Here is a 71,830-nt window from a genome sequence, read left to right as displayed (position 1 = left end):
TTCTCTTTTTCTTTCCTTTCTCATCTTTTCTTTTGCTTCGTCACCTGTACGACTCACTTTCCTCGCTCCCTTTTTGTTTCTTTCTCTTCGTCTTTATCTCTCCTCCCTCTTTCTCGCTTCTCTTTCTCCCCTTTCTTCTTTTCCTCCCCTTTATTTACTCCCTTGCTTACTTCTTTTCATCATCCTTTTTTTCTTCTTTTCCTTCTTCTTTATCCTCTCCCTTACTCACTTCCCTTGCTTTTCTTTTTATTTTCCTTCCCTTTTATCATCTTTCGTACATACCTACTTCCTTTACTCCCCTTTTTCTTTATTTCCCTTCTGTTTCCTCCTCTTTCTTACTCGCTTCCCTTTCTCTCCTTCTTTTATTAGGTTAGGTTAAGTTAGGTTAGGTTCGGTTTTTCTTCTTTTTCCTCCTATTTCTTACGCGCTTCCCTTACTCACCCCTCTCTCTTTTCTTCCTCTTTCATCCTCTTCCTCACCCTTATCATCACTGCTCATCCCTTTCTTTCTCTCCCTCCACTCCTTTCTTTCCATTCCTCCCTTTCTTTCCTCCTCTTTCCTCCACTTCCTCAACCTTACCATCACTACTCACCCCGTACTCATCTCTCCACCCCTTTCTTTCCCTTGCTTCCTTTCTTTCCTCCTCTTTCATCCTCTTTCTCACTGCTCATCCCTTTCTTTCTCTCCCTCCACTCCTTTCTTTCCCTTGCTTCCTTTCTTTCCTCCTCTTTCATCCTCTTTCTCACTGCTCATCCCTTTCTTTCTCTCCCTCCACTCCTTTCTTTCTCATGCTCCCTTTCTTTTCTCCTCTTTCATTCTCTTTCTCACTAATCATCCCTTTCTCTCCACCCCTTTCCTTCCCTTCGCGAGAGCCGGCCCCCGCACTTTCATCACGTACTGTTCAGAGGGGAGCATTTGTCAACTTGTCTCTCGTTTTTTGCCCCCTTTTTACGTGGCCCAGTGAGACAATACGTTTAAGGGGCGTCTGTCAGTGAGGATATTAAGGCCGCCCTCCGTTCCTGTACCCTCCCCTTCTTCCCCGCCCTCAGCCCCTCAGCCCCACGATACCATATGGAGACCCTGAAGACTCGCCGCATACCCATTAGAGCACAAATGTAACCTCTTCGATCCTTCTCTTGGGGTTTAAAGGCGATTCTTGTTTTAACTTATCGCTGTTTTCCCTCATATAAGAAAATAGAACAGGTAAGAGATGGAATATTAATGGAAAATAGAAGAGAAAGGAGAAGAGAAAGAAGGTAGAAGGAAGAAAGAAAGAAACCTAGACGATGAAAGGAGTGAAAGGAAATGAAGATAAAAAGAGATATATACGTGAAAACAAGATACATGATAGAGGGTAAAAGGGACACATGAAAGTAACAGATTGAAGACAACACGAAGATAGAAAGAAGATAAGAAGAGAGAAGGTAATAGAAGATAAAACGAAGATAGAAATAAGATAAAAAGAAGGTACGGTCAAAAACTCCTTGAGACTCCAAAACCAGGTGTATATAGACTCATTCTACCCACCTGAGATCAAAGGTAACTCTCTTCGGACATTTTCTTTTATTTTTTTTGTTTCTCTTCTTTCTTTCTCTCTCCCTTCATCAATGCTTGTTATTTTCTTTTTCTTCCCTTTCTCATGTTTTCTGATACTCCTTCACCTTTACCTTTAACTAATTTTTACCATCCATATTAGAAAGTGAGAATATTAATGCGTTAGTTGTAGTCATTAATCCGTGAAAGGTGAGCATAGATAGTTTGTTGTGAATTGGGGTTTAGTATATTAATTGTTGGAACTGATCTCACGGGAATGGTCTAGGATGGGGAAAAGTGTATTATGGGGTTTTGTCTGTCTGTCTGTCTGTCTGTCTATCTCCTCTTCCCTTTTACCTACTCTACTTACTCTTCCCTCACTCACTACATCGCCCTTCCTTTCATTCTTCTCCTTCCTTTACTTTTCCGTTCGTTCCTTTCTCTCTCACTCCCTTCAGCGTCTCCCTTCCTTCTCTCCTTCCCGTTTTCCCATCTCAACACAATCCCATGATCAGCCAATAACGCAAAGAGGCGGTAGTGGTGGTGGTGTCTGGCCATGCTGAAGCCATTGTTTTTCCGCTCGCCCTGTCCATCACCTTACGTTATGGAGAAGAGGAGGAGGCGTAGGAGGAGGAGGAGGAGAAAAAGGAAGAGGAGGAGGAGGAGGAGGACACGTGGCAAAGTGGACAATACTCATATTTGGTGGGTTAGGAACAAAGGGGAAGTGAACGAAATCGATATAAGATAGAAAAGAGAGAAAGAGAAAGACGGGTTAGAATTCTGGTCCTAAGTAGATGGAGAAAACAGAAGATAGAACAGAAAAACAACAAGATGAAAAATAGATCACACAAGAAAGAAAGAAAGCCAAACAGAAAAGATATGACGGAAAGAGATAGAAAGAAGAGAGGGAAAACATAGAAAGTATAGGAGGAGAAACGAGAAGAGAAAAAAAGCTAGAAAGAAAAAAGAAACCTAGACGATAGAAAACTAAAGAGAAATTAAGATAAAAAAATATAACGTAGAACCGATAGACGACCAGAGGAGAAAAGAAACAAGACAAAACGGAAAATGAAGGAAGACAGGAGGACAGAAAAAGAAAGAAAGATGGAAAGGTGCAAAAGAGGAAAATAAAGAGAGAAAAAAAAGAGAATAGAGATGATAGTCGCCAAAAACAAGGAGTAGTATAATCATGGAGTGGCCGACCCAGGGATGCGATAGAGCTGTAAAGAGGAGGCTGGTGGGGTGAGTGGCTCGTGAGGGGCATGAAAATTGCATTGCGGTGAGGAGGGAAGGGGAGAAGGGAGAAGCGAGGGAAGGGGAGAGGAGGGGAGAGGAAGAAGGGAGCTGTGTGAGTGTGCGTGTGTGTGTGCGTGTCTGGCCCGGCGCTTCGGTTAGGGGGGGACATATCTATTGTTATTTACGGTGGTTCTCCTCGATATGCTTTTTATTGGTATTTGGTGATGGTGGCCAGTCTCTTAATCCGATATTCTTGCTCTCTGTTCTATCCTTCCTACCCCTGTGTCCGTCTGTCTGTCTGTCTGTCTTTGTTTGTATGTGTGTGTGTCTGTCTTTCTGTCTATCTGTCTCTGTTAATCTGTTTATCTTTCTGTTGTTTGCCTTTCTTTTTGTTTGTGTGTGTCTGTCTGTTTTTCTGTCTATCTGTCTCTGTTTGTCAATTCGTCTCTCGGTTGTCTGTCTTTCTGTTTGTTTGTGTGTGTCTGTCTTTCTATCTGTCTCTCTGTATGTTTATCTGTTTATCTATCTGTTTCCTTTTCCGTTTCGTCGTTTTTTTAGTTTTATTCCAAATTCTCCCTCACTAAGAAATACCGGTTATAACTAATTGAAAAAACGGCATCTTCAAACATTATTTTCGCCCTCGTTGAGTTCCACATACTCTGCTTTCAGTTACTTACATATATATACATACATACATACATACATACACGTCGGTTACCTATCTATGTATCTAACTCTAAGTCTATCTTTTAATACGTGCAAGGAAGGTTTAAGCTCTTCCTAGCAATAAATGATGTCGTTAGAGTCGTCCTCGTCCTCGTTCTCTCCTTCATAACGTTTTGAAGTCTATAGATGGAGAGGGTGAAGGCTCGCGAAGGCTGCCGTGGGTGTTTCCTCGACTTCATGTGTTCCTTGACCCCTTTTATGATTGGTCCAGCTGACGGTCATGTTACGAGTGTTAAGAATGGACTGTTGGCGTTGCTGCATTCCTTCCTTTTCCTCTTCCTTCCCTTCCTTTTCTTCCTCTTCATCTCCATCTGTTGCTATTTCTGTTTTCTCCTCCTGATCCTTCTATATATTTTTCCCTCTGTCTCTGTTTCTTCCTAGTCTTCGTCATGAGCTGTCCTCCTTTACTTTTTCCTCCTACTCCTCCTCCTTTGCTGTTTCATCATTTACTTCTCTATATCCTCCTCTGCCATGGCGTTCTCTTCTCCCCTTCTCCTCCTACGAACCCTTCTCATTTACATTATCCTTGTGTAACCTTTCTTTCTCATTTTCCTACTCCTCTTCGTCCTCCTCTTCCTCCTCCTTCTACTCCTGCTCCTCCACCTCATGTAGCTGTTCTGGCACTTCCGCTTTCTCCCTTCTATGGCTCTGGTGTCCACTAGATATTCCGCCGCCACAATGGGATTAAAAAAAAAAAACTTAATTGTTACATCGGACGGAATAAATCTTGTTTGTTTATTTCGTGTTGTCTTTGCTTTCTTGTTTGTTTGTGTATCTGTGCTTCTGTCTGCGGTGTCTGTGCGGGCGCGTGGGAGTGGTAAGCTGTGCCGCCTTGCCAGCGTGGCGTCCCAGCTGTGGGCGCCTCGTTAGCGTGGCGGCGTAGCGTTACACAGCGTCACGCGGCGGGCCTTGGGCGGGCACGGCCGTGGCGGGGCACCATTGTCCCCGACCTGTGAGGCGTCCCGCGGAACACGCCGACGCCGCACCTCACACGGGCCGCTCACACACTTTTTTTTTCAGCCCCTAGACCCGCCCGTGTGTGTGTGTGTGTGTGTGTGTGTGTGTGTGTGTGTGTGTGTGTGTGTCCTTTGTCCTTCCATATTCTTTGCAACTCATCCTGTCCCTGCAATGCCCCTGTCGACATGCTTTCCTCCTGCTTCTCCTTCTTCTTCTTCCTCTTTCCCCTCCTCCTTCCCCTCCTCCTCCTCCTCCTTCTCTTCCTCTTCCTTGTCTTCATCCTTCTTCTCCTCCTCCTCTTTTTCTCTCTCCTACTCTACCTTTATCATTTTCTAAACTATTCTTTCTCGTCCATTTAACCTATTTATTATTTTTTTTATTTCTTGGTTCCTCTCGACACATATTTCTCCTCTGCCTTCTTCGCGTACATCTCTTTTTTATCTCCTCCTTTTCCTCCTTCTCCTCCTCCTCCTCCTCCTCTTCCTCCTCCCCCTCCTCCAGCTCTTCTCTCCCTCTCCTCCCTCGCCACAAGAACACATGTGTAACAACATATGTTTGCACAGTGTCATATGGCACTCAGAAGCTCCTGTCAGCCACCCGCTCTTGTGGACTGCATCACCACGTCTCTTATTGTTGCTCTTGTTATTTCTATCATTAGTATAAGCATTAGTATTTTTTTCTTTATTCGTTGTTGTTGTTTTCTTATAATAGTGGTAGTAATAGTGGCGGTCATAGCAGCTTTTTATAATTCTGTCGTTGTTCCTTGTTGTTGTTATCATTGTTGTTTTTGTTACTGATGATGCCATTGTAATAGTAGTGGTAACAGTTGTTTGTTGTTGTTGTCGTTGTTGTTGCTACGGTTTTTGTTGTTGTTGTTGTTGTTGCTGTTGTTGTTATTGCTGTTCTAGTCGCTGCAGTAGTAATACCTCACTTTTCTCTTTTTTTCCTCCTCTCGTATCATCACCAAAGCTGTTTTATTATTTTGGTTGCTCCCTCCCCCTCCTTATTCTCTTCATCATCATCATCCCATTCTTCTTTCTTCTCCCCCTCCTCTTCCTCCTCTTCCTCCTCCTCCTCCGGCTCCTGCTCCTCCATCTTCCCTCTCGTCACCAAGGAAGTGTTGTCCAGTCGCGGCTCGGATATCCGGCGTGTCAGGGCTGGGCGGGTCAGGTGGGGGGGGCGGGGCGGGGTCAGGTGGGTCAGCGCGGGGGTGAGGAGGTCAGGTGGGCGGCCGCGGTAATTGTTCGGCGACGAGGTTGTTACTTGTGGCGGGTCGTTAAGGCGGCGCCGGGAGTCGTGTGTCGTCTGCGTGTGTCGCCCCCGTCGTGTGAGTCGTCCGTCAGCCCCTCCTTCCCTTTCCTTCGCCGCTGCTACCTGCTTGCTTTCCTGCCTACCGCCCATTCCTCATTGTTGTCAGTAGCTCCTCCTCCTCCCGTGATGCCCTAACAGTAGCGAGGCGAGTAAAGATAGTCTTATACATCCTCAATTTCTTCCATTACTCTTTTTCTTATAGGAGCAGCATCTGTATGGGCTCTTTTTATTTGCTCTAGGACTGTCTCCCTTACTGCAGACATAAAAATGTATTATTGTCACACGATTACCTTCTCGTCGCCTCAATCTTTCAGTCACCGCCACACACATCGCTTTCTGAAGTTCTCCTCACCCTCAGTTTTGGTCCATCTTTCCCCGTCCCATACCTCAACCTCGTCCCCTCCTCTCCCTCCAGTGTCTGACCCGTGTCTACACTTCTTGACCTTCCCGATCCTGCCCATCCCTACCCTCGTTTGACCCCAATTCTTTATCCTTTCCTCCCGTCCTTCCCTCCAACTCTACACTGTTTGTCCTGTCCACTTCCTGCCCTGGTCTTGTCCTGTCCCTTCCCTCCCTCGTTTATGCCCATTTCTCATTCACTTCCTTCTCTTCATGTATTGTTCTGCAACGCCTTCCTTCTACGGCTTTCTACTATAACGTTCCTAATTTAAGTGTTTTCTGTTTTAGGGAGGCTGCAGATTTTACCTCCTCCTCCTCCTCCTATGTTTTTTTTTTATTTCTCTCTCTTCCCATACCTGTGGCTGCCCATCTTCACTTTCCCAGGTCCTTCCTTCCCTGTTTTCTCTGTCATTCTGTTTTCATTGAGTATCCGTGACCATGGAAGTTTATTTGATGCTGGATACGTGGATGTTAACTTATTTCTCATCCTCAAATCATGCATTATGGCACAAGTTTTCGAGGTATGTAAAAAACTCATTGCCATGCAGCCAGAATATGTCAAGGAAGTACACACATGCAAAAATTCTCATAAGCTAGTTTTCATCTCCATTAATTTCATGGTAACCAGGAAATGCCACACCAAAGGCACTGACAGAGCAGCTTTGATAACTTTACTTGGGTGACCGACTCGACTCATTCTTCATCGCCCTTACGACCCCTGACCCTCCTTGAGCCGTGGTTAACCTGCGGCCGGGCGCGTGGAGGTCATTGGACGGCACTTGACCCCGTGGCCTGTCTTGGGGTCATAACTCCGGTTGACCTGACCCCAAATAAACGATGCGTGATGATGGATGGGAGAGGAGGAGGGGGAAAGGGACACTCACCAAGGCCTACCCTCCCACACACACTCGTTTTATTGACCTTCGCTTCCCGTCAACACCCGTACATAGTATTCCTGGACATTCTGAACCTTGCATTCCCTCATACACACTTACTACATACAGTATACCATCAAACTGCCGTACTACCATTGCTCTTTATAGCCCCTCACTTTATAATTCCTTAAAACACACCCTCTCCATCAATCATCTCACCTCACATCATCTATCTATCATCCATCTCACGCGTTAACATTCTCATCTTTCTCCATATTGTTTTACGCCGCAGCTTCCTCTAACGTCACATCAGCCCCTACAGTCAAGCGTGAAAGTTAAGACTACCATGCTCAGAACACGAGGTAATATGAAGATAAGGAAAAACAAACGCCCTGTACATTTAGCAATTCACATCCATCATCTCTAGGTTTCATTCATTTTCGATTATGATCTTTAAAAGTAGCCGATAAATCCTTGTGGCCAATTCTACACCGGTCATATTCACTACCAATCCTTGACGCCATTCACCTTCATTTCACTTTCCCTTCATCCTCTCCCCACTCCAGTACCCAATTTTAGTCCCTCGCCGATAATGAGGTGGCTGTGGGTGATCTTCGGGGTGTCTTTCTCGTTACAGCAATTAGGCAGGCGATCCCTCAAGCTCTATGACGGAAAGGGGGCAGGAGGAGGAGGAGGGAGGGAAGGTGAGGGCAAACTGTGTACGGTATAGGCAGTGTCAATCCTTTATACCTGAGTTTTGTACGGTAGAGTTAGTAGTTAACCTCAGTATTGTACATCTGCCTGAGTTTTTGGTGTAGTGTAGAGTGATTGTCGCAACCTAACCGCTCACTAGTATATTATTGTTATTGTCATCATTTATTTTTTGCTGCTATTATCATTAGTATTAGTATCAGCATTGGTATTAGTATTAGTGTTGTTAATATTGTCGTTGTTAGAAAATCAGGAGAGTCGTGCTTTTGTTTATACCAGCTGTTATGTTTCTTACCTCTTTCTCTTCTTTCTATTTTTAGCTTTTTATGTTTGTTTTTTTCTTTTCTGTCCACGCATCACATCGTACACTCTTTAACTTTTAAGAACTGTTTGTCTCATTAATTTCCGGTAAGTGTTTTCCTGTCACGAGCGATCAGGCGGGAGTATTTTTCAAGCATTTTTCTCTCCTTATCTGCGGGTGTCGTCGTGTCTCCAGGCTGTCTCCTCGTGATGGATCGCTGCAGCGGCGTTTCCTCCTCCAGGGCCTGACGAGGAGGAGAGCGTCGAGGCGTGTGGTGGGCATCAGAGTTTAATTAATATTCTAATGATGATGATTATCGTTATCTTTACTAATTGCACACACAAATCAGACGTTTCCTTTGCCATCATCTGAAACCCACGAATCGCCTTCCCTTCCTCCCTTCCTCACTACTTCTCCTCCCTCCCCCCTTCTTTCCCTCCCTATCGCTCCCTTCTTTCCCTCCCTACAAAGACTATGGACCATATTCTTAAACATTTCGGCGCCCAGACTATATTTGATAAGGCTTTTCGTAGGAGCTTTGGGCATTTCAAGGGAGTGTTTAATGACCTTGGTGGTAGTTTGATCCTGCTTCTGTCCCTTGAACCTCAGTTGCCAGATTATCGTACTCAGAGCCGCGTATTTACCGGTTTCTGAGCCATGGATATTGACAGGAAGCACAGATAAGTGACTGTTTTAATGATAAGTATATGTGGAGGCAGTTATTGGGGTCGGGGAGGCAGTTTTAGGGTCGGAAATCGGCAAACATAAGAGGCTGAGTACGACAATCTGGCAACGTGAAAAAATACTCATGAAAACCCGATCAGTCTCCTTTTCGTCCTTTGAAAGTAGCTGACATGAGAGGAGGAAGCGTCTGAGTATACCGACCTATATTTCATTTATTTACTGTGAATTCGTCTACAGTATATTTCAAACGAGCTGCGTTTTGCCATTTTTTAACAATCATTGGGTATCAAGGCGGGCTTTTTTTAGCGGGCTTTTTTTAGCGGGCTTTTTTTGTTGCCCTTGAGCTGTTTCTTTAGCTTTAAAAACTAGAGGCACTTTCATATAGCTTAACAAAATTTTAGTAGCATATTCAGTTTGATATTCGAGCTTTTTGGACATTAATTTCCAGCCCTTCCTCAAGACGCCCCTCAAACACACCCCAATCACGCGGCGACTCTCGTTAATGCTGATTGCTGGTTCACGTTACAAGGGGCGCCGTGGAGGTCCAGGTTCAACTTCTTTTTTTCTGCTCATAACGCCTCGTCCTTCTTCGGGGCCAGCGGTCGATGAGTGAAGAGTGTAATGACCACGAGGGAAACAATCCTCCCCTTAATGAAGTCCCCATCCAAGTTCTTACTGGACGTGGAAACCTGAAGTGACTGAAAGTATCTGAGAAAATATATCTGGAATGGAAAGAAAGTTCATGTCACCACAGCAGAGTTCGTCCCTAGGAAAAGACAAGATTCTTTTTGCGTCCGCTTGTCCCTCCCTCTTCACCAGTAACTAATGATGTAACACTGCATGGCTTCATTATGGAGACAGGCTTTGACTAATGTACATTATGTGAAGGATGCTCTTTTGCTCTTAATTGCTAGCAGAAATATATAACAATGGGCATTTATGGAAAGGCGCAGGCTCCCATCAGAAGGACGGCATTGACGGTAAACAAATAACTATGCGATCACTTAAAATCCAATACTTCCTTAATATAATCGAACCTTTGACTTACATGGAGTTAACTAAATGCGTTACCTCACACTCCGTCACTGAAGTTAGATATGGATTTGGCTACATGAAGAGTGTGTTTTCCGTAGTGCCTGTGAGACTTGGTGCTTCATTACCGAGCACCATTACTGGGCAGCATCACCTCCCGCACGCCCACGCACCTATCACTCAGCCTCACCTCGTCAGCGCAGTGCTCGCCTCCACCCGACTCACACACCTGTCACCCTTCAGCAACGCACCACACCATTACCTCCACCCATTACCCCGCGCCCGTCACCCACATACATCGGCCCCACCCATCAGCCATCCCCTGCCACCCCGCCGCCCCCGCTAACTAACGAGAGGTGGATATAATTGAGCGACGCCTCGTGCTCGCCGCGGTTCCTTCCTTGGCAGAGCTCCTTCGTTGGAACCTCATTAGCGTGGCAGTTTTTGTGCAGCTGTGACTTTGTAGGGAGGGAAAGAAGGGAGCGATAGGGAGGGAAGGAAGGGGGAAGGGAGGAAAAGTGAGAAAGGGAGGAAGGGAAGGCGATTCATGGGGTTAAGATGATGGCAAAGGAAACATCTGATTTGTGTGTATGTGTGTGTAGATAGAGAGATATGGTAATGGGTGACCAGAAGGAAAGCATTTGTAAGAGTAATGGTTGCGCCCCCCCACACACACACACATACAAACACACACACTGTCGTTATCTTCCCATGGCCACCCTGACCGTATATGAAATGCACATTAAACCCCACCCCCCCTCCCAACACCCACAGCCGCTGCCCTACCCCCACCGGCACCCGACACCACGTCAAAACTGTGCCACCCATCGCTTTGTTTGAGGCCGAGGGTCACTGCGGGGTGCTTCTCTCTCTCTCTCTCTCTCTCTCTCTCTCTCTCTCTCTCTCTCTCTCTCTCTCTCTCTCTCTCTCTCTCTCTCTCTCTCTCTCTCTCTCTCTCTCTCTCTCTCTCTCTCTCTCTCTCTCTCTCTCTCTCTCTCTCTCTCTCTCTCTCTCTCACGTCGTCGTTGTAGTAGTAGTAGTAGTAGTAGTATAATAGTAATAGTAGCAATAGTAGGAGTAGTAGCAGTACACTATTACTGATGATAGGAAAGGAAAATCAGGACACCACTATAACTGTATTAGATCTTTATGTTTCGGCATTTTTTATTTTTCTTTGTAAAGCCGTCAGTGTATTGCGGGTATTTTTTTCTATTCATATACACTTTGCTTAACCTTTGTTCTGTCTCGCATATGTCAAAGAAGTAGAGCTGCATTAACAAATCTCAGGCTGAAGTATAACCAGCCCGCACCTACGCACAAGCCCTCTCGCCCGTCCCCTCGCGGCGCCTCCACCAGGGTGACGAGAGAGGAGCAGCGCCGCGCCCCGCCCCCTCACGTGGCCGCCATACGCGCCACCCATCCCTCATTCACTCATTAATTACTGACAGCCAAGCCTATTAAGGTCACGTGACTCCTCTCATTAATGCTGATAACCTATTCACGTTACAAAGAAGGACGCGCCGGTCCATTATTTCACTTGTTTTTGCTACTTTCTCGTTCTTCGTCGGGCGGCCAGCAGTTGAAAGATTTATTAGGTCAGGCGTATAATAGCAGTACAATGACCACGGTGAGGAGGGGGCAGCATCTCTTGGCACTATAGCATATGAGGAAGCATCATTTCGTCGGGGAAAGGTTTGGTGTAATGACTAAAGTTTTGTGTTTTGACCGCGCATGTTTATTTTGCTTTTTTTTTTACAGTAAAGGAAGCAGCTCAAGGGCAAAAGAAAAACAATAATGAGGAAAAAAGGCTCGCTAATCACTGCCCCTATAAAAATGAGTTTAGAAAAGTGACGAAATGAAAGGTCTGTTTCGGGGGGAGAGGTATCTCGATTCTCTCCTTTTGAAAGAGTTTAAGTCATAGGCAGAAGAAAACACAGACGAATGAAGACTGTTAATGAGTTGAAGTGAGCCATATCGGAAGTAAATGTTTATATATACTTTCAAGTGTTATCATCGGTAAATTTCATACATGTAAACTCTACCGAATATAACAGTTAATTATTATATCAATCAGTTAAACATTTTCCTCGTTATGTTCACAAGTATTCGCGAAACGTATAATGTTATTCAGTATCTGATTCAAAATACTGCAATCAGAAGAGGAGCACATTGAAAACAAGTCGCTGAATAAGTATCTATAAATAAGTGTTTTTAGTCTTTATCAAGGCTGACCAGATATGCATAAAACTTACTTCTCACCTTTTGAACGAATATTGCAATTTCTACCATGGGACTGCCGAGCAATATACGAGTCCTGCAATTTGGGTATAAGAAGTCGTTTACTATAGTCATAAGAAGTCTTTCACTGACTCATTAAATGGTATCTATAATAAGCATAGAAAATTAATCTTAGGTCCGTATTTTCAGATGCTTTGGGCCCTCACAGTAAATATTTCCAAGGACCACAATAGAGATTAGTCGGGTTTTCCTGGGTGTTATTTTTTTCACATTCCTGGTGCAGAAGCCATGTCATACAATTGCTAGGTTCATAAGACTACCCATGGGAATACCTACATCCTCTACGAAAGCTTTATCCAATGTGAGTGTGTGAGCCCTGATTTTTTTTGTGATTGTGGGCCTGAGAATATAATGTGCTCCAAAAGATTAGGCTGCAGAACTTTGGCTTTTGACTACTGTTACTGCCGCGACAATCATGACAATTTCCTATTTCAAAATCAGAATCTTTATCACCTTCATCACCATCGCCACCATCATGATCAGTATTATTCTCGTCATTATCATCACAATTTTTCATTCATATATAGTAGTAATCTTCCCTACGTCGTCATCGTCATTATTACCATTATCTTTAGCACCATCATCAATATCATCCTCATACTTTCTGCCATAACATAACAAGTACTGATTTTTCTAAGCCATTTTCCGCTTCGTTATCATCCAACTCAAAATATGCTTCATATGTATCGTCGTAATCATTACTTAGATTGTAGCATTTATGAACATTTCACAACAATATGGTATAAACAAATATGCATAACCTATCAATTAGTCTCATGATGATTAGTTTCACCACTCAACGGACGCCCTAATACCTTTCTGAGGGTTAGCGTCGCTCCGGAGCTGTGTGGTGGGCGTGGTGAGGGCGGGAGCTGCCCGGAGCGAGGGTGTACCGAAGGGAATGGGTGACGCTGAGGGTAACGTGTGAAAAAGCACTTTAGACGAGGGTTGGGGGCGGGGAAGGGCGTGGCCGTGAGCAAGGCCCCGCCCTTTCCCGCCCTGCACCTCGCCCCGTCGCGCCGCCTCCCCTCAGTTCCCTCTAACGCATTATTATTCCCTTTGATCACAGCCCCTTTTATACTTTATAGAAAAAGGTTTAGGCCATACCTATTCGCACTTTGCCTCCTTATCTTGCTAAATGTAAAACCGTCCAGTGAAATTTGCTTATGATATGATTCATTTTAACCTGCGGCACCGTGGCACTGTGCAACCCTCTGCCCCACGCGAGCCCTCAGTGTCACTCGTGTGTATGTATGTGTGTGTGTGTGTGTGTGTGTGTGTGTGTGTGTGTGTGGCACCTCAGCAGCATCCAAAGTGCCACCCGCCCCACCCTCCCCAGGCACCCTCCCACGTGACACTCGTGCGCGACCCACAGACTGTCGCAGGCCTCCCCTGGGTGTGGTGGTGATGGTGGTGGTGGTCGCGGTGGAGACTGGCGCGAGTGACACTCTGTGAAAGCCGACCCATCGATACAAAAAGCCAAAGAACATTGAACCAGAAAGCCAAAGAAAAGTTCATTTGAAATAACAGATAATCAACGAAGTATAATCGAGGTAAAAAAAACTTTCCTGTGCCCTTAAATAACTTAAAATCAGTGAAAAGTGTCCATTCCACAAGCTTCCCCAAACCCTCGCCGGAGATGTCTGACGTGTAACCAGTGAGGTGAAGCTGGATTAATTATTTCACACAACTAAGCGGATGATTTACGGTGAACCTGCTGCTGGAAGGAACGTGATAAACTCTTTTTCTCATGCATCGGAAAGGTTTGGCCAGTGAACTGACCGCGAGACAATTGAAACAAACACTTACACTTTCCCCGTGCCCATTCCGTTCGAAACAATAGTCGCCACGATGACCTCGCCGCCGCCGAGACTCACTCTGGCTCCAGACTCCTTCTCTATCGAGTCCCTTCTGGCTTCACGGAGACCTGTATCGCAGCAGGAGCTCTCGAGTCTCCCAACCCAATCATCGGCGCTCATCACGGCCTTCAGACCACCCAGACCTGACTTCCAAGGGCCGCAAAACAGGCATGAAACATCTACCCCGCAGCCACCTTGTACACACCCGCCTCCTGTCTTCCTGGCCAGCTTGAGGGCGATGTCTGAGCCCCCAAGGCCACCCTTGAAGGCAGAGAGTGACGTCACCACAACAGGCCGCGAGGAGGAGTATGAGGAAGAGGAGGAGGACGAGGAGGAGGAGGAAGGGGAGATGAGGGAGTGTGACGGTGGCGAAGACGAGGTGGTTGTAGATGATTGTGCGAAGAACCTGGTGATGGAGGCCGAAGGGGGCGTGACCACCTCCAGCGACGCGCGGCCTAGTGAAGCTGGTGAGTGTGTGTGTGTGTGTGTGTGTGTGTGTGTGTGTGTGTGTGTGTATGGCCCCTGCAGCATCAGAATCTCCCTCCCCGTGGCGTGACGAGAGGGGGAACACCGTGCATGGGCGAGACAACAGCAAAATTAAATATCCATGTGGTGCCGGGCAGGAGTACACCGATACAATGTCCATCACCTTATCATACTTCTTGCTACACCGTCACAATGTTCAGCATCCTACTTATTCAGTCTTGCTCTTGTTACAATGGCCAACAATCCACTATTTCCGCTGCATGGTACCTGTCAGAACATCACCGCCGCACTATTTATCCATTCATGTAAGCGATAAAGCTCCCGCGGACTCGTCGGGCGGCGCAGCGGCGGCGCGGCGGTGACCCTGCAACTGTTCCGTGATCGGCAGCCGTGGGAGTAAATATGCGGGAGGTACGGTAGGAGGGAGAGCACCGTGGAGGCATTTAGGGCCATGCTGAGGGCAACGAGCAAGTGGTAGTACTGAAGGCGGCATATCGAGGCAGCACTGACAGGGGTTTTGTAGAAAGCGAGCATGGCGAGAACGGGGAGACGTCAGGCGATGTTAGTTTTCTATTTTTTTACGATATTGTAAAACATTCATTGTTACTTTGCGTCTTATTCATTTTTATTTGCTTATATTCATTGTTATTTAGAGTATCATTCATCCTACATTTGCACCTTTATAATGCGAAGTTTATTCACAACTGTATTTCGATCAACAAAAATATACAGATATCTTCCTGAAATATTCGTTTATTTTATTCGTTTATCTATTTATTTATTTATTTAATTATTTATTTATTGCTTACCGGATCGTTGTGTATCATACCTTTTATGACAAAATTTTGGGAGGATATCAAACACCCGCACACTCGTAAAGTTATTCATGTAAAGTTTCGAGGTACAGTTACATGCATGATGATTTTAATTACCTTGATCGTATTGACAACCTTCAAAGCTGTGTAGGAAGATGGTATTACTCTTAGAAAGGATGCTGGCGCCGCGAAAACAATTTATTAAAGTTAAACGACACACAGCGATTACTTTGAAACTCAATACTAACTGATGCCTTGATTATTTTTGTCACGAACGAAAAATAAAAGGAAAGTATAACCATAATAAGCATTCGAAAAATACAAGATTAATTTTGTGTGCGTAAAGAAGAGGAAAGTGTGAGTGCGATAATCATGAATAGAAATAAATACGAGCATTTTAAATATGGGTGAAAAAAGAAGAAAATGCTACCATATATATATTGCTAGGGAGAGCTCTGTCTTTCTTTACCATTGCCACTCTCCTTCCTCTCCTTCCTCTCCATCCTCACCACCAGTCCTTAAAATCCCCAATCCAACTTAACAACGTTTAACTTTAACATCGTCTAATATAAACATCGTTTATTTTCAACACCCTTCTTAACACCTTTTACTAATTCATTTTCTTTTCTCCTTAACATCATTTATCCTTAACACCTAGCATCCAATATATCGATCCTAAGCTCATCTTCCCTTTCTATCCGTAACACCTTCCCTTATAATCCTAAACATCTATTAACACCTTCAAGGGTATCCGGTAAAAGTTGTAATGAAAGAGAGAGCAGCGGGCGGCGCGTCAGACAACGCCATGCAGCGGCCGCCGTGCCCCCCAAGGTGCCGCCACCCTGGCCGTCCGTCGTCAGGTCACGGCGGCCAGGAAGGTGACCCGCTGACCTGGGGCGTCGGGTGTCGGCGCCACGATGACACTAACTGTTATTAATCACGATTTAACGAGGCTATTAATACAGTCTCTCTCTCTCTCTCTCTCTCTCTCTCTCTCTCTCTCTCTCTCTCTCTCTCTCTCTCTCTCTCTCTCTCTCTCTCTCTCTCTCTCTCTCTCTCTCTCTCTCTCTCTCTCTCTCTCTCTCTCTCTCTGTCTCTCTCTCTCTCTCTCTCTCTCTCTCTCTCTCTCTCTCTCTCTCTCTCTCTCTCTCTCTCTCTCTCACACACACACACACACACACACACACACACACACACACACACACACACACACACACACACACGGATGCCAGAGATGATCAAATCCATCTCCAGAAGTGTCTTGATACCCTCTGTTTGAATGAGTTTATTAGTCGAAGGAAGAAGGAAATGCTGTTTTGATGTAACATGCAACAGTCAGGCGTTTGATGTAGTAAGATTTTAACATGACTATTCTTATTTTTTTTATTTTATTAAAACATTAACAGCATAAGTAATGGAAATTCAAATGGTCTAAATATACACTGAGCAACAAAAGGGAACCGTTGAAGCATTTTTGCATTATTGTTGTGAAATATTCAAGCAATAGCTCATAATAGTAGCTTGTAATAACGCTGTATTTTATTACTTGATAGTAGGTATCTAAATACCCTTTTGCATCGGCGTTCATTTTATATACCTATTAATAAGTATTACTCCGTTGTTGTTTTTTAAGAAGCACACGTGTACTCAAGCACGTGAAAACTAAAAGAGGCGAGTGCAGTTCCTATACACCTCTATCCTTCACCATCTACATTCTCCCCCATCATTCATATAACTGTTTTTCCTCCATTTAAAATTTCCAGTCGTGTTCGCATGAGCTACATATCTGCTTGGTGTTCTCCACTCATCCTCCTTCCTGTTTGTGAGCCATTTAGTAACTATCAGCTTCCGGAGCCAGAAATTATTCTATTTGTACTCATTAGGTATATATTCATTTTATATACGCATTCCAGTTCATTCACCGATTAGATACAGTAAATTAATTAATATCAAAACAAAGATTGATTAATTTCTTGTTCGTTTACATGAAACAACTCAGGTTTCCAAGACTAGTTTTTTCACTGACAATGGATTCTAATTAAAGTGCTCCTTACAAATTGGCGAACATTTCCAACACAAAAGTTTCCGCCTCGGTGGCCGCCTCGGGTCTGTTTCTTGCGAGGTAAAAGTCATTGCTGAACAGACGCGCCTCGCAATGCATGACCGACCCTCAAGGTCACATTCCCCGGAAAAGGAGGACCTTCCCAGCATCCGGGGTCAGGATACACAGGGGGGGAGGGTGGCGGGAGGTCAACAGCCATTCTAGGGTGACGGTAATGTAGACAGGTCAAGGAGCGACCTCACTTCAGATATTCTCTCTCTCTCTCTCTCTCTCTCTCTCTCTCTCTCTCTCTCTCTCTCTCTCTCTCTCTCTCTAGCGCGCGCGCGTGCACGTACGCATGCACCCACGCTCACACTCAACACACGCACGCACACACACACAAGCACACAGGTGCGTCATTTAGTAATTTCCTCCTTAGCGGTCTCCTGTACTGTCCTGTAAAGATGCTGAAGAAGGACACATGTTAATTTTCCCATGCTGTCGTGACAATGTTAAAATATGCAATCGTTATGTCAATGTGAAAAGACTTCATGACCTTCGTTTATATAGTCTTCAGCGAGACGTTGTTAGTGGAGAACTCTTCTTTCAGTTGGGCGGTGTGCTCGTCAGTTTCCTCTTGTCGATGCAGACAAAGATGGCTTCGACTCAATGATTCCATAAGAAGAGAAAAATGAGGTCTTTAAGAGACACTAAAGAATTAATACAAATTAAATTTAAGTAACTGAATGCAATTTTAAGAAATTCAACACATCTTTAAAACAGAGTGAGTAACCTACCAGTACAAATTATATTTTATTGAGAATATACCAGAGGAATGATGCCCATAGTGTTCCCCATGTTTTAATTCTTATACAAGTACACACTTACTGATGTCTCCTCTCTCCTCAGAAGGCTTGAAAGCCGGGGAGGAGCGCAAGAAACGACCGAGAACCGCCTTCACAGCCTCGCAGATCAAGGCGCTGGAGCAGGAATTTGAGAAAAACAAGTATCTCTCGGTTAGCAAACGACTTCAGCTTTCCAAACAGCTCAAGCTCACTGAGACGCAGGTAAGCACAAAGCAGCTTCCTGAGAGGATAATAGTACCTAGCATCTCTTGGAAAACAATATTATAATAAAGTTACTTGCTTATAGAGAACTAACATTGGCTATAGTCCGACACAAATATGAAGTCAATTTGGGTGAGGCCCGAACCTCTTCACAGCTCTGCCGTATCACCCCCAATACGTCCCTCCCTCCCTCATATGCCATCCACGTGCTGCTTGAAATTGTGCATCAAATATTCTGTATACATTAAATAAGATTTGTCAGCGCTATGGCCACGGAACACCCCGAGCGGGCCTCGCCCAAACTGAACTCATAGCTGACTCGGACTATAGTGTGTATTCATTCCTTTGACATAAGGGGACCAGGTAAACATTGGATGGGTCTCGGTTACCATTTGAAGCGGATTATGTTACTATCTAGGTGAGGAGACATGATGTAGTTAGGTTTGTTTAGTTGGTGCATGGCCAGAGCAACTTGATGCGACGCAGGGGGTTCTCATTTGTGTTTCTGTCCCGAGAAAGTTTTCCTTTTCTTTCTCATAAACTTTCATAATATGTGAGGATTGATTCAGGGAGGTCCTTTTTACAACTGGCTTGCCGTTGGGGGAGTTACTAACATAACAAGTAGGTAATTGGGTGTCGGGATGTTCTCCATGGGAATAAAACCTCTCCGTTAGTGCCTGGCTCAAGTCGGCAGTGGATTAGGAAGCAACGCGGTGTACAATTCAAAAGTGACCACATAATTAGGGTGGCAAAGTTAGGGTACATGAGTGCAGGGTTAGCATGGAGGAAGGCATAAGAGAAACAAACATACGCGCGCACACACACACACACAAAATAATATAAACTAATTTGCCGCTCTCCTTGTCTCGCCAGATAAAAATCTGGTTCCAGAACCGCCGCACCAAGTGGAAAAGGAAGTACACCAACGACTTGGAACTAATGGCGCAGCAGTACTACTCGGCGCTGGGCGTGCTGACCCACCGACCCATGGTGGTGGGCGACAGGCTCTGGTGAGTGCAGCATATTGAGGCGGGGCGGGGCGGGGCGGGGCGGGGCAGGGCGGGGCGGGGCGGGACCAAGATACACAGAGAGCATGGCTAGTCGGCAATCATGGCAATAGACAATACTTTTTTATCTGAACGTAAAGTTTGTTTATGATTTTCAAATGAGTTAACTCAGCGCGGCCAGGAACGTCTACAGACTATTGATCCATGGAGGTGTCATTCACATAAGGTGATAGTAATTATTTACGCAAAATGGCCAGAAAATCCACGAAGTACATTGGCGCATGTGTTCCGAGTCTTTAGGGGTAATGTGTATCGCTGTTTTGCTTTATTTAGTTGTAACTAAAATGTTTATGCCATGCACTATAGAAAAGGAGAGTTAGTATACGAGTAGAATATACAAAGGCGACACATTAACTAGTTCCATAATAGTAATCACTGCCTATTGCTGTACTCCTAAGACACATGGAAATTATCTCTTTGGCAGGACGAGTTAGATTAGACTGTAACAACAACAGTCTTACCAGGGGCAGGACTCTACCCCATGTGCCTGAGGACCAGGTAAACATTCAATGGGTCTAGGTTACCATTTGAAGCGGATGGTGTTACATTCTAGGTGAGGAGACATGGGGTAGTTAGGTTTGTTAGTTGGTGCAGGCCAGAGCAACTTGATGCGATGCATGGGGTCTCATTTATTCTTCTGTCCGGAGAAAGGGGCCAAGGGGAACAGGAGGTGTCGCTCTGTCAATCAGTCAAAGAAGTAGCTACTCCATGTTGGCAAAGTGGAAATTACTAGTGGGAGTCTTCGTGTCTGCTGGGTCTATACACGGTTTACATTTTGTTCTTTAGATCAGTTTATGTGCTTCGATTCTGATTTATTTCCCTTCTATCTTTGCCCTTTGTAGCATAACGCCCTCCAGAAGAATGCAGTCCATCCTCGCATATCCCAAAGAACTCAAATCTCAAACCTCAAGCAGGGCCTATGCAGAATATCATCGCTTTCCGCCATCGTATTGAACTTACTGTAGGAGTTTCGAAAACCGTGCGGAATTGATCTAGATGAACTTAAGCTAACGAAGTCTCCAGGTCTAGACTATATTTTTCCGCAAGTTCTGAAGGACCTCCGAACCTCTGGCCAACATTTTTAGGAAGTCTTGACATCTAAGTATACTTGCAATAAAGGAAAAGGCCAAGGTTGTACCGTAACTGATTATGTTATGATAATTGATATAATTATTATTATCATTAATATTCTATTAGTAAGAATTACTATAATTATCATTATTGTCATTATTATTATTATTATTATTATTATTATTATTATTATTATTATTATTATTATTATTATTATTATTATTATTATTATTATTATTATTATTATGATTATTATTATTGCTATTATTGTTATTTTATTACGGTCATCATCATCCCAAGATGCCTGCTTACAGTAACAAAGCATCATTTTATTTTGCTGCACAAATTTTACAACAGCTTTCGGGAGCCTACGTAACATATTATGTCATGCACAAACTGTTAAGAGTTTGTTCAACAAGAAAAAGTCTCGGGAAATCTCCAGTCACATTTAGCACCAGCAGACGATGCAGCAGAAGATTCTTCAGAAAGATTTTTCACTGTATTGCCACCAATGTAGCAATGCCTGAGTCAAACAGTGTGTTACGAGCAAAGCGTTACTGAGGCAGTGACGTGGAAAACTCTACGGGCAGAGCCAGCCATTTTTACGTTACTCAACGGCTCCCATGATGGCCAGTGCGAACACCTGGGAGCATTAGCACATGCCACAACCCACATTCATACACTTGGTTCCGTTTCTGAGTCGCTCCAGCAACGACCAAAAAAAAAAAAAATCCGTCCATCATGTGATATGATTACAGTACTCGTACGTATTGTAATCTGGTTCTTTCTTTTGATGCAACTACTAAAGATGTGTTCTACATCACAATATTAGTCATGTGTTAGGAGGACGATTATCGCTAGTTATCCTTCGTATCCTTATAATAATGAGTTCCTTTCCTTCACAATCACTCATATAATTTATGCATGAGGAGGTGAGTTGGCAAATCAATACCTGCCATGTATTAGCTCTCTGGCCTCTATTGCTCTCTTTGCATCCTTGTTTAGCCTTATGAATGCTATTCGTTACATACCGTCAATGTTTTTTAATGTTTCTTCGTGTTGGTACACCTGATTGTCAGCAAGCATATTGCAACAACCACGTGCAGTACACCTTAAATGAGCATGTTTCGTAATCAGGTGATAGAACGAGGCGCCATACTCTCATTAAATACAGGAGGAGATAAAGAAAAGATTTTGTTCATTGTGGTCTACTCATTACATCCACCTGGCAGGCACGTCAGCACTTGATGCACCTCAGTTAGTTTCAACACATATACTAGAACATACTTTATTTTTCTTTCAGGCTCTTCAACTACCCTTTGGGACACCCGAATCAGCACACAGTTGGTCTTCATGGTAACAGCGGTCTACCTCCTCTCCCCTCCCATCTCTCCTCTCACACCCTGACCCACCTCCCTCCCCCATGCATCCCCACCCTTCCCCTCCCGTCTTCACTCGTAGCTGCTTCAGGCGAGCGTCAGGTCATCCATCCGAGCCCAATCAACCCCTTGACAGACCGTCACGTGATTGGCGGACCTCATGCCTCGCCACCCAATTCCTTGTCTCCTATCGGTCCTGGAGCAATACCCACCCTGACGTCCCCGCTGTACACCCACGCATCGGCACTGGACGCCCTGCACTCCTCCATTCCCACACTTAGCGCCCAGAGCCAACACGACGCACGTTCAGGGGTTTAAGAGTTTAAGTGGTTCTGTTTTAAGCATATACTCATGTACTTTTAGATGTTGAGGTCAGGCTTCCAAAGTTTCTGCCTATCCTGAACCATTGGAGGTGCACGGCGGCCTCAAGCACTGCCAGTCATGGAAGGGGCAATGTTACGGCGCTGCGCACATGTTGCCTCTGTTAATTGGCTTGTTTAGGCACGTGTCCAAAGTCCTCCTCGAACACTAAAACATCTCGTAATACAGGTAATTTATAAATTCAGCACGATATATGGATGAATAACAGGAGAGAGGTTGTTTAATGCCAAATAGTACTTCCCTTCACCCCTCCCCCATCTCCCAGTTCACGTGTCCGCCGCCAGGAGCTCAGTGAAGGCTGCTTAGGGCAGTAGGATAACACGCCAGACTTGGAGAGGAAGCAGCATGGCGAGTCATGTGTACGAGTGTAACAAACGGGGTGCCTCAAGACCTCGTTCATTTGTATCTCATCAGGTATTTCAAAGTTCCTAGCACTAGAATTATAAATAAACGTATGTAATTTATTGCAAGTGAAAGTGTTAATAAAGGGAAACGATTTGTTGTCGGAGTGTCATTGAAACATCCAGGACTGCCTCATGTGAAGGGATGTCCGGCGATGAGGCTGAACCAGCATGTCAAGATATATGGGGAGTCCCTTGCACTTTTCCCTGCTATTCTTGTGCACAGGTAAGTTTTTTTGTTTTGTTTTTTTGAGCTCAGAAAAAATGAGGTAGGGTTATCAGGTAGTGCATCCATGCGTATTCTGACTGGTAGGGATGTGGTGTGACCAGGCTTTGCAATTACTGACAATCAATACTAAGCGACAGCCTTTGAGCAATCAGATGTCGTTTTACTTTAATTTGTACAGGTGTCGAACACCAGTGACAGGCCTCAAGTGTGTCCTTGGTTGACCCTGACCAGGGTTGGCGCGGAAGGTTGAGTATTATCGAAGCACTGTATTGGGTTAATGCAATCTATCGGTGCTTCATTTATTCGAAGCTTCAGTCAGAGCAAAGGCTGATTGCAAGTACTTGCATGATCTTAACTACTCGAAAGCGTTGAATATAGCAAGTTGTCAGTGATATTCCAATTACCGGGCTCCACGCGCTAACCGCTCAAGCATCACCATCATGGTTAAGGGATATCGTGACAACCACTTGCCTTGGTTTTATTTGTCTGGTTGTTCATGTTTCTTTTAATTGTTTGATAAAGAAAGGGTAGCAGCAGCTTGCCAGTTGACCTTTATAAGTTTTGAATGTTATCCCGATTTGTTTACATTAGTTCAATTAAGAATGCGTGCGAACTTGCTCGGGTGGGGAGGGCGTCAGAAGTGAGGTTGCAAGTGAGTGAAGTTACGCGCCCCTGGGCGTATGCTCCCGGCCACTTAGTTAAATTAGGAATGAGAATCCATGATCAATGATATTTAGTCACTCGTGTATCAGTTAAACTATCAAAACAGCCTGACCTAATAGCCACCCTTGATGGCTGATTGCCAAAAACAAACAAAAACTAACTATGTAATTCCCTACCTTTGAGGCTGAACAGAAAACTTATTCAAACGTTAACCAGCCCTCCTCACATGCAATACGCCACTGCTGGAATCCAGCACACAGGGTTTCAGCACATACGAGCACAGGAAGCCTGCCAGAGACCAGCAGTGTCCCACTCCAGGCAACTCTCCTCAACTTATTATAATAATATACAGAAGCTGTCCTCAGCAGACATAGCCTACTGGTATATTGCAAGCTCCTTATGAGAGAGAGAGAGAGAGAGAGAGAGAGAGAGAGGTGGGGGGGGGGACGAGAGCGAGGCTGACCTAGAGAGCGACCGAGACAGACAGACAGACAGACACAGGCATATACAGATCGACAGACTCATTTAGAAGAGAAACAAGAGAAAATCACACTCCACTGAACATCAAACAGTGCGGAGGCACCTCACCACCACCACCACTGCCATCACCACCACCACCATCACCATCACCACCACCACCACTGCCATCACTACCACCACCATCACCATCACGGCATCACCACCACCACTACTGCCATCACCACCACCACTACTGCCATCACCACCACCACTGCCATCACTACCACCACCATCACCATCACCACCACCACTACTGCCATCACCACCACCACTGCCATCACTACCACCACCATCACCATCACCACTACTGCCATCACCACCACCACTGCCATCACTACCACCACCATCACCATTGCCATCACCACCACCACTGCCATCACCACCACCACCACCGTCACCATCGTCCCTTCGGATTGGAGAGTAGCTAACTTAACACCGATTTTTAAGAAAGAAGACAAAAAAATACCGGTTAATTACAAGTCCATTAGTCTAACTTCAATAGTAGGTAAGCTACTCGAGAGCATAATTAGAGACAAAATTGTGAGTTACCTTGAAAGCCACTCATCAATTAAGGATTCACAACATGGATTCCGTAACAAGAGAACCTGCCTATCAAACCTACTGACCTTTTATAATGACCTTCTCGGTTTATGACGTAACTAAATCACTGGACGTAGTATATCTTGATTTCCAAAAAACGTTTGATAAAGCTCCACACCATAAACTACTTAATAAACTAAAGGAGCTAGGTATTGAGAGTGCAACGGATTTAACTCAGAGTGGGCGCCTGTCACACAAGCTCGACTGACACTTCCTTCAACAGAGTATTAACTTAAGTCGAAATGCAAAGTTCCGCGCCTCAAAAATACGATATTACGCCTCCATATTAGAGTTGAGGGACGAAATACATGTCCCTCACCCATAATATAAGGTGATAAGATTTCTGAGACAAAATCCGGGGACATTTTCGGTTCAGAGGCGTAAAAACCTCCAAAACAAGTAGTTATTGTCATTGAAAAACTAAAACGGGGACACTGCCCTTACCATTCATAAAGCAGCATTCAAAAGTTTCTCACTCTATTTATCCTAAATTACAAAGGAATTGAATAAAAATTCAGCTGATTAACATTTTTTATGTTCTTGGAAGGCAGTCTCGCAAATTATGCCGTGCAAAGCTGTTTATCATTTCCTTAGTTATATACACTGTACACTGTACAGTGCGAGTAGTAGCTACGTTGCGCAACTATACGTATAGTTTGGTCAACATTTTCGTTTTTTTTTCTTTTTTTTTTCATTTTTTCCTTTATTCGAATTTCGGATCTTTCAGTCACAGTGAAAACCGGGGACATTTTCGGGGACAGCAGTAGCCGGGGACAGGTCACTGAAAACGGGGATTGTTCCCGGGAACCGGGGACGTTTGGGCACCCTATCATAATATGAAGGCGCAAGTACTTTAAGAGTAAAGAGAAAGGCCTAGTCACCTTCCCCTAATGATCTTGAGAGACCTTGGTGCCATATGCCTAACATAAATTCACTTAGGTTCAAGGACTGTGTGGTCTGAATATCTAGGTTCAAGGACTGTGTGGTCTGAATATCTGTGTAAATCTATGTAAATCATCGCCACCATCAATAGCCGCAGCAGACGACACGGCGCAGCAGACGACGAGGATCGAAGGTGTTGAGAGGAGGAGGCTGAGGGCGACGCAGCACCATCTCCCGTCGCTGGTACAGAGACGCCTTATTTCACCTCCTTACCGTCAAATAACACTAAATCTACGTTATAGGAGTGGTCGTGTGTGTTGTGGAGGGCATTGCGAAGTGTGTGGGGGAGGCAGTGAGGGATAACAGGGAATAAGGAGTCTGTAAAGTGTGTATAACTGAGATGGTGTAATGTCCGTTATTTCCTGTTTTCCTTTTTTTTTGTCTTGTTTTTGCCCTTTTTTGTTTTGTTTTGTCCTTTTTTGTCTTGTTTTGTCCTTTTTTGTCTTGTTTTGTCCTTTGTTGTACTATGTCCGTCCTTTCCTGTCCTGTCATGTTCCCAGCGGTCCTATCCTGTCTTCCTATGTCCGTCTCCTGTCATTTTGGAGGCTGTGATGTCCGTCCTCTTTTGTCTTTTACTGTCTTATGGCTTCTCCTGTCTTGTTTTGTCCGCCCTTTCCTGTCCTTTCCCGTCTCATGTCCTCGACGGTCCTATCCTATCCTGTCTTGTTATGTCCGTCCCCTTCTGTCATTTTGGAGGCTGTGTTCTGTCCACTCCTTTATTCTTTTGTGTTATTATATCCTCTCCTGTCGTATTATCTCATGTCTTGTTATGTCCGCCCTTTCCTGTCCTCTCCCGTCTCTTGTCCTCAACGGTCCTATCCTGTCCTATCTTGTTACGTCCATCCCCTTATGTCATTTTGGAGGCTGTGTTCTGTCCTCTCCTTCATGATACTTGCCAGGGGTGGTTTTCTGGCCTCTTGGGGGTCTCAGTTTAAGAGGATAATATGTGGGGATGCTATTTATCTCTTTCTAGCTTTGTGATGATGTGGACAGGTAAGGTGAACAGAAGAAATATGACAGAAGGATTGCTGGTCAACTTTCTCCACTGCAGTGTTGTTGAGATAAAGAGAGTGGAGGGGAACAGAGAGGAAAGAAGGGTAGCAAGGAAGAAGAGAGAGCTGACGAGAGCAAGATATGGAACAGAGGGAAAATATATTAGTACTATAACATGGATTTATTCAGTTTGAGGCAACATAACCACCACATGATGAGCCTTTCAGTGTATTCAGTGGCTAGAGTGTCATGATTACATACTGCAATTGTCTACCATTTATAACCAGTACTGATGAAATTTTATCCACCGTATGTGAAATTGTTCTAGGAATATGCAGGTGTACGGAACCTGTAGACAATGAATCAAGGCGAAAACTTAGTATATAGGTACATAGTGTTATGATAAGGTCACTCATCAAAGACAAGAATTAAAGTAATTAACCTTCTAGTTATTTGATAGATCTTTTTATTCAATAGATTTTTAGTAAAGATTCTGAAAATGTATCACCATTTTCCTAAGATTAAGTTTCACTAGGTCCATCCAAGGAACTTTTAGGTTTAGGTTCAAAATTGTAACCGTGAAATAACACTAATGTCTTAATGTGGCATGTCAGACTTCCACATTAAGAAAACTTTACTGTATATTTCATGAGAGGTGAAGGCAACTTGTAGATCCTGTTAGACAATCTCATGGTTGTCCTATGAGCTTTTACCTTACCATATATATGCATTGTGATCACGCTTTTGCATTTATTTTCAGAGATGGTGTCGTTTGCCAAATACAGTTTGGTTCCCACTGACGAGCCCAAGGAAAATGACCCGCCCCCTCCATCAACCTCGGGGGCCTTTGATTATAACTCGGCATTCAGCTATAAGTCTGCATTTGACTACAACAAATCCCCGAGTCAGTACCAGTCGGCATTCGACTATGGCTATGGTCACAGGGCTCACTCAGTGTCCCTCAATATTGGGGAGAAGGGTTGGTAGAGGCATTGATTACTGTGTCATCTAGTTATTTAGATTTTATGGCCTACCTTACTAATTTATAAGACTTCCTCTCCCTTTAACTCCCTTCCCCTCTCCTTATCCTTCCTTCCCTCTCCTCTCTTGTCCTGAGGTAAGTACTTTGGGCATCCTCTGAGGTATGGTATGGGTAATGGTGATTGGCTTGAGGCTGTCTATTAGTGTTATGACAAGAGTACAGTGTGACAGACAGGCAACCATATAGGAAATTAGCATTAATGTAACAAAATTGAAGTCACTTAAATCATATCTCTTTCACAGAAACAGAAACTAACATGTTATGTATGACCAATGTGAATTCACATATAAAGGAAATAGGATTAGTATTTAGTTGATTGTGGTCTCCTGGAGGTTGACTATAAATTACCAAAAAATATGAAGCACTTCCAAAATTTTTACTTGTCACGCTTCAGTTATTCATTGTGGTTGTACTAATTTGCAGGCTCTCTTTGGGCAAGATAATCTTCGTCACCAGATTGTACCTCATGGATGCACTCAGTTCTTTAGTTTTCTTTTTCTCCCCAACTAACACAGTAACACAGACTGTTTCCTTGTACGACAGAGTACTTGTATGCCTTAAGTTTTCTGTCGAATATACATAGTCAATGACCTACTCTAATTCTCAAAGTGCTGCTGTTAATTTTCTTATTATGCTCAGTACAGTAATTTCTTGTTAGCCACTCCATTACCTAAAGCACAAATAATTACATATATTTGCACTTTATTTCATTATTCAGTAGAAATCTATGTAAACTTTAATATATTTTTCCCCTTAAACTACAATGCTAATAGGATTAGTGAGGAAATAATTGCTGAGAAAAATCACAAGTTTAATGATCTCTCAAATTATTGAGATACAATAGAAAAGGACTCCTGTAATATGTACAGTGGCAAATTAGAATTACATGTACAAAAATTCAAATTTTGAGATACCAAGTGCTGAAAAAAAAATTCTGAAGCCCTACTACTAGTAATGCCTGGAAAAGTCATAAGGGATTTTCAGAGAAGTATCTGCTGATTCTCCATGTCTTTTGTTATATTTTTCCATTCAGTTTCAAGAATGGTCTGTCAGACAGCAGATGTTGACCACAACAGGCTCTCAAATTTGGTATTTGGACACTCTTGCCACCAGGTTCAGTGGGACACAAGGTTTTGAGTATCTCCTTGAGGCACTTAATAGAATAAGATGAAAATATTCTCACTTTGGTGCCATCCTCAGGAAATTTACCCACTGCCTGCTAGGTCAAGTATAAAAAAGAGATTGCACACTGAAAGAGATGAACAGAACATTTGGTGTTGTGAGCAAATTGAACTATCCTGAGTCTACAGTGTGAACTATTAAGAGGAATTTAGATCAAGAATAGTATATCACTGGCTTATAAATATTTTGGTAATTGCCTATGTGCACCATAACAGTTTTAATTAGTGTGGCAGGGCAGGGCGTGGTAAGCAACAGGTGTGATTGTTCTTTTAGAAAATGGCCATTAGCCACCTAAAATCCCTCATGTGGTACTTGATGTGAGTTTCAGAAGCTGTTACATAACTAGCTAATTGCCAAGTCAATGCACTGTAAGTGTTAATTGCATTATTTGATATTGTTAAGTTTTCTGCTCATATGATTGATGGTTATATCATGGATATTGGTTGATGTGGTAGTCATGATTTTGCATGGCCTCTATAACAAGGAAGTGTTAGTGACTTATTGTGGTAGATATGAAAAGGAGTGGTAACCCTTGTTCTTTGTGTTGGCCCTTGCTCCTCTTTGTATTCATGAGACTTTTAGCAATAGTTAATTTTGTTATTTGTTTAAAAGAATTTAACTGTGGCTCATTATGATAACTTCAAAGAACTAGTAGGCATGGTCAGCATGCATGTAGTAACCACAATCAGAGTGGTAGGTGTTGGTTTGAACACTTGGCCACAGCTTGGTTTGGCATGGCAAGATAAGCTGATGCAGTTAGCAGCAGCATGATGAGGCAGCTGCATCATGGTCTTACCTACACTAATAACTGTATGTTTCTAACAACTAATGGAAGTGAATAATCTTTAATAGACACAATTTGAAGCATAGATATGAAATTTAAGTCTTATGATACTAGGAAACTAAATCACATTGTGTACACACCAAAACTATTTGTACCTAGATTAACCAGGTTTCAGTGTTGACATTAAAAACAGCAAAAAAGGAAAATATAATTTCATAACTTCTGTACACAGCGGGGAGAATCTTTCTTGTTTGCCATATTAGCCCATCCAAGTTTCAGCAAGATATATACACTACTTTAGGATAAGAATAGATTGTACATCCCCATTGTCTCAGAATCTTTAGATGTATTGCTAGTGATTATGTATAGTTGATACTGGATATCAGTTTGTAGCACAAATATTTCTGAACTAATTTTGTTATGGCCGAAATATTTTTATATTTTTCAACTTGATAATATTTTTTTACCTTCTTAAGGCAATGCAAGTAAGAAGAGGAGGTTCAAAAATCTGAGTGTGATGGGATGCCTGGCAGCCATAGCCACATGGCTCAGCTACTTCTTCATCTGCCTCACTTTCCCAATCACATTGTGGTTCTGCTTCAAGAAGGTGGCCCAGTGGGAACGTCTCATAGTGTTCCGCCTTGGCAGGCTTCGTGGAGTGTTGGGACCGGGCATGGTTTTTGTTATCCCATGGCTTGACAATTACACTCAGGTGGATATGAGGACCAAAGCTTTTTCTGTCCCACCACAACAGGTGAGCATGAATATTGCAGAATTGTGTTAGTAGTAATACTCTAACCTTTAATTTCATACTTTTCAGGTTTCCACAATGTGAATTCCCACTACGCTTAGTTTTCAATAAAAATATGTTGATCCCACACACATGTAATACCCACATGCGCTCAATTCGGAGCATTCAACTTTATCTTTCTTTGCAGCTCATCACAGCAGACAACGGGATCATAGAAATGGGTTGTGAGGTGAAGTACCGGATCAGTGATGTGCAGCGGCTCACCACCTCCGTCACCTCCCCAGAGCATGGCCTCAGGTCCTTTGGGAAAACTGTCCTACTTAATGTCCTTACCAAGAACACTGTCAGGTATGACTTGCACTCAAGTTTAGATATTCATGGTAATAGGGAAATGGAAAACCTTAGTATGTTGACCATATACAGATTACGGTACATTAATTCATATTTACCTGCTTTGCACTGTGCTAGTATGTATAGTAATCAGTGAGGCTACAGCTGCTCTGTGTTTTGACTGCTACTTTATATATAGGTACGGTGTCGGATTTTAGGCAATTAGCAGCATCTCACGGACAATCACGGCATTGCTTGCGGTGGTACTGTGCCCTCATGAAGTGGTCTTTTTAGTCCTATAATTATGGTTTGCCCTTTTTTTTTATATAGGAGAGGGCAGGTACTACTGTATTACTTTGTTTTTGTGGTGTTTGTTTTTTATTTTGTATGAAACCTTTTATTTATTCTTTATAGACTGTCAGTGGTGCCTATGGTTTTTATCTTTTTTTTGGTGACTTTGGTTTCCGACATTCCAAATCTGTGTCCTGGGAATGAGCACTGCACTGCCCTGTCAGCTGCCAGTGGCTCCTAGGTGGGTGGATGAAATATAGCTACAAGCGGAGTAAGGTTCCATTTCTCCCTAAGGAGCAGGAAAAGGAGGGAGGAGCTCCTTAGGGTGGCATGTGTGATTATGAATGGGTTGAGTGATAAATGCAGGAACAGGAAGAATGAAATCATTGAAACATTCGTGAACAGGAAAGTAAACATGTTAAGTTAATGCTGGTGAAACAAACCTTAAAGGATGTACGGCAAGGGTAAATTTGGGTGCATACGCTATAGCTGCAAGTAGCTGTGGTGCTGATCTCCATCACATTGGCCATTTGAGCCTGTGCTGTGGAAGAGCCCCTTACTCCAGAACTCTGGCCAGTGTGAAGCCTGGGATTGCCACAGTTTACCTTCCCAGGGTTTCTTAGGTACCCATTTATTGGCTAGTCTGAAAGGTAAGATGACAGCTGGGTTAGCTATAGCCAACTGCCAGGGCAGGGATTTGAACCCAGGTCCACGGATTCATAGCTAGGAACACTAACCACTGCTCCATGGAGGCACATGAAAATATGTAGTGTAGGGAAATGTGAAAGTGATGTTGTAGAGTGACTGTGGGAGGGTGCAGAAGAAGGATTAGTATGAGCAGGGGTAGAGAAGGTGAGAAGGAAGGAAGGTAGGCCACATTGGTCTCCCCATTGAGAACGGGTGGAAGTGGATGGACATGGGTGGTGTGGTTCTAGGTTAGTATGTATGACAGGTAAGATAGATATTGTGAAGTATACTTAGGTGTGTGCCTATGCCCCAGTGAATGATACGAGAAAGAAAGGCACGATTGAGGGGAAGAGACTAAGAGGAGTTTGGTAATGTCTGAAAACTTGAGGGAACAGGGTATCAATTACATATAGATAGATAGATAAACTTAGGATATATTTGTCTTATATCCAAATGTTCATATACCTCCTTTTGGGACTTTACATACCAAAGGGATTGGAAATGTATTTTCAAAACTAAATGTTATTTTTACCAACAGGGAAACGGAAAGAGATCGTCCCATTATTGCAGCACAAATACAAAAGGAACTAAATTTGAGAGTGCTTGAATGGGGCATTGAAATTGGAGAAGTGACACTGTGAGTTCATTCAGTTGTTTAATAATATATGTCATTGATGTTGTGCTACATGTCATTCTGGTTTGAGTACTTGTTGTTGCTCTTAAGGTCAATTGTTTCAGTTTATCATTTGGCTTTCATATTCCTTTATGCAACACCATTGTCAGTTTACATTAAGAAGCTGGTGGAAACAATTATCTAAGCACCAAATTCGTGGATACCATGAAACCTATCCATAGACCCTTTAGGGATCCATGGACCATTGGTAAAAAAAAATTGCAGCCAAACTGTTCTTTTGACAGGAGCACTGTCAACATCCTGAAGGAGGCTGAGCCCAACAACCCCCTCAAGCCCATTATGAGTTGCTTTGGAGGCAGTGGAGATGGAGGAGCAGGCCAAGTGTTTGCCCCTCCAGGTGCCTCGGCCACAGCTGCTGCAGCATCCTCAGTCTTCAACATCCCTGGTTTGGGTAGCTTTGGGGACTTCAGTTTCCTTGGGTCCAGCTCCAAAAAGAAGTCAGAAGCTATAGGTAAGTATGATCTATCTACTTGTAATCGTATTTAAGATGAACTGAGTGCATGCTCTTCTTGTCATGTCTCCTTTATTTCTCTCTTCCAATTTTCTTTGGAATTCAAGGATGTTTCATCTCTGACTTGCTGCTGTTGTGATGGTATTCCAGAATTCAATGCTTCTTTTTGAAAAGTATCGTTTCTTTCTGTCATTTCAACATTTAGTCTTTCATAATTTATGTCTCCCTTTGCCTTTTCATGCATGAATATGTAGTAATTCACTCTTCATAAAAAATAAAAAAATGCAGCCAAACTGTTCTTTTTGACTGGAGCACCATCAACATCCTGAAGGAGGCTGAACCCAACAACCCCCTCAAGCCCATTATGAGTTGCTTTGGAGGCAGTGGGGATGGAGGAGGCGGCCAAGTGTTTGCCCCTCCAGGTGCCTCGGCCACAGTAAATACATAAAGTTGAGCACATATCTGAGATGGCTGTTAACGGATATATTTCTCCTGTTTTGGTGAAAGTCAGGAAGTTTTCCCGAGTTATTGTGTCGGTTAACAAGATAGAAAAAAATTAAAGGTGGAAGCACATGCCTTGGCTACATGATAACTTTTGAAAAAAGTAGTTTGAAAGTATATCAGATTAGCCAAATTTCTAATTGAAACATGTGTAAGATTGATAAACTTGCACTACTGTGTCTCAGACCAAGTAATCCTTATGTTAATAGCTTAATAATTCATTATAGTTCATATTTTCTTCAATTATAAATACAAATTCTATATATTTTTTTCACTGCAGATATTAATCCAGTAGTTATTTTAAATAACTATGACTAATGTAATGCATATTCCTTCTCCATATTCTGCAACAACACAAGACTAAATTTTTTGCTGTAAATGGTCATATAGCACAGTTCATATATATATCTATATATATATATATATATATATATATATATATATATATATATATATATATATATATATATATATATATATATATATATATATATATATATATATATATATATATATATTTTTTTTTTTTTATGCTTTTTGAAGCCTTCAATTTGTGAATGTGGATGTTAATAGCTATGGGCTTTACTCTACCTTCACTGTAGAGGCACTGTGGACATCATAAGTGAAGCTTTATCCTAATATTGATTCATCGATTCAACTTTGATTCGTTCTTTTTTATGAGTTGATAACACAAATGAAATCAAGCATAAGTAGTATAAAGTACTGAAATTGAATAACTTTTCATAAAAAATATATTTACTTTTTAGAAGTGAATATCCAAATGGCAAAATTTGAAATATTTATTACTTTTAGGAGGAGCGTAGTTTTTTTTTTTTTTTTTTTTTTTTTTTTTTTTTTGTGCCCTTGAGCTGTCTCCTTTGCTGTAAAAAATAAAAAAATAAATAAATAAAAAAATAAAAAACTCCTCCCAGGAATTAGGAAGAACTCCAGTAACATATGAATTATGTTAGTGGGATAGAACTGTCGGCAACATGGAATGAAATGCAAGTAACATCAGGCTTAAAAGTTTTAGGGATCCAGTTGAATTAATACAGCCAATCAATTAGTAGCTGCTTCTGGCACAAAATTAAACATATAAAGGTGATGCTCTTGTTGAACTGTGGAAAAAATGTCCCTCTAGAATAGAATATTGCAACTCTTTGTGTTCCTGCTGCATGTGATTTAAGACAGTGATATAGGCTCCCATTAAGAGATCCGAAGGCAAAACTCTTGTCTTGACACTGGACCATTTAAGCAAAGTTCCTGTGCTCGGTCTGTGTCTTCAAGAAAGCATTAAGTAGATATAAAATACCTACCATCCTAGCACCTCGATGTTGGTACACCTGGCAGGCCCTAGCTCTCTATAAATACTCTGGATTTCCCACAAAATTAACATTTCATGGCATGGATATGTAATACAGAGAAAAAGAAAATTAGGCAATAATTCCAATTAAGGAAAAAACAAATAAAAAAAAAAAAAAGTACATGATGGGACTGTCCAGCCATGATTGGCAGTGGCAAGAAATAGCCTGTTGAATAAAATCACCAGAACAATCAACCTTGCCGTCCAGCCGTGAGTGGCAATAACAACAACAACAAAAAAACAAAAAAATAGCCAAATGCATGCTTTCTGTGGCTGTCACTTTCTCAGCTGCATTAAAGAAATATCTTATGATACTGTGTGGTAACTAATACATATTCATACCACAAATAAATTTGAAGTTAGTATAATGAAGAATTTAAATTCAAAAAGATAAATGATGAAATGGACCAGAAAATGTTTAATGGTGAAATGTAGGGAAAACAGATTACAATAGCACATTTTGTCCCTTATAATGAATTTCATCCATTGCATCCTTTTGTAAAATGCAGGGCAGGGAACCATATTCAGAGAAATAAGTCTTGTGCCTACTTGAGTATTTTTCATTGTTGTTTTTTTATATTATGCTGAATAAGCATTTCCTGCAAATATAGGTAACAATTCCAACCTTGATTTCAAAGAAGACACAGCAGTACCTTCCAGTCAAAAATGCCCTACTTGACATTACTCCAGAGGATTTTTGCCCCAGAGCTTAAGATCTCTTAATGTGAGCCTCAGTTTATTAAAGCCTGCTACATTTTTCTTAGCTTAAGTTTTAATGATTACTTTTATTATGGAGTTTCCATTAATATATTCTTGAAAATATGATTTAATTTTTCTTATTTCTTTTCAGATTTAGACATCCTTTGTAGCAGTAGACAAAATATATGACCTAAACTTATTTATATGATTTGCCAGTTTTCAATTTGCTTCATCTCATTCAAACCCCGCCCCTGCCCCCGTTCCTCAAGTGAGAGGTTGGTGGAGAGTGGCTTGATCTAACCCACATGTTTCCACCACACAGATCAGCTGGATATGTCTGGCAACAACCTTCAGCACACATCCCAACAGAATTGTGAAGGTACTCCCACCCAAACCTCTTGGTTGTGATTAACCCCATAATGACGATGATGCCACTGGCGTCATATAGTTCTATCAGACGTGGGCAACGACATGATGCCAGCACCGGAGAGCGAGAAGCTATCCGCAATTTAAAGGCCGCGTGTATCTAGGTTTCTGTCGCTGTTAAGTGACTAACTAGCACCTCTTTTGTCCCTTACCACCACTCCGTGCTAAAAATAGTCTACAGTTCCTGCCAACGCATCATGGCGTCTGCAGAGCAATTATGTTCCCTCAGCCGTCCTGTTTCGGCGGTCTTCCTTTAGTTTCTGCTCATTGTGTGCGTGCTGAGTGTAGTCTTGACACCTCCACTAATATACGTGATGTTCTAGATGAACCAGTATCTTGTTCACAGGAGTGTTCAGAGAAGTGGGAAGCAGAAGTTGGAATTTTGGGGGAATCATGGAATTCCAGCTAAACGGTCTGTCCAAATCATAATCTGATTTCACAATTGAGTTCTATGGATGACTTTCTACAACTTTTATTCAATGAAACTCATTCCAGAATGAAAAAAACTACAAAAATTCACAAAAAATATTTTTCGAGTTTCACTGCAACATTGGCTCTCTGTAGGCAGTAAATTTCTGGGTCAAAGATTATAAATTATATTTTACAGACTCTATCGTGATAAAATGAGCAACTTTTCTTCAAAAAAAATTTCTGCATGTCGCACCAGTAAAAAGTTGGAATTTTGGGGGAATCCATGAATTCCAGCCAAATGCAACAACCAAGAAAGAAATGGATTTCACAGCAGGGTGCGCCAGAAAATTTTCTTTAAAACGCCTTTTATGACGTTTTCTCTGTTTCAAAGTTCATTTTCTGCTGACTTCTGCGTTCAGGGGGATCTCCCGAGAAAAACTTTTTCGGTCAATGGGGGTTAATGCCATAAATGAAGTGTTGAAATATGACTTGGCTCTTTGCAAGTTTGTACAATGAATGTTGCACCCCTGAGCACTATTCACTTGACTAAAAAGTGGAAAATATTTTTATACTTCATCCGTAATAACTAGTATGATTTGAGTTTGTTTTATATATATATATATATATATATATATATATATATATATATATATATATATATATATATATATATATACAGTAAAAGTATAATTATTCACATATACATTATCTGGATGGGACTCGAATCTGCAAACCTATCACCATATTCTCATAAGATACATTTGTGAGGAAAACTTACAAAATTTGTATAATTTACCATTATTTAGAGGAAGTGATACTCAAAACTATCACAAAGCCTACATAATGAACGAATTATGTGCAAACTGAGATCTAAAAAGGCATTTTGCCGAGACTTTGTCTGTTAACACACCTCCCTGACTCATCCTTCTCACTGTTGCTGTTGATTGATAGTACCACATTGGCTCTTCCACTACTATGGGACATTCCCTTGTCAGTGAACATACAGTTAGCCTGAATCTTCTGACTGTTGTTCTCTGCCTTCCTTTGTACCTAGTTTGGAGATGCCATCTCACCCTAGGGCCTTCCTAACATCTTAACCCTCGCATAATTTATGCCCTTCTTGCATTCCCTCTTACATGTCTTTCAGCACAACATTTTTGGTCATTCCCTTCCTCTCCACAAAATCACTTTCCTTAGCTAAGACTGGTTAGAAACTATTGTTTGTTATTTCAGTTTGCATTGCCACATCTTTGTTGACCTTTTCTTCTACTTTCAGCTTGCTTATTTTTTCTTTGTTTCAATTTATCAATGACAAACATCTTCCTTTGCAGACTTTTACATAATCAATTCTAGTTCTTATTCTATTTCTTATGTACTCTTCCTTTGTTTTGATGTTACCTCCCTTTATTTGATCAATGTTGCATCCCTTTGTTTTTATTATCTTACACCATGTGGTGTGTGTGTGTGTGTGTGTCTGTGTAATTTTCACCTATGGCCTGATCATGAGCTGGAATCATCATCGTCAGCAAGTACCTTCCTGATTAGAGCAAGGCTCATTTGTCGATCTCTGGGTACTACTGGGATCTTCACACACCACACACCCCATCCTCCTTGCTTAAGAGAGGGCAGTAACCACTCCTTGTCAGTGGAAAAATCCCAAGCCTGAGCGGGGCTTGAACCTCCGCCTGCCAGACCTTGAAGCCTGGCAGGACAGAGCTTTACCACTGAGCTACCAGAACAATGTGTGTGTGTGTGTCTTATGTTTCTGTGTATAAGTACCAGCGGAGCACAGCAGACTTAATTTTCACACAGAAAAGTCTTGCGCAGGCCTGCCACTTGGTGGTGATACTGAAGATCACAATATAGATAACTATTAATGTATTTCAAGCAAATATATATTGCATAGACTATTATGGCTCAACTGAAAAGTTTTAACTGAAATAGTGATTCTCTAGAAATAAAATTATCAACTGGTTGGTTGTGGGAATCTAAGTCCCTAACCTTAGCCTCCTGTACTGTAGAAGCTACACCTCACTAAGAGACAGTGGAATCCAGTAGACATGCATTTATAATCATCATATGTCAGGGATTAACTGTAGTTAAATGTAATGACCTATCCTCATCTAATTATCTATTTTGTATAATTATGTGCATTTGAATGAAAAAGTCAACACTCAAAATCATAATATTGGCTTTCGTATAAATTTTAGGTCTGTCATTTCTACTTGATTAGAGTAGTTGTCAGTGGTAGTTTGTCATTCATGTATAGTTTTGCCACCTAGTCTGAACTCCTGATGTCATTGTGCCTGTTCCTCAGTCACCAGCAGCCGGTCACCACAGTCTAAGATGGGGAGGCACCTGCAGGGGCTCATCAGTGGAGCAGGTGGTGCAGATTTGGCCCATGGCATCTACAGGTTGCAAGTGGAAGGCACAGATGGTGGCATCTTCATTATCTTTGTAGGCAATGGTAAGTTGACATTAAGGCCTCTTGATAATAAGTACGGCTGCCGAATACCCTTGTTAATGCAAACTAATGGCATAGCTGGTATTTCTTTGTAGCAAGGAGTACAGTATGTAGCTGTCTGGTGGGAATGTACTCCTTGTTTAAACTACAAATTTTTCATTGAATGGAGATTGGGAGATACATGTCACCAACCTAAAGATGACAAATTTTCAGGTAGATTTTGAAAAATAAGGATAGCAAAAACATGTGAAAATAACCATCATCCTTAGAGTAAGTAGGGTAGCATGGTCTGTGAGGCAACATTGGTCTCCTGTGTCCTTCATATTTTGAAGGGATTGTGAACAGTAACATCCATGCTAAAAATTATAGCAAAGAATTTGTGGGTACAGAAGTCAAGAGCTATACAATAGACTCTTGCCAGTGACATTCAATAGTTTCCTGAAAGTGTCATGATATATCAACAAACTGTATATTCTGACAGTAACATACAGTCGTGCACCGAGTTTCTAGATTAATTATACTGCAAAATCGTGTATTGAACCTGAATCCATGCAAGATGAGGCATTGATCCTATAGGAAAAGGGCAGTTGGTTCTAGGCTCATTGAGACTTGACCAAATACCCTTTCCCCCCTTCAAAAAAATAAATAAAATAAAATAAAACATCTAATCTAATAAAGAAGCTGGTATGTGGATTCATGGACAATAAACTTTTTAACAAAGGAGGCAACTAAGAGTCAAAGCAAAAAAATTGAAAAAGCCATACATTGCCCCTGTAAAGAGGGTAGGAGAATTTTGGAAGCAGGATCATAAGGAGGATGATATACAAAGAGGAGTATGTATGAGAAGTTTCATATGGGTGTAGCAACCAAAGGAATGGATTGTGGAGTGGCTGAATGAGCAAAACATGATGCTTTGAGGTGGTTTGGATGTGTGAGAAGAATGACTTGTAAAGAGTGTTATATGAAGCCAGGATTGAGGGATGTGTCAGGGGAGACACCAGTGAAATGGATCAATAGAGTGGAAGTACTGGAGAAAGAGTGAGTGACTGAGGGACTGAGCTTCTGCTGTGGTTACCCTCTTTGCAGGAAGTTCCTGTGAAAGAACAGGGCATGGGCTATGTAGATAGATAGAATTAGCTATAGTTTCCATGCCAAGATCAGTTAACCTATTTTCGAACTAACCGGGTCTGCTTGCCTAGCTTGACCTACCTGCAGATGGAGCTGGAGGCCTTTCGCTGCTAAATTGGAGACAGGGAGGTGTCTTCACGAGAGCAGGTCAGTGCCAGGACTTAAATAGTGCTCGGCACATGTGCAGATGAGAAGAGTGGCAGCTGCAGCAGAGGCCAAGCCCTCCAGACTGGGTGGGTGCCACAGGAAGGGTTCTGACATCATATTGGGTGGTGGCAAAGTGATCATCGGCTTATGATCTTTGCCCGAAATGTTAATGTTCTTTCGCTAAAGTTTATTTGTAGATTATTCAGGGGTTGTTGTAAAAGTAGAGGATGCGAAACTTGGTGCACCACTGTATTTTATGTCTCTGCTACACTGTTTCTCTGGCTCACCCCAATACCACACATTATAACATGAAATATGTTAAATTATATTGCATCATTTGAATGTGCGACAGGTATTAATATTAGACTGAACAAAAAGCCAACATGCAAATGGCAGCATGCTCCCCAATTTTGTTTTTATAAAGTTGCAGCATGAAACCCCAAACCTATGGAATGTGAATTAAAATGTGTACAAATGCATGCAGTATCCCATAAACCCAAGAACTAATGATTTGTTGCATCTTGCAGGAGTAAGACAGGTGGTGGAAGGGGACTTGCCTAAGGTCACCCCTGATGTGGCAGTGACCATAGCCAAGAATGACCTTATGGCAATACTGGAAGGTTCAGTGGCACCCCTACAGGCATACCTTTCAGGACATCTCACTGTGCAGGGCAATGTGCAGATGTTAATGGGTCTTGAATCTCTTCGTCAGGGCAACAAAGATAAGGATGCTGACGATATTTTTATTGTCTAAAGATAAAATTTTAAGACAAGCTGCTTACACCAAACAAGTTGAGTCAAGAAGTGTCAGTGATTCATTTTGAATTACCACTCATACACATTTACTCCAATGTATTGTCTCAGAAACTGTTCCCGCTAGATGAGTCAATTCATATTGTCATGTCGTATTGTGTCACATCAACTCACTGATGGGGCTGGGTTAATTTTCTTCATCAGTTACTCCAAGTTCTTAGTGGTGTGAGCATCATGCAAGTTGATATCCTGATGAATTTTGTTCAAAAGCGTCCTACTGTGCATGATCTCAGTGATCACAGTTACTGGGATCATGGCTACTCTGTGGAAGGAGATTACTGCTGCATTGAATTAAGTGGTTCACTAAGTCTGGGAATAAATAACTAAGGTAATATTAGGGTTATATGCAATAGTGCATGTGTAGCCTTCGTCTTCATCTCTTGTCACATTGGCCCTTGAGCCTGTGGCAGGTGATAACCCATTCATTACCCTGGGACACAGGACCAGTGTGACATACAGGTTACCACAGTTTACCTTCCCTGGGTTTTCCCCGGTACCCATTTATCAGCTAGCCTGCAAGGGGGGAGGAACAGCTGGGTGGGATGCACACTGACTGCCCAGGTTGGGATTCAAACCCAGGCTTGCAGATTCGTAGTAAGGCATGCTAACTACTTCACCATGGAGCTGCTATCAGAATAAATGATTGAAGCCCACAGATTTGGGTCATCCACATGAGTTTACAACGCCGAAGCCACAACAAAATAGTTAGTTCAGCATGAGAATATGTATCCATCCTCCTCAAAATCAGTTTAGGTTCCTCAACTTCAGTCTGGGTGCCAAGTCTTGATTGCTTCAATCAATGTGAATGGCTGTGAGTTGTCAAATGACTACTTGACTAGTTTGGTGTAAATGCAGCCTAAAGGGTGACAAACTGTTAGTTAGGAAAGTAGAGATGATTATACAGTAGGATGGCAATATAATGTGAAACAGGTACCAAAGAAATTTGTGCTAATTCAAAGTTTCATTTCTTTGGAATTTGCTAGTTTAGTACTAGAGAGAAACATGCAATAGTAAATGCATATTTCTTGACATACAAAAGTGTAAAGGATTGAGCAAGGGCCATCCAATGCCGAGAAAAGGGGGAATGATGAAATAGGGATTCTCTGCAGACAAGTTGTTGCTGCTACATAGTGTGGTTGCTATAGGCAATTCATTGTTGTCAAAAATACCCCCCCTAAAAGTCCAGCATGAAAAAAGGAAAAATGTGTTACGATACATAGCCCAAATGGTAGCAAATCCACGACCGTGGCCTACACAGGCCCCATACCATAACGAGAGTTACCGAGTGCCCATAGCTGTCATTTTTGCTTTTGTAATAACACCATGCAGTTATATGCTACAAAGAAACAAAAACTATTTCTTGTAGATGAAATCACAAAACAGAAATGGTTTGTTTATGTTCCGTCAACTGATGATCTTGTGGCCCAACCACACGAGTTAACCCCAACACACCTCAATTTGTGTTGCCACCAAGGATTTTAGAGCTCTAGATTCCTTGGTGAATACCACATCCCTTATGTACACACATACTCATGCCAGTTAGCAGCCACATTGCTCTCAGCCCCAGCCAATCAGGCTCACGACAGACACAGTTTCCTGCCTGCTGCACTCTTAATGGTGTGACTCAACATGTCAATTGATTTGCCTCACTGTTGGAGTCACATTATTATACAGTATATTGATTTGTGCAGAAATAATAATGTATTACTTATTCAGGGTCATGTTAAATTGATAATATCAAACCAATTCACACTAAATTGACATACTACTGTATATGAAAAAATAGTCCAAGAAATATGGACTGTTTGAAAGATGTTGCTGGTCATTCATTTTGGGTGTGTTACCGAACAGAACAAAACATCAAATGGAAATCACTAAGTTCAGAGGAATACTATTACGTATTTCAACTTGAGTTAATATTTAATATGATTTTTATGAGTATATAATGACAGTTTAACTTGAATAATATATTTGATCATGGTGTCAAAATATGGCAATGGTGAATTTAGCTGTACATTCCAAAAGATTCAGGCTTTCATTCCAGAATGGTCTTGGGAGGTTTCAAGCACAAAGTTTTTCTTTTTACTCATTACAAAAATAATTTTAGTAATTAACAAAGGTAATACATCTGTTTTCATGCTCGAACCATTGCCATAATATTTCATACCATAAGGACTCTGCATGTGAGAAGTCCATGAGATCACGTAGAATGTGATTAACATAATGGAGATCACTTATATCTCCGATGGAAGCTAAGTGCAACTTGTTACTGTGATAATTTTCTCCATACATGTTTTTAGTGTTTGTGTGTGTTGATTAGTGGGGGACTCCGCAAACTATGTAAGTAGGAGGCAGCACTGTATCCATCTGGCCCCTCGGTGTAAAAGACGTAAATACAGTACCTCTTGTTTTTGTGGAAGTGTTGTGAGGCAAAGGACTACAATATTTCTTCAAAATATTTTAAATAACTAAGAAAATATAGCAAGAAAAGAGAGGGTTGCTCACCTTGCTTTATTTTTTTCAAAATGAAGTCATTATAGGGAAAACCAGGAAACTCCTGTTTATTCTAGATGACTTTTTATCATGCTGATGCAATGGTGAGTAAAATCAAGCTACTAATGATACGTGATTCATGCTAATTCACAAAGTAAGCACAGATTCAGAATGTCAGCTTCATTAAAAAAAAAAAGACATAATACTGAAGATACTAGGTATCCATCAGTCGAGAGTAGCCAATGTTGAGACATTGCATGCTAAAATTTATTCTGATTATTTGTCAAAACTTAAGTTGACATTGAAAACCTGCGCTTATATAATACATTTGCATGGCTCATATTACAGAAAGCCTTATTTTACTCACCCTTGCATTACCTTGATAAAAGTATGTCAAGAAGCTAATGGAGGTGATAGGTTTCCTCTATAACGGCTTAACATGGCAAGAATTAAAGCAAGGGTGGCAATGCTTTCTTTGCTATAATTTTATACAAAAGTTTTGAATCATGCTAATGAAATTGTGTAGTACTTTGCCTCGCAGTCTTCTTGAAGAAACAAGCGAGAGGTTTTGCATTTCCATCTCCTTCATGCCGAGGGACTGGATACAATGCTGCCTTGACCAAAATTCAGCTTAAAAAGTCCCCCACTGTATTAATTATTTTAACTGGTCAATTGTTAATATATTATATTTTTATATGATTTGTGTATTAAGTTTTTTATGTTTGATTATCATAGAATAGGGATTAACAAAAAGTGCAGTTCCTTGATTTCAGTTTTGTGCTGTACATATTTAAAAAAGCCAGTACAGTAAACCCTCGCTTTAACAAACCAATTGGGGGGAAGGGAATGATATTATATCTGAAAATCCATTATGTGCGAGGGATCCAAAATTTTGGTATATAACAAAGGTTATGTGAGTTGAAAATTTGCTTTTTCAGACCAATTCTGTATATAACAAACCTTATTTATTGTATTAGATGGAAGTTTGTGTACTTATGTACATGCAGTCATCACAAATACTACACCCATACAGGGATATTAAAGCAATAATTGCACATTGGACACTATGTTATGCTGGCCAGCCCACCATTGAATATCCCTGCAATTACTGTAAAGACAAAAATGTTTGTTAAAGCCAAAATTTGTTATGTTGAGGTCCATAAAAGCGAGGGTTAACTGTGCTACCAGTCATAAACCAGTGAAGTTCCTCATTATGTATTCGTGTATTCATTTCTGATGCCCACAAATGTTGCATGCAGCTTAAGAAAGGTCACCTCCATTACTGTTGGTATCATACTCATCATCATTCTATTAGTTCCATTTTCCATGCTGAAGAAAATGAGGGTTGGGTTCAGGATGCTTACATTGTTGTCAACTACATATTTTCCTCTTATGTAGGTTGGGGTGCTCAACCCCAAAAATGAGAAAAGACAGCAGTGGAAAGTCGTGTTGTTCATGTATCCTGTCATGTGCCCTAGTAATGCTGTCAACTCTTGAATCTACAGACCCCTATTTTGTGGATTTTGGATTTGCTAGTTAATTCACTATACGTTCATTATCCATCCATCTGCAGGAGCTAATGGTAATAGGAGACTGTGACCATATACAGTACTCTAGGAGTGGCTGTTGGGTGTCTACACACTTCATTTCCCGGTTAATAGCATTATCAGTTTTTAAACCCAAACTTTGATTAATAAAAAGGTCATATTTCATGCAGACAAAGATGTTACTTTGATTTGACAGAAGCTTCAAACAGTATGTCACTACCAAATCATTACTTTCTAATGCTATTTTGAAACAATGCAATCATTTATGTGAAATTTTTATTCTTGATAAGACACTACCAGACCTGATGATGGTTTTTTGGGAACAGTGGCTTGCATCAAGCAAATCCAAAATCCAAAGAACTGATCCCTGTACACTGTGTGTATGTGTGTGTGTGTGTGTTCATCGTGTGAGTGCAAGCATGCGTGCGTGCATGCCACTTTCCATCCTTTTACATTGCAACAAAATTTAATATTAAAAGTAAGGGTTACAAGTTTGGGCTAGGAATCACATTTTCCACATGTTTAAGTAGATTATCCTGTTATGCATTAAAGGTAGAAAGTTGTATATTTTTGTTTATTTATGTATAAATTATAATGTTGCCTGTGTCATAGGAGTTTATTTTATCTAAACCTGCAAGGCATTTTAACGGGATTCATAGTGATGTATTTTTTTGTTATTTGGCTAAAAATAAAATATTGAAAACTAAAAATTGAATAATAAATATTGATATGTATTGGGTTAACTGTCAAAAAGCTGTATAAGCTTGGGAAGTGGGGCTTCAATACACTCTTCACCTTATACTTGGGCAAGGCAAGAAGCAACAGCCTTGCTCAGAAATTTGAAGTGTCACTTAGAAAAGTCACCGACAAGCAATACCCTGACAGAAATGGAGAAAAACACACACACACACAGAGAGAGAGAGAGAGAACTGGAGAGGTAAAAGCTGCTGACATATGAATAGCATGACTTTATGACTGAGGATTACGATGTTCATCATGCAATCAAAGCTAGAGGTGCACCTAATATGGAATCTACAAACAAACAAAAAATTTAGATACCCTAGGGGCCTAGAGTGATACCAAAAATTACAATGAACTTCATTGAGCTCCTACATCGAAATTACGGAAACTGCAGTTGCCTACATGATCAGAAATAAAAGGAGATTTGTTAATGTCGAGTAGAAATAGCTTTGCAAAATGCTGATAAAATTTACCATCACCAATAGAGGCATCCAAATTTAGAACTGTGTTGAGAAAGAGCTAGAAAGAGTAAGGAGCAACCATAAATCTGAAATTGGGTAATGAGCAGATGTAGAATGGGGACAGGAACTAAATTCAAGTCTATGCTATGACTACAAGTGTTAAAAAGAAAAAATACATGCAGTAAGTCAGTGGCAATATATTTCTAAGTAAATGAAGAAATAATCCCGATTTACTGCTAAGTTCCTCTGTCTTCATATTATGTTCTGTGTATTCCGTGATACCATCACATAGCATGTTATGCATAACCCCTTTGGTGCCAGAAATGGCAATTGTTGATTCTTCAGGATTACTTAAAATCGTGGAGAATGATGATCAAAAACATTCTATTAAAAACTGGTGGCCACATGCTCCACCCAGATTGTGGCATAGATCCCTTCCAACCTATCAGAACCAATGCTGGAGAGGCAGGAGGGAGAATTTCAGCCCATACCCAATCAACGGCCCCCACCTCCCTCTCACTGCACCCCTCTACGATGCTGTCTTTTTGTCAACTCTGATAGGCCATAGCTCAGTAACTATTTGGTCTAGAATGCTCTGGTTTAGGGTATAAAGTGTGTAAATTCAACCTCTAAAGCTTGAGCATAAAACTTTTTACTTCTGTAACAGTTGAATATGTAATCAGGATTAGTAAGTAGCCTGGGAGGAATCTTTGACAAAACATTGCATACCAGAGGGGTTATGAAATATATTTTTACTCAATAAATCTACTGAAATTTGCACTTTACTGCCATGTAGTAAACCCTTCAAGTGTTACACGATGCAACAAATTTGCAATGCTTAATTTGCTTTATACAGTACATTGCCGCATTACTAATCTACAGAAAATTTGGCTTCTACATCACTGTAAACAGCACAAGAGGAATTATTATAGCCTTGAAATTATAAATATTATATACATCTACTATTTGGCATTATGCATTTCTAAGTACTCAAAGGAGTTATTTACTTCAAACCACAGTATGATTTAAGTTGATCAATTTAAATAGGTATCATAGCTTTCCATTTAATGGTATGAGAAATTTAAATTTTTCAAACTGCTGTGGATATTGAAAGATTATGGGCTATAAATGCACCAAATCAAAACCTATTCTGTCCCACTCATGGAAGTGGTGGACAAGACACGTGGTATGGCAGTTGTATGTATGCTATTCCAAGTAGACCACAAGACTTGATGATGTTCTCTTAATGATATCTTATCTAAGAGAGCTGAAGCAGTACTGAAAGAGTTTTATATGAAACACACACTATAGTACAGGTATAGAGCTTTAATGCAAATGCAGTACTTTTTGGAAGGTTTAAAATCCAAAATCTGAAATTATTCTGATCTGTACTGCCTATCTGCTCCCTCTGATATAAATATTTCCAAGACTTGTGCTGTAGGCAATGCATTATTCTTTTCCTTCCTAGGTTACAAAGTGTACCATCCTTCTAAGGTTTAATGAACTTGAATTTCTATGCTTGGGAAGTGATGCCATGATTTCACTGTTCAAGTACAAAGAATGATGTTTTTATATCCATGCTACCATATTTGCCTGCATATAAGATGAATGGAGTATAAGATTACCCCCAAACCCTTCCATTTTAATATTCATATAAATTTAAAGATATACTCTCTCTATAAGACAACCCTAAATCTGAAGTCAGAGAGAGCTCATTGTCCTAGTAACATCAGTCCTTCATTACTCTTCTCAGTGATCAATATGATACTATAACCAATGGTCAGTGTGGTAGCTATAAAGGAACTGCATGATATTTATCTGATTATTCATGACCCAGTCTAGTTTACTCAGAAATAACCCAGTATTCAGCTAATCTAAATAAAAGAAATTTTAATTAATGTGTGGGTTTTATTGAATTGCATATTCACTTAAAAATAGATGATTTGTAGTAAGCGAGCTCCTCAATACTTTCCTTTATGTCCTCAAGTGCTCGATGTGACACCTTTTTTGAGGGAGCTGACGAGAACTGCTCAGGATACCAACGTCTGTAATGGAAGGAAAAAATGAGATACCTGGGTAGCACTGTTCTATTGTACAGTAAAATGAGCTCATGAACTTATATACGACAATTACATGTCCGCCTAGGACAGTCTGGGTTCACACCTGTTAAGTCAACAACTGACCGTTTCCTAGCACTTCGCGTACTGGTGAAGCACCAACGCGAGTTTCGACAGGGGATGCTTGCAGTCTATGTCGATCTCAAGAAGACGTTTGATTCAGTGCATCGCAAGGCACTCTGAGATCTTTTGCGACTCCGTGGGATTCCTGTGAGGACTATTGGTATGCTGACTGGCCTGTATTCTGAGACAGAGAGTGCTGTGAAGTGTGGGGGGGGCTTCTCCAGCTTCTTTCCCGTGAATGCGGGAGTGAGGTAGGGCTGTGTCCTTGCCCCATTGCTTTTCAACACTTGTATGGACTGGGTACTGGGCAGAGTTGTGGACCAGAGTCATTGCAGAGCATCCATTGGCAATACCAAGGTCACTGACCTTGTTTTTGCCAATGATGCAGTAATCCTGGCAGAGTCACTAGAGGTTTTGGTGATGGCTCTTGAGGCACTGCACGAGGAGGCGAAGCCCTTGGGACTTCAGGTCTCCTGGCCCAAGACCAAGGTACAGGTGTTTGGAGGCTTGGTAGATGAAAACAGTACAGTCTGTTCATGTGTGTGGCGAAGACGTTGAGATCTCAGAAAGTTTCACATATCTTAGTAGCGTAGTTCATAACAACGGTGAGTCTGGCCAGGAAGTCTTACGGTGGATTGGCCTTGCCCATGGCGTTATGGACTCACTCAACATAAGTATATGGCGTTGTCGATATCTGTGCAGAAGGACAAAGATCTGGATCTTCAAGTCTCTTGTGCTCCCTGTCTTGCTCTATGGTTGTGAGACATGGACACTAAATGGGGACTTGGAGAGGCAGATTGATGTCTTTGGTAATAAATGTTCATTCCTTCATTCATTCATCTTTGACACCTGCTCCTAGGAGCTCCCACCAGGGGATGCCCACAGCAGAAGAGTTTCCATCTCTCTCTATCCAGACACTCCCTCCTTGCCTGCTCAAGGTTTCTCAAGGATCTTTCACCCCTCTCCCTGACATACTCCTGCACCCTATCTCTCCATTTCACTGGAGGTCGTCCTCTAACATTCCCTTCCTCTATCTCACTCACATACACCCTCCTGGTCATCTTACTCTCCTCCATTCGCTCCATGTGGCCAAACCACTTTAAAATCTGTCGCTTCACTTCTTTCACCACTCCACACTTCTTCCCTTCACCCACATGACACATTCCAAAATGCTCATACACACTTTCGTTACTCATTCCATCCATCATCCACTCCTCAAATAACTCATTTCCACTGCCTGCACTCTAGACCTCTGACTTTCATTCCAGGCCCATGTTTCGCTTGCATATGTGAAAGTTGGTACTATTACTGTATTTCTCAAATCCCCCTTTTCCTCCATGCTCACACTTCTGCCATTCATGATATGTCCCAAAGACCCTACCACCTTTCTTCCTTGCAATGCCCTTTCTCTTGTCTCTCCTTCTGTACCACCATGCTTACACAACTGATCCAAAGTATTTAAACTCATTAACCTCTTCCATTTCTTCACCATTCAAAATTATTTTGCATTCTTTTTCACATTCAATTCCCACTCCCACTAAATGTCTACGCAGAATCATGGGATATCGTTGGAATGACTTTGTGTCAAACCGGCGACTACTTCGTGAGACTGATTCAACATATATTACCTGCATAGTCCGTCAACGCATATTACCCTGAAGCTGATCCTGCACATCGGGTTGTCTCTGTAAGAGACAATCCTGAGTGGAGGAGGCCAAGGGGATGCCCACGGAGTTCGTGGCTTGAGCAAGTCAATAGATCCTGCCGGGAGGTACTCAGGTTGGGAAGGGAGCCTGCATGGAGACTTGTCCAGAGGGACCCCCGGGCTTGGCGTCATGGGGTGGGCGAGGCGACATGCCCCCCATCGTATGCCCCCACTGATTGATTGGCTGATAGGAGGCTAGAGTTGTAAGGAACAACGGGTGTTATTTCTGATAATATATATAAGTCTTGAAGCATTTTCCAGATTAGATTATTCGCAGAATACGAATACTCTATCAATAATTATTTGAACGTAAATACGATTACACCCAAACATGGTATTCGAATGTATTCAAATGCGAATACTGAATATGAATACTCCATCCCTGGTTAGGTTAGATTAAGTTTACGGAATTTTCAAACACATGATATCCAGAAACCTATAGCATAAATTAACAAAGAAGGCCTTCACTTTGTTATATAGAAACTCTCATTAGTAAGGAAGCATAGATGAGATTTTCTGAGAAAAGACATATGGTCAATTTTTGTGGTTTTGTTAGGATACGTTAAGTTTGTCATCTTCAATCGCATGACAGAATAACTTGTAGGATAAATCAACAAAGAAAGACCTTACTTTGTTATATTGAAAATCTCATGAGTAAGGAAGCATACATGATTTTTCTGAGGACTGACATATGGTTATTGTTCAGAGTTTTGTTTCAGTTTCAGGGGGATCTCCTAAGAAAAACTTTTGCAGTCAAAGGGGGTTAATAAGGAAGCATAGATGATTGTTTCTGAGTAAAGACATATGGTAAATTTTTGTGGCTTAGGTTAGGCTAAGTTTTAGTCAGCTTCAAACACATGACAGCCAACAACTTGCAGCATAAATCACCAAATAAAAGACCTCGCTTTGTTATATTGAAAGTCCCGTGAGTAAGGAAGCATATATGAATTTTCTGAGGACTAACATATGGTAATTGTTTCTAGTTTTGTTAGGTGAAGTTTAGGACATCTTCAAACATATGATAGTTTTGATTATGATAAATGTATGCAGATTGTGATATAAATTTTATATACAGATAGCAATAAATATACTTATGTATAGTTTTACTTAAAGTAGCAATTTTCAAGAACTTGTCAGCAAAGTTAGGTGAGGCATTGCTGTGCTTTGTAAATATGCCCATTATTGGAAATTGTTTGTTCTGAATTGTGGCAGTTGCGGTAGCTGTGCCTTACTGCAGTCTTCCAATGTCTCTCATCTCTTATCAACCAATAAATCACCAAAACAAAAAATAATCCTAATCAAAATCTTTAGAACAAAGGAAAATATACTAAAACACCGAAGAAAATCATTTGACCTCCGCATGTTCTTCAATATCATGAGACATATGTAACCCACCTGCACAACTCCTTCACGGTAGAGACATCAACTATCCGGTAATGGAGGTGTTTCATCAACTTTGGCATGTATTTATCAAGGAATTTCTTGTCAGCATGTACAGAGTTGCCTGCCAAAGGTGCCTTTCCTGAAAAAAACAGTATCATTGGTGTAAGAGCCTTTTTTACGAGTAAAATACAGAAGCATGGTATATGATAAAAAGTTTGTTTCAAGTGATTGTGTTAAAATCTGATTATAATTGCACATGGGTACTCAAGGCAATCAATTATATCTACTATAGTCATTTCACCCGAGTCTGAAGGGTGCCTTATCGTGCAACGGCAACCTGCAGCCACACGGCATGTCCGATTTTGTGGATACTGTATGGTAGCATACGCATAGAAAACAGTTGCCAGTGTCGATAATATGCATGCAGCAATAAGAAGTACCATCAATTATAGTCGATTATGAGCTAAAAATATTAGTAATGTCACAAATAGTGGTTTTGTTCATTTACAAGATTGCTGATTATGATTATTAAATAGCCTTGAAACTGTCCACCACCGAGAAAATTTTGCTCTATATTAATAAAACAGCTATTTGCGACGTTACTAATATTTCTTCAACTCAAAATCGACTATAAGCCCAGACTCTTTATCAAAGGCAAAGAATGGCAAGAGAAATTTGAAATTATTTCTCAACACCCCTTCAAGTTGTTGGTGACAACAGCATTTATTTATTTATTTTTTTAAAATCTATATGACCCCTTGCTACCTCTGTAACCATTGTCAATCACAAACCATCTGAATATTCATGGCACCTTCACTGAGTTATATCATCAGATACTTCATAATCCAAGAAAACAACAGAAAGCAACTACAACTATAAAGAAAAAAACTACCATAAATTAAAGCTTACCTTTCTCAGTATGTTGCACCACGAACTGCAAGAGCTGGTCCTCTGCACCAGTGAGTGAGACTGTGCTTTTCTTACATGAATCTGTTAGCCCTGACTGAAGATCCACCAAAGCCAAGAAAAAATTGTAAAATTTAAATGAACAAGAACTGTTTTCATGAACTTAATTAAACTGTTTTATAATTATCCACTTGTTACCAGTATAATATAAACAATGCATAATATATTGTAGACAGTAGTGTGTGTGTGTGTGTGTGTGCGTATATATATATATATATATATATATATAGAGAGAGAGAGAGAGAGAGAGAGAGAGAGAGAGAGAGAGAGAGAGAGAGAGAGAGAGAGAGAGAGAGAGAGAGAGAGAGAGAGAGAGAGAGAGAGAGAGAGAGAGAGAGAGTACTACATACCTTCCCATGATGTTCCTTGCACCAGTCATTCATATTATCAAGAATCTCATCTTCCACCTTCAAGATTAAGTTGGGGCCCTCAGCCACTATGTTGAGGTCACTGTCTGTCACAATAACAGCTGCCTCCATGATCACTTCCTTCTCCACATCTAAGCCAGTCATCTGTGAACATAAGGTATCCTATGAAGTTCAAAATTAAAATAACAACCTTTCAACAACAAATCCAACTGAAAACTCAACAAGGAAATTAAAAGATTGCAAGATCACTAACTAGTATTTACACAAACAGCTGGAAGAGATCAGTGTGAGGGAGGGTCATTTCACAATAATATTCATCATGGGCAGATAGATTCCTCCTCTTAATACAGATGAGTACCTACACCTCATCCATCGTGAGTAGTGGGAGGGATTCTGGAGATGCCCTGTGTAGGCTACCTGGCCTTCTGCAGTTTCCCTATGTTCTTATGTTCTTATCTAAGCAGCAATAGGTTACTATTTATTAGGCTTACATTGAGTAGAGGAGAAGAGGAAAGCAAAAGTCAGTGGAGGCAGTAAACCGAGTAAAGTGTACAGAGCTCAGGGCAGAGTGAAGTAGATATATAAGTGTGCGCCGTGAAGTATCTAAATGTGAAGAACCAAGGAGGACCTAAGAAGCGAGACAAAGCGGAACAGCTCAAAAGAAGGGAGAAAGGCTAAGTCACCTATGTTAACAAGATCAAGTTCAAGATCAGCTGCCGGGTGAAGTAAATAAGTGTGCGCAGTGATGTAACGAAGTGTGCGTGATGATCTAAGTGTATAGACGTACCAAGGAGGACCTAAGAAGCGATACAAAACGGAACAGCTCAAAAGAAGAGGAAGAAGGCCGCCCTAGTGCCCATCACCTGGCTAACCAAAACACCTGGATACTGAACACCCTCCCGGGCTCGTGACCCCGCCACTCACCTCCAGGTCCACCCACACCAGTCTCTCCGTCAGCCTGGGCACCTTGGGCGGCGTGGGGGCGGCGGAGGACATGATAATGGAGCGGGCACCGACACACGCACGTTGACACAGCCGCGCCGTCGAGAGCATCAACATCAACATTCACCGGTGCCAGACTATCGTACTCAAGAGCCTCGTATTTACCGGTTTTTGAGCCATAGCAATTGCCCAAAAGCACCAATAATTAACCATTTTAACGATAACTATATATGAAGGCAGTAATTGGGGTCGAGGAGGCAGTTTGGGGGTCGGAAATCGGGAAACATAGAAGGCTGAGTACGACAATCTGGCACCGTTGTGACAACATTGCCCCGTCAGTGGTGCCAATCGCCGCCGCCAACACATTGCTAAAACCGCTACATTCGACTTCAGAGCCAAAACACCACTTAGGTCAAGGTCAGGCTAGACTTTTTAACCATGGAGGTAGACCCTTATACCTCCATGCTTTTAACACATCGGAATTAGCTACAGATATCATACTTAATTTTTTTATTTTTTTTTAACAGTAGAGGAAACAGATCAAGGGCAAAAAGGAAACAATACTGATAAAACGAAGCCTGCTACTCACTGCTCCTACAAAAGAGTCAAGAGGAGTGGCCGAAAGATGGGTCAATTTAGGGAGGAGGTGTCCTGATACCCTCCTTGTATCGTTACTACTCTTAACATGAGCATTGCTTGACTTCCACTTCACTACCACACAAGCACGGCGTGTTACGAAACACACAAGAAATTAATCCAAACCCGGAAAGGGTGCTACCAGCGCCGGGGATCAAACACACGACCGGCGAGATGGGAAAGCCACTCCTTAGCCAGTTGGCCAATAAGGTACCCCCCTCACAGAGAGAGTTTGGGAGGCTTTCCCCTCAGGCGTATCAGGTACTACACATGTTTGTATACACTTGCTAAAATACATGCCATCTCATCAACTTCCTCTTCTTCAACTCACAAGGTATCAAATATTGGACTGCAAAGTATACTTCCACCATAGACGTGAGATATTTCTAACACACTTGCAACTTTAGGTAATGTTCTAAGGCCAAATCAACTCCATTCATTTACTTTTAGTCTTGCATCTTGGTCAAAATTGCATTATCTGGTTGAATAATATATGCTCTAAGTCTGCATTTGAGATGAAACAAGTTTTGATATTGTAAGTTTCTTTTGCAAATAAATAATTAAATAAAGTTTCTAGGCAGTTATACTGCAGCAGAAGCAAGAGCAGAGATAGACAGGTGCAGAGTTGCACATAGTGTAAACATGCTTGACGTCAAGCTCATTACCCAAAACTATTTATTCATTTTACAAGTTAAAGTGCAGTTAATGTAACTTTATATTGTTGGATTCCCTTTATTATTTAAAGACATAAATAGAACAATGACAAACACTTACAATCATTATGGTTACCCTTTCTGTTGGAAATTATCAATTATTAATTCTAGGAATGCAATGACACCTTCACTGCCATCATAAATGAAACAACTGAAAAGTACTGTATATACAAATACACTGAAAGAAATTAAGTAATAGTTGCATGCCTATAATGTCACAATCACGTTTATTTAAAATAAAGTGATTATATCATTCGACTACTCTATTGGAAATACACTAAAAATACAGTATTTAAAGAAGCACAATGATACCTTCAGTTGAAACTAGGTGTGTACTGGCAGGAAAAATGTATATTGTGTTGTAAATGATATTCAATCATGAGAAAATGTCACTAACAATTTGTGATAATTTCCAAAATGATTTGGTAGAGCTTTGCAGGTGAACAGCTGATAAAATTTTCTGACTGCAGTCTATTTCTGCATTTGAACTTGCCAAAAATTCAGCATAAAAAAAGTACATTGAACCATATGGTAAAAGTACATTAGCTGTCTTCAAACCTGTCAGCGGGAATTTTGTATTTAAGGCAAATCCTGAATAAAGGCAACTAAGGGGTTGTTTGATTTCATTTTAATTACTACTTCAGCAACTCTATTTGGGTCATCTGGCAGATGTTCAGTGGTACATTCGAAAGGATTTTAAACCCATGCATATCTGAGTGGGTCAGCACTTGGAAAATAACTCCATCTTCAGACACAAACTCTTTAAATGTGCACTCATTATACTTTCAATGTCACTCATGCAAAAGCATTGTCTTCCAAGAATTCTCCCAACCTTAAGAAGTGCAGATACTTTGCCCTCTACCCTAGAGTCTAGCTTTGATATCACCAAGGCTAGAAGGATATCACATGAATTTGAATCATGGTTCTGGTATAGATATTCCAATTGGTGAGGAAATTATATGTAGGCTCTACAAATTTACTTTTAAGCATCTGAAGCAAGGAATGCAACAAATAATGGCTGAATGAGTGAACAGGTTTTTGGACAAACATATATAATGATTGATAAAAAAATAAAAAAATTACCATACATACTAGTTGATGCTTGAAAAGCAAATGAATATGCATTTAGCTATTCAGAGTAAAAGGGTGCAACAAATAATAAACAGCTGGAACTTAAGTTACATATACATAGCTACCTTGTTTATGACTACAAAATTATAGCATTTCACTTTCAATATTGAAAAAATATCCCATTTATTTTTTTGTTGCCATGTATTTAGGCTTAGTGTTAAGCACTTTGTGTATTTAATTAATACTGCATTACTTTAGGAATGGTTATGCAGACTTTTTTGCACCATTTGTTAAACACATAAAAACACTTGCTTCTAACATTCACAACAAACATAACTGAGCTTACAATACTTTGATGATTAAGATTTTTTTTCTTTTGCACAAACGATTCAGAGAAATGCAAAAAGTGCAAAATGAGGAATGGAGAGAAAAAGTATTGGTATAACATGGATAGAAAGTAAGGATTAGGAAGCAGAGAGGTGAACAATGTTGGGAAGGGCATTTCTCTTGCAGTGGTGATGATGATGGTGACGATGATGGTAATGATGACGATGATTATGATTATGGTGACTAAACTTACATGTATCCTTCATTGGTCAAAGGATTCTGTATTCACAGTTGTACATTCACAGCATTGCACAAAGTTGCCTTGTAATACTTCAGCTCTTCAATGCTCTCCCTGACCTTTTCCAGCACTTCAGTGTTGGACTCATTTGTGATGGGGGCAGACTTGAATTCATCTGGGTACCAGCTCCTGCAAGATGGTTCATCCTCTATGTAGTTTTGTTATGGGTATAATTTACAGACACTGACTGGACAATATTGTAAAGCTACAGACATGTTAATAAAAGTCATCCCACTCTTTGTGCATAACTAACCTTTCTGTGCATTGTACAGCACAATATAATTAAATAATTTTATTATACCAACGGTATTCGGTCAGAATAGTTTTTGGTAAGTAATAAGATGGGTGCAAGAAGGTTGCTCATGAAAAGTGATCAACTAGTTATAGCCAAAAATAGCAATACCGTATGTCATGGTTCAAAGAAGGGACAATGTAAGAATTTAAGGATTCAAAAGATAAATGCAAATATTTTCTTTAGCAGCCACTCCACTGGAGAAATAAATTACAAGATGCCAGGAACAGATAGCATGCTTACTCTGATATTTTTGTAATTAGGCATTACTATTTTGTCTCTTTCATTGCAAACCATGCAAATGTCTTGAAAGGTCTACGACTAAAAATTTAATGTTCTCAATTCATTTAAAACAATCCACAGCACAATTTGACTTTCTGTTCCAGGAAATACAGAAACAGTAAAAAACTCACTTGCACAAATCCTTTACACTCTTGACATCAACAACACGGTCCTGGAGGTGATCCATCACTCTGGGCAGATACTTCACCAAAAATTTCTTCTTGTCAGCATGAACAGAATTACCAGCCAGAGGTGCCTTGTCTGAAATGTATTCATAGCCTTTGAAAAATGGTTACAGTAAATGACATAGGTACATCCAATATAATCAGTTTCATTTGGCTTTATTCACTTACCAGTATATTCAGATTAATCTGAGTGAGAAAAAACTATCTTATGTGCAAATCTGTTGTGGATGACAAACAAAACTGTCATGAAATTCAAACTCACCTTTTTCTGTGTGCTGCACCAAAAACTCCATCAACTTGTCCTCAGCATCCTTGAGTGAAAGGTCGCTCTTCTTGCATCTCTCAAGCAGTCCGGTCTGGCCAGCCAAGCATCCATAGAAAACAACAGTTTGACTTCAGATAAGGATCCTCTTGTGAGACAAATTAGCAGAGTTTTGATATTAAGTTATGGACATCTAATTCAGAACAGGGAGGGCAGAGTGGATCACATCTTGAACCAAGGAGAGGTGTTCATGATTTTTTTGTTTTTTTCAAGATTACTGAGTAAGCCAAGAACTACTGTAAGCATAAGTGGAAAAACTGCAACAACTCAAATTTCAGTTACTTCAGGGTTTCTCTCCATATATGAAAAGTCTTCATAATAACAGTGTTGCCTATAACCTCTCTGGCTGCACCCTTCAATAAAATTATGATCGTGATGGTACTTGCTTCCACACTGCTACCCTATCAGACATGGATGACTGTGTAAGAAACAAAATAAAGGTGAGGCAGATTTGTGAAACTGAATATGAATAGAGTGGAACAGACCCTACTACAAGGCCTGCAGCGTGACAATGGGTCCTAGAGTGGGAGTAAGAGTTACAAAACAAATATATTAATTCAAAAGCAACTGCTGGAAAAATATGCTCATAATGAATGTTGACAAGCAGAGTTATGATCTGAAAGAGAGAGTATGAAGGCTAAATGACTGATTTTTGCAAGCCCCTTCTACAGCTGCTAAAAAAAAAACAATAAAAATATGTTGTCTGCATTGAATTAAAAAAAAAAAGTGTCCAACTCGTACCTTTGAGTGCTGATCCTTATACGGTTGTTTCATTTCATTCAGAATGTTGTCTTCCACCTTGAGTACAAGATTGGGGCTCTCAACCAGCACATTAAGAAGGCTGTTGGTCACCACTATTGCCACCTCCATTATGGCCTCCTGGTCCACATCAAGCCCTGTTACCTGGAAGCATTGAATTAGCTCTTGTCTTGTTGGTGGACTTATCAGCTTATAAAAAGTAAAATATCATTAACACCACATCTACCATTGACTGTGAGGGCTGACTATAGCTACAATGAAGCATGAATGGATAGCTCCGGCTTATATAAAAGACCCATTACAAGAGAGTCTTAATAACCAGGTGATGACGAGGACAAACACTCAAAACCCACCTGAATATCAAGCCAAACTATCTTCTCCTGCAAGCTGGGGTCCTCAGTTTCATCTTCCTCAGAGTCCATGTCCTCCTCTTCCTCATCTTCCTCCTCCTCCTCTTCGCCTAGGTCTTCAGGGTCCTCCCCGTCCTCAGAGTCCATGCCTTCCCCTACGTCCTCCCCGCCTTCAGGATCCTTGGTGGGCTCGGAGGACATGGCTGAAGGTCACAGGAGCGTTGAGTGTATCGTTCCTGACAGCTCCCCTCCTCCCGCCGCACCGCCCGATGTTGTTGTCAAGAAGTATTATTCTGTGGATTGCTCACCGCTAACAATAGCAACCACGGAGACTATAGCATTACTTATAATATACCTTACCTGGATTTATTACCTGGATGGGGACACGCCACCTCCAAAAAACTGTGTGATGTCTCCAACCAAAACTGCAGCTGATGAATTTTCATGAAGATGGTTGATCGACTAATATGACATCACAAGATGACACGGACAATGGACCGTATTGGCTATACAGTCAGCGCCACACGTAGCCACTCAGTGAACTGTCAAAGCAGTACTTTCCATATAACTAAAGTTATGTACTAGAGTGCGTCTGAGGCTGTCTCCAGGATACAAGGCCTTGGCGCCGCCACAGCTCCAAGCCAACGCCTGCACACACTTTACTCCTACTTGATTTCCTGACGCTACTATTTGACATGAAGAAAAATTGAGATCGGGTAGAAGTGAAGTGTGTGCAATCATCGGCTTGGGGCAACGGTGGCATCTTGAACTCTATGGAAAATTCAGCCAGGAGTTGAGTGGCCACATGTGGCGCTGCCTGTATAGACAATACGGTCCATTGCAACTACTAATTTTCAATACCCAGTCAATAACAACAATCCAAACAAAACACCCAAAGAACAACCAAACCACGTGGAAAATTAATCAAACTCGTATAAGATCTGACCAAGATGCTTGCCCGGCTGATGCTTGAAGGAATTCACCGAGATGACAGAAACAGAATCCGGCAAGCTGTTCCAAATGTTAATCACTCTTAATGAGAAGAAGCGGGCTCTCACATCCCAAGATCTTTGTGGTTGTCAACATCTGAAATGGGTTGCTCACCAATGAAGGACTGTAAGAGAACAGGTGCATCTTGGAAACTTCTACAAAAGTTCATTCTGACACATTTGCCAATTGAAAAAGACAAACCCTAAGATCTACTTGTATTGAAGAGTAGGTTAATATCCCTCTGCAGATGACGATGGGAAATTAAATGGTCAGATTTCGATATTACCGAGGCTAAAAATAACAATGGAATGAACTTAATAAATGTCAGAAAGAGAGAGAGAGAGAGAGAGAGAGAGAGAGAGAGAGAGAGAGAGAGAGAGAGGCAGGCGCGCAGGCAATTATAAAAAGATCTTCGTGACTGCAATACTACTCCCATTCATCACCAACGGTTTCCCAGGAGTGCCGCTGAGCATCTTGGGCCGTCACCGACACTACCGTTCGCTCCTCCAAACTCCATCCAGTCTCGAACAAGCCAGGGCGTGTGTGCTGGAGGCTGCTGTCTCAGTCGGTGCTTACCCTCCTATATACAGGCTTTCTAAATAATAACATCAAGATAACAACGACCACAACGACAGTAATAGTAAAAATAAGGATCTACCACGTGTTTCGATATCATGGTCTCGTGTTTTATCGTTATTTGTTATGGAAATGAACGTGGCGCGGTTTGACGTGTGTTGAAAAGAAATACATTATCAAGTCCACATCAGAAAGACCTTTAATCTAAGATGGGCATATACTCAGCGGTAGCCTGTCTTGCGGTGGTCTTCCTCATCCTCGCCCATGCCAACGCCCAGCCCTTCAGCGGCGATATCAGTGAAGGTAAGAACATAAGCGTATTTGCAACTGATAGTCTGCTACCCAGGCGAGTAAACGCAATTCTCTTTTTTTTGTGTGTGTGTCTGTGTCTATTCTGTATTAAAGGTAAATGGACTGAACGTGGCATGGATCAAGGTCTCACTAAAATAATGGAGAATTAAGAAGTACCTTACTTTTTTGCAGGGGCATTTTGATACAAGTCTCTTTGTCTGCATGGCCTTCAGTAAACAAAAAGAAGAAAAATCTCAAGGTGATCTAATTGAGTTATATAAAAAATAGGAGGGTGTACATTACGAGGCCACAAAACACTATTATCTCACCTAACGCCTCCAGAAGACTTGAACCAGAACCGATTTACTGTGTGGCTCGGCGCCGTGAGATGAACCATCACTATAATTACCTAACACCGTCACCATCAGCCTCCTCCGAGATGATTCCGAAGGTTTACGGTGGCGCAGCTGATCCAGGCCTCACCGTTAGCTGAGAGGCAGTGATTGTGAACGGTTTGTTTCTTAAGAAGTGGTAAACATTGTACTGATGGACTCCCAAATCACACATACACACACGGTTAGTTAGTTAGCCTAATTAGTTGATTGACTACAGATTAACTGGTACGTTGGAAAGGTCAAATAACAATGAAATAGCTACTCAGTGATCGTCATTTACATAAACAATTGATTTTAGTCCAAGAACAGATCCTTCTTACCCCGAAATGAACCCAAACATCACATAGAAACTAAGCATACAATAGTAAAACATCATGAAGAGCCTTACACACACAAGCTCGCTATTGAGATTACTGTATAGTTCTTCCAACGTAATGAAAAAATAGCTCTCCCTTAAATGCCGACACACACACACACACACTCAAAGTCCCCATCACTGTAAATACAATGTCATCCATCACGTCCGCACGAGTTCGGCTCTCGCTCGATCCAGCACTAATTTTCCATAACCTACTATTTTGATCGCCGCTTTCCACAAACAAACAACTAAATACCAGACCGGGGGAGGGGGGGGGAGGGGGAAGCACAGATCTCATAGCACTGTAAAGGAGCCTGAAAATGGGTTAAGGGGAAGCGTAAAACAACAACAAAAGAAAAAAGTAGTAGCGTTTGAAGAGCATCCGCAAGCGTCACCTCTCCTCGAAGTATATGTGTCACTCATTAAGGCAATCATCTTTATTGTCCGATACGGCCTAGTTTCAGAATTACCAGTAGGCCAGGCAGACCACAGGCGATTTTTATGGTGTGGTCTGAGTGGTTTTTCTCTATTTATATATCTATCAATCTATCTATGTATCTATCTATCTATCTGTCCGTACATCCATCCATCTATCTATCTATATGTCTATACATCTATCTGTCTTTTTTGTAATCCCTGGTGGTAATTGCTCTATCGTATACTATTCATTTACTCGAAGCAAAAAAACAAACAAACAAACAAAAAAAGTAGTTGAAAATCCTGACAACACTCGCGAATTTTGGAGTCTATTATACAAGAATCGGTGTTGAATAGTTCGATATCGTTAGGAAAAAAAAATTATCGATTAGAGTAAACCCTTATCGCAGAGTGGGGGGGGTTGCGTGCATGTCTGGGCGGGGCTGTAGATCTTGGGCGGGGCATCGACTGCTTGTGCTTGAGCCAGGCGTGGTTATACTCTCGCCAGCACGCACTGCACACCCGCCTGCTCATAGTACAACCCTGAGTAACGGGTCGATTTGATTTCTTCCACCAATGACATCTTTCTTATAGGACATAGTATAGGTGGTCATGCACTCGTCTTGAGCTGTCTATATATGCTGCTGCTTGCACACTCCTTCCCACAATAAGCCAGTCGCAAATTCAAAGGGGTTACTGGCATGGTTAAGAGCACGTAGCATATTTTGGATAACTAGCTACTATACTGTTTTATTAATATTTTTGCCTTACATTTATGAAGTGGCAAACTGAGCGTCTTGCAGGCCACGGCAAGACATTGTGACGCTACTTTTGATTCATTCTTATTCCAGAAATACACACACACACACACACACACACACACACACACACACACACACACACACACACACACACACACACATTTAGATAACTAATTAAACTATCTACCTATCACAATTTTATCTCTCTATCTATCTACTATCTATTTATCCATCTCTATCAATCAATCTATTTATCCGTGAAAGGAGATTGTCATTGTGGGCTGAAATTATTAATAAGACAAATTAATCTTAATGTATCCAGCCTTTCATTTTGCACTGCCGCCGCTGACACGTGGGACTCGCCGCCGTAAAATGAAAGGGAAGGGAATAATTGCATTGCGCGTGCTTATAAACCTCATCAAACCGCTCCATGGCAACACCCCTGACTACGCCAACACGCCGGGAAGAGACGGTAATAATAATAATAATAATAATAATAATAATAATAATAATAATGATCTTAAAGATTTACCCCTTAATAGGGGACAGGGCCTTTGGCCAAAAGGCGGCCCTGTAAGAGGGAGCGAGCAATGCAAAACTCGTTACGGGGGTGGGGATGCCTCCGCCGCCGCCACAGACACGAGTAACAGCCGTCGAGCAGCGACGGAGGCACGGGCCCCCCTGGGCAGGCGGAAGCAGCCTGTAGCAGGAGCCGGGCGAGCAACCAGGCAGGTTACTACCGGCGAAAGGGCCGGCCAAGTTGCTCGCCCGACGAGGGCTGGCGTGCCACTGAATAATAATGATGATGATGATGAAGCAGAACAGAAAAACGAGTCTTATTGCGTGTGATGCATTAGACTTAGAGGCTGGAAGAAAATAATAATAATAATAATAATAATAATAATAATAATAATAATAATAATAATAATAAATAAACAGCACAGCACACATTCGAGACTTCTATTGCGCTTAATGTATTAGAAGCGGGAGGAGAGAGAGGTAAATAGCAAAAAGAAAAATATACCTTTTCCTCCATGCAGTTGAAGATTTTTTTTGTTTTTTTTTATTTACATGTGGCCTATAGCGCCGGTAGGCTATTACGTTGGGGCCTGATGGTCGGTCCAAGCCCGTCATGGCGCAGGCAATTGTTTATAGTGGCGCCATTATTATTGATATTAATGATAGCGAAAAAAAAATAATGATGAAGATGGTAGCGTAGACGTGATGAATGCTCGAAAGTTTGCCCTCAGTTCTCTAAGTCGGTGATGTGAAGAGAAGCTTGTAGGTGAACTGATCAAACTTAACATTGTCTTAATTTGGTCTTACATGCGGCTGAGGGTAATTTTGCCACGTTTCCTGTTTCAGAATTGTCGCCGTCGGAGCCCCAAGCGAGTAACACAGAAAACGATGCGGCGCGTGAAGAGACGAAGAACACAATTGAGGAGGGCAAACTGCAGGACACCTTAACTGTTCAACGGACTCAGGTGAACTGTTCTTCTTCAAACGTGAAATTCCCGATTACGAATGAAAATCTAAATGCAATGAGTATGTCAAACACAGACACTGAGATCAATGTCGGCAACGTTCGAAGGCAAGAATTTTTTTATGAAGATGCGGTCAGTAATTCATCAAGTGTTACTGGGCGGGTGAAAATGAATGATCACACACAAGATTCGGCATATTTCAGCAGATCAGTTGTGGCAGACAGATATAACATGAGGAGAGGTCATTACGGTATCAAAACTTCTAACTCTAATTGGTCGTTTCCCCTCAAAGATAAACATTTACCGAAAGGATCTCATAAATTTAGACTGAAAAGGCAAGTTTCCCCCAAAAGCAAGAAGGAAATATCAATTAATTCCAGGGAAACGGCATTTAAAAATTCCTCTGGGGAATTCGCAGTGTCATCGTCTTGGGTCGGGCCACAAAAAAGGGGGAGGAGAGGTTTGCGGTCCCTTAGCCACAAAAAAGAGATAGTGATTCCGACCTCGAACTCGTCGGTGACAGCTTCGCCTTTAAGATTCACACCATCGGTCGCTGATCAGAAGAGAACGGAAAGGAAGCTCCAGCAGGAACATTTCGACGTATATGCAAAACGAAAAAGCATACAAACGAAGACTAAACAACGGGGGAACGAAGAGATAGGTCCTGAACTTGAGTCATTTCCAATACTTTCCTCGAAGGGTGGATTAATGGAAATTCCTTCTAGCCGTTCTTCATTACTGCTTCCTGAAGAGCTCCTTGACATGATTTTCACCAATCTTAACTCGGAACCTACAGACTTTTCACACCGCCGTCCCTTCAATGATTTTCTCCCTCCCCCTACTTCACCAACGCAACCTCCGTGGCTGGCTTATATTGCGATGAAAGGGCAAAGACCATTCACTCCTTTCACGTGGCCTCCTTATCCTCCCCCAAACACGGTGTCATCTTCACAAACTTCTGATGACCTCGAAAATTTCTGGGGTGATATGTTAGATGAAAACGTCACATTACCTCCCCATGTGTTTGCAGAAGAGCCGGAAACTGCCTTCTCTGCACCAAATAGAGCGGAGCAGGACCTCGTGCCAACTCTAACTGAGGAACCCAGTCGTGATCATCTGCGACACAAGAGCCCCTTCATAAGTCATCCTCCCCTCTTCTCAAAAGCAGATTTTACTCAAGGAGGATCCTCTCTGAATGGACTAGACGAAACTCTTTACTCCAAATTTGAGCCAGACAACAGGCCATTGCTTCATCTTCTACAACGCCATCCTCCGTCACCTTGGGCACCATATGACTTGCTTCCATCAAGGGGTGTGGCTTTCCCTTCATCGGTCAGTACACGACCCATACTGCCAACACAGATCTTTAACGACGATGGAGACAAGATAACGTTGTCGCTTCCCCTGGCTACAAATGGCCAAGATTCTCCTTTGACTATAACATTTGGAGAGGAAAGTTTGACGCCAGTACATTCTTCTCCTCCTTCGGTATCTTCATTTTCTATCAAACCTCCCCTAACTTTACCTCATACGATGGATGTGAAAGGAAACTACAGTATTCCGTTTACGACAGCTCAAAAACACAACCCGGACGTGATTTCTGAAACTATCGACTCGCAAGTTCACAAATTTCAGTCGATATTGGTAAGCGCGGCACACAACGTACTTCCACGCAACTTTACGCACCTGGACGTTCTCAGCTATTTAGTTGATTTTCTGAAAAGCACAATCTTTGATTGGGGCACAACAGTAGAGTACAGAGACCCAGTAACAGAGGAGGTCCTAGTCTTACCAGAGACCCCTGCCACACCCCAACACCTGTCCTTTCCAGTACAACCTCTGCAAAGCATTAGTGTTTCTCTGGAGGCATCTCCAGTCTCTGTCGTCACCGTTAGCCCCGCTTCTGACCTCTCCATCACTACTCCAGACATTACACCAAAGTTGCCGACCTCCAAAGTCACTCCTTTCATGACAAAAGCTTCCTTGACATACTCCTCGTCCACTACTCATAATTTTCCCGAGATTCAGCCTTTCTTTACGTACGTCCATAACCATTTACCAAACTCACAAGGAGAGGAGTCTTCGCATTTCACTAAGCCTGTAGCTGTAACTGGCAGCAAGTTCTCACAGCAAGCACCCGTCGTGGAGACAATTCTTGATAACCATGAGCCCCAAATAACTGGTGATTATCATCTCTTATCATCAGTTATTGTCGCATCAGGAGTCAGTACATCAAAAAATAGTCAACCGAGCGTGGTTGAAGAAGAGGGGGAGCAGCTTGGTGCCTTTCTTGACTATTCAAGTACAATAGACACTAATTACCTGTCAAAGATTAGGACGCAGGAAGCAATGATACAGATGGAGGGAACAGAACACCCATCATTACCAGTGCAATCACTGCAAGCAATCTCTAGCCAGGGCCCCAAATTGTCTTCTGGGAGCCCTGGTAGCACGCTCACGCAATCATGGTGGCTTGATGGAGGACCCACTACTATCACCTCTCACTACGCCAATTCTTTTCAGCATAGTTCCCTGTCCTATAGTCCCACAACTGTGCTTGGAGAGTTTGTAAGCCACGGTGGAGCCACTTTGAACATTTTTGTGCCTCTTACGTTGCCCCCTCGCCATGAAAAGGTGTCTTCAGACCACAGCGAGAGCTCGTTCAGTACTCCCAGTCACTTGATGTCCCACTCTACCTCAGGTTTGTCATGGGCGTCGTCTGTAGAATATGTAGGAACACCCTTGCTGCCTGAAAGGCCACTGGTGGAGACTTGGCCACATACACTTCCAGTTTGGTGGGACACTGCAGAAGACAGCCACGTTCACGGATTGACCAAATGGGATTCGTCCAGTTGGCATAAATTTCCTGAGTCTGCCACAGTCTCCTCCTCACCTCCGGTGCACTCTAAGGCTACTCGCATTCCTATTCAAGCACAGTCACCACAATATACTCATTCCTTAGCAGCGGGGCAAAACATTCCTGAATCAGACATAAAGAACGAAAGACTCGAGGGCCCAGCTCTGCAATCGGTACAATATTTGCCACATCTAATGGAACAACCACAAAAGCAAGTACAGTACCTGCCGAATCCAACACAGCATCCACCTGATCACTTTCAGTACCAACCACTCCAGACAGAGCAAACACCATACAAGTCACAGGTCCAAAACCAGCAAACACATGACCATTACGATCAAGTACACTCATGGTCGTATCAAACAGAAAACCTGCTTCACCAAACACACAATAAGCCACACGAAGCACACTACAGACCAAGCCAAACACAGCAACTTCCACACGAAACATATCAGCGACCGTATCAAACACAGTTCCAGTCCGACCAAACGTTTTACCAGGAAGACCGGCCACAGAAACAACCAGCAGATGGCCACATACATAATCACCCTGAATCATTGCACAGTCAAGCAGAAGAAACACATCACTGGGCCACTATACCACACAGCCAAACACAGGAAGAACAAGACGATGAGCGATATAGACCAGAACAAACAGAGACGCAACAACAACCCCCTTACCAAACAGAGACCGAATCTGATCCAGTTCTCTATCAATCAGACCAATTACAGCTCCAGACAGACGACACAGAACGAGACAGAAACCCAACAGACCCAACATATTTTCTGACAGACCAAGAAGGGCAGGAGTCACACCAAGAGCAGCAAAGACCAGATCACATACACCATGAGTCAGATCTCAAACGCGAGGGGCCGAACAGAACACGTCATCAGGCACAGCAAACATATCGACCAGGACAAACACAGTATCAACCAAACCAAACAAATAATCGACCATATCAAGCGAACCAAAGGACAAACAAAACACAAGGTCGACCATCCCAAACCAACCACACACGAAACCAAACGGAATATCAACCAGACCAAACCCATAATCGACCAAATCAAACAAATCACCCACCGAAACAAACAGAATATCAACCCAACCAAACACACATTCGACCATACCAGACGAACCACCCACCGAACCAAGGTAATCAAGACGAAACAGAACCAAACTCGGACAAAAAGGATGACAAACTATCAAATCTCACGTACAATTCTACCTCATCCTCTAATAATGGGTCAAGTAACTCTGCAACGCCTCAACCACTCTTCTCCACACCCTCCTCGACTCTCCCTAACACGACCACAGACAACCTCTTACTTGACCCATCAACTTTCAATCAGGTTCTGTATCAGTTGGCAAGTCGTCCTTTGATGTCCCAGCCTTATCAATCCCCTGTCACGCCTTCTGGTTCCCGTCCCAGTCCCTTTACGTCACATCCTCTGAAAAAACCTCTCCCAGCCTCAGAGGAGTTTGATGGAAGTAGCAGAGTCACCCAGCCACCACACAGACCCTTCTTCTATGTGTGGTCTACCTTGCAAAGCCATCATCAGCTACCATCTCCTGCTACTTTTCCTCCCGAGAGTCATCAACCTTCTCAGGGGTACTGGAACTCGCAATGGAACAAGACCCATCACCATCGATCTTCCACTTCCGTCTTAACCCCACATAGACCTTCTGACGTTGGGATAGTGCCCTCCTTACAGGCAGAAACCTTCGTCACGACCGGACATCATTCACCGCACACCGTCTTCACGCCATTATTTCATCCCCAAACATTTGCTGCCAGTGAGATTCGTCGAACTACAACCAGTCTTTATTTAACCTCAACCCTGACGTACAGCTCGGACCGCACGAATCAGGAAGATAGACTCAAGGTTTCACATCATTCTCCTCGGCCCATCCTGACGTTACAGCTTCACCCTCAAACGCTTGATGCTAGTTTTACGTATCAAACTCCAATCAGCCCTTCTATAACTTCACGTGTTACTTACACTTCGAACTTCAAGAATCAAGGAGATGAACTCAAGGTTTCTCAAGTTCTAGCAGTTTCTACAACAATATCTAATCACCAGCCCTCAGTTCTAAATGCTTCAATCCCTGCATCACAATATCGGCCACATCAACACAAACAGTCTTCAAGTGACGCTTTTGGAAGGGTCACAAACGCCCATGCGAAAGTTCCGTCTCTTTTTGAAGACACTACGAAAACGACATCGACGGTCATCGGGAACTACGAGACCCCTTTCTTTCCATTTCAGCGTCCACTCAATGACTGGACTTTAATAGCTTCAGAGAAATTCAACTTTCATGTGCCCGATACACCCACCCTCCATTTTGCAGTAATGAACGGAATACCAATTACGATCTCACCCTCTTTCGCTGATGCTGAGTCTATTACGGGTACACACACTATTAATCGACTTCCTGTATCCACCACTCTACCTGGATCAACGTTTTGCCATAGCGAGATATCACCGACCTCAACTTCATCCACAGCCCTGAACGAGGCATTTTCGCAGGACTTGACGCTTCACACCTCTCTGCACAAACAGACAAACACATCACCGGCTGATTTCACTTCACACAGTCTCGATTTGGATACAGGAGTGATAAGTTTTGTTGCTGCTGCCTCTCCTCTCCGTTCTCGGCCTAGTAATACGAAAGGTTATACGAACTCTCTTAGTGTTACTCAGCACGAAGATATAACCAAGGAAGACACAGAGACTCACGCCTTACTGACAGTGCAACACAACCTAACATCCTCACTGGTTACTAATACGACCCAATTCTCTCATCATTTACCTAAAGTATCTCAGCCAACGGCCACAGTTTCGAGATCGGAGTTTATCGCAACAATACTGTCTCCATCAATTACAATAAACTATCCTTCAAAGATTTCTTACGCGACCACACAAAGCTTTGAACCTGAAGGAGGCCCACGTCAGACTCTAGCGCAGGAAGTGAAGAATGTGTCTCAGACTTTTGGCGTCGAGGATGAAGTATCAGCAGTAGTCTCCCTCCCAGGTCATCAGCTCCATTCAGAGGAAGACACCCAAAACACCCTGAAAGTCTTGGAGCAAGCGATCGAAGCAATGAAGCGAGAGTACGAACTCCTTAAGAAAAGACAAAGCGGCAGCGCGTCCTCCCACCAGGTGACTGAAGAACCGCCGAACTTCATTGACAGGTTGTCGTCCGCCTCGCCGCCCCGGGATGCTCTGATAGTAGACGAGCACGAGGCCCTTGGTGAATTTAATCTCAAGAGTACTGAAGCCATTTCCAAAAGTTCGACTACCCAGCCTTCTCCCACATCTTTACGTCTCCCACAATCCTACACGTCGAATTCTCTTTACATCAATGACGAAAGAGTTCCATCGACATCGGTTACGCTTATATCCTCGCACAAGCAGAGTCTCGGAACCGGTCCACTTCACAGTCCCACCATCGTGCCAGTTCATCATGCACTATACCAGCCTGCAGTCACTTCATCTTCCGAGTCAACTACTTCGCGTCCCAACCCGATCTACTTCGACGAACAAAGGGTTCCGGTCTCGTCTCTCCCCACCACAGTTTCCCTCGCACCAAGTCCTCAGCCGAATACCGTCCACTTCAACAATTTCGTGCCGCAGTATTCCACACCAAGGGGCGCCGACTCTAGCAGCCCTGTGGAGCCTCTACCCACGACTGGCTTCACGCAACACACGAATCGATACCCGAGTACTTTGGCAGCTGAAGAGAACGAAGTTAGTGCTCTAAGTTACTTGCAAAAAGGCTCCCAGGATCGAGTCACCAGTAGTGCTACCTATTCTGATCAACGCGACAAATCCTCATTCCTCAGCGTGACTTATCCTCTCTCTTCTCTTGCTTCTCCTTCCACCTCTCTTCATCCCAGTCACAAAGTGCATTCCTCTCATACATGGGAGACACACACACTCGCCATCAGTCTTACCAATGCGAATTACCCAGACGAACACTCATTCACCCATTCTCATCCTTTCCCTTCTCATGCCTATCCCTACAGTTCTCATCCAAGCCACAACCATCATTCCTTTCACCCACATAAGACACATTCACCCACCAACAGTGTTACCAATGCTGATAAATTAGATAGAACCTCATTCTACAGTGAGACTCAACCGCTCCCTTCTCACACTCATCCATCCAATTCTCATCCAAGCCACAACCTTCAGTCTCTTCACCCACATGAGACACACCTATTGACCTCTCTTCATCCGTCCCGTACCAGTGAGGAGCAGCCAGTCGCTACGATCTCCCCATCACCTCGCCCGACCATTTTTCCTTCATTAGAAGTTTTTTCCCGTCCCGGCCATCTGCTCCCCGCAACACCTGACACCCTCGGGACACACCTGATACCTCCTGAGGGAACCGAGGAGCCGTTCAGGGGCGTCGTTAATCCTGCAGGTAATCCCGAGACAGAGGGTAAGGATTATATTGTTAGTTTAATGTAATTCCTTGCACTCTGTATCCATTTATGCTTTTTCAGGGTTCGAGTTTTTTTTCTTTTATTATTTTAACGTTCTCACTCCCCTTCCTCTCCTCGTCTCGCTCCCTCCATCCGGGCTTAATTGGGGTGATGATCCCTCTGATTCAGCACGTTTTTATATGCGTATTTTCTCTTCCAAACGCCTTTTAAAACACCAACGGCTTACGCGGAGTAATTAAAGTTGCGTTACTCTGGTTGCCCCCCGAAGTAAAATTTAGTGGTCATAATTTCGTCCAGTTTATTTAGCGGTTTTACCTTTATTTTTTATTTTTTACGGGGCCGGCGCTACAATCTACAATAATGTTTACGAACTCTAAAATAACGTGAAATTTGGTGTTTAATAAAGCAGATGCGACGCCGTGAAAAAATGGGGTTTCGGATCAATAGAAAGGTTTTACATCGACTTATCTTTGAACACACGCACACACAC

General features: G+C 42.0%; 3 protein-coding genes across 8 annotated transcripts; 2 read left to right on the top strand and 1 right to left on the bottom strand.

Annotated features, from left to right (window-relative positions):
* The first annotated feature begins 13,439 nt into the window (after window positions 1-13,439).
* LOC126998603 (homeobox protein lin-39-like) lies at window positions 13,440-22,730 on the top strand. Of its 2 annotated transcripts, none has more exons than XM_050860512.1 (4): window positions 13,440-14,389; window positions 18,177-18,331; window positions 19,205-19,341; window positions 21,773-22,730. In XM_050860512.1, exons 1-4 carry the CDS (start codon window positions 13,915-13,917, stop codon window positions 22,164-22,166), a joined length of 1,161 nt encoding a protein of 386 aa, XP_050716469.1. In that variant the 5' UTR covers window positions 13,440-13,914; the 3' UTR covers window positions 22,167-22,730. The 2 variants fall into 2 exon arrangements, with proteins under 2 accessions (XP_050716469.1, XP_050716468.1); XM_050860511.1 differs by having other exon boundaries at window positions 18,174-18,331.
* LOC126998602 (stomatin-like protein 1) lies at window positions 22,664-45,389 on the top strand. 4 transcript variants are annotated; one of them, XR_007752946.1, is made up of 10 exons: window positions 22,664-22,856; window positions 27,337-27,555; window positions 30,061-30,338; window positions 30,523-30,683; window positions 32,182-32,280; window positions 32,562-32,788; window positions 35,674-35,730; window positions 38,506-38,655; window positions 39,852-39,927; window positions 40,455-40,522. XR_007752946.1 is itself a non-coding variant. In XM_050860510.1 (9 exons), the coding sequence occupies exons 1-9, from the start codon at window positions 22,802-22,804 to the stop codon at window positions 40,679-40,681; spliced, it is 1,398 nt and encodes a 465-aa protein (XP_050716467.1). In that variant the 5' UTR covers window positions 22,664-22,801; the 3' UTR covers window positions 40,682-45,389. The 4 variants fall into 4 exon arrangements, 3 of the variants coding, with proteins under 3 accessions (XP_050716467.1, XP_050716465.1, XP_050716466.1); XM_050860510.1 differs by lacking the exon at window positions 39,852-39,927 and having other exon boundaries at window positions 27,337-27,480; window positions 40,455-45,389; XM_050860508.1 differs by lacking the exon at window positions 39,852-39,927 and having other exon boundaries at window positions 40,455-45,389.
* Window positions 45,390-47,870: 2,481 nt separating this feature from the next.
* On the bottom strand, window positions 47,871-59,040 carry LOC126998604 (oligoribonuclease, mitochondrial-like). 2 transcript variants are annotated; one of them, XM_050860513.1, is made up of 6 exons: window positions 58,765-59,040; window positions 58,394-58,555; window positions 57,593-57,686; window positions 57,277-57,406; window positions 53,509-56,700; window positions 52,583-52,728 (listed from the first exon to the last, which is right to left on the bottom strand). In XM_050860513.1, exons 1-5 carry the CDS (start codon window positions 58,960-58,962, stop codon window positions 56,559-56,561), a joined length of 726 nt encoding a protein of 241 aa, XP_050716470.1. In that variant the 5' UTR covers window positions 58,963-59,040; the 3' UTR covers window positions 52,583-52,728; window positions 53,509-56,558. The 2 variants fall into 2 exon arrangements, with proteins under 2 accessions (XP_050716472.1, XP_050716470.1); XM_050860515.1 differs by lacking the exons at window positions 57,277-57,406; window positions 57,593-57,686; window positions 58,394-58,555; window positions 58,765-59,040 and adding exons at window positions 47,871-48,027; window positions 51,263-51,389; window positions 52,160-52,253 and having other exon boundaries at window positions 52,567-52,728; window positions 53,509-53,675.
* Between the last annotated feature and the right edge of the window lie 12,790 nt (window positions 59,041-71,830).

This window comes from Eriocheir sinensis, chromosome 14, assembly GCF_024679095.1.
Source record: "Eriocheir sinensis breed Jianghai 21 chromosome 14, ASM2467909v1, whole genome shotgun sequence".
In the NCBI taxonomy this organism is placed as follows: domain Eukaryota; kingdom Metazoa; phylum Arthropoda; class Malacostraca; order Decapoda; family Varunidae; genus Eriocheir; species Eriocheir sinensis.
This window is presented reverse-complemented; position numbering and strand designations above follow the sequence as displayed.

Excerpts from the sequence above, each read along its gene's own strand:
- LOC126998602 (XM_050860508.1), top strand. The coding sequence starts at position 22,802 with ATGTCAAGATATATGGGGAGTCCCTTGCACTTTTCCCTGCTATTCTTG. Across the intron at positions 30,339-30,522 it reads TTTCTGTCCCACCACAACAG|CTCATCACAGCAGACAACGG; the intron begins GTGAGCATGAAT and ends CTTTCTTTGCAG. Across the intron at positions 32,281-32,561 it reads GAAATTGGAGAAGTGACACT|GAGCACTGTCAACATCCTGA; the intron begins GTGAGTTCATTC and ends TTCTTTTGACAG.
- LOC126998604 (XM_050860513.1), bottom strand. The coding sequence starts at position 58,962 with ATGTCCTCCGAGCCCACCAAGGATCCTGAAGGCGGGGAGGACGTAGGG. Across the intron at positions 57,407-57,592 it reads GGTGCAGCACACAGAAAAAG|ACAAGGCACCTCTGGCTGGT; the intron begins GTGAGTTTGAAT and ends AATACATTTCAG. Across the intron at positions 56,701-57,276 it reads AGTGTAAAGGATTTGTGCAA|GAGCTGGTACCCAGATGAAT; the intron begins GTGAGTTTTTTA and ends ACCATCTTGCAG.
- LOC126998603 (XM_050860511.1), top strand. The coding sequence starts at position 13,915 with ATGACCTCGCCGCCGCCGAGACTCACTCTGGCTCCAGACTCCTTCTCT. Across the intron at positions 14,390-18,173 it reads CGCGCGGCCTAGTGAAGCTG|AAGGCTTGAAAGCCGGGGAG; the intron begins GTGAGTGTGTGT and ends CTCTCTCCTCAG. Across the intron at positions 19,342-21,772 it reads GTGGTGGGCGACAGGCTCTG|GCTCTTCAACTACCCTTTGG; the intron begins GTGAGTGCAGCA and ends TTTTTCTTTCAG.